The sequence below is a fragment of the Schistocerca americana genome, chromosome 3 (genome assembly GCF_021461395.2).
Source record: "Schistocerca americana isolate TAMUIC-IGC-003095 chromosome 3, iqSchAmer2.1, whole genome shotgun sequence".
NCBI classification, from domain to species: domain Eukaryota; kingdom Metazoa; phylum Arthropoda; class Insecta; order Orthoptera; family Acrididae; genus Schistocerca; species Schistocerca americana.
The window spans coordinates 945,599,261-945,671,349 of NC_060121.1; the positions used below are offsets into that span (position 1 = coordinate 945,599,261).

At 42.7% G+C, this 72,089-nt stretch overlaps 1 protein-coding gene across 1 annotated transcript; it reads left to right on the plus strand.

The window, feature by feature from the left end:
- Positions 1–6,834: 6,834 nt before the first annotated feature.
- LOC124607165 (collagen alpha-1(XXII) chain-like) lies at positions 6,835–37,718 on the plus strand. Its single transcript, XM_047139377.1, has 3 exons — positions 6,835–6,985; positions 32,418–32,605; positions 36,355–37,718. Exons 1-3 carry the CDS (start codon positions 6,865–6,867, stop codon positions 36,529–36,531), a joined length of 486 nt encoding a protein of 161 aa, XP_046995333.1. The 5' UTR covers positions 6,835–6,864; the 3' UTR covers positions 36,532–37,718.
- The last annotated feature ends 34,371 nt before the right edge of the window (positions 37,719–72,089 follow it).

Below are 72,089 nucleotides of genomic sequence, written 5' to 3' on the forward strand. Positions count from 1 at the left end.
AGAGTTTCCGTCCCATGTGTGGGCTGCACTTAAAACCTCACAAAAGCTGAGTCTGGAATGGAGACGAGACCGGAAAGCATTGATTGCTGATGAAAGGCGTCGCATTCTGTACAGCGATTAATCGCAGTTCTGGACTATTCTAGATGACTATCGTCGGTGAATATGGCGACGACCTGGGTAGAAATGCCATTCTTACAAAATTTTGGAGACGCGTAGCAGTGATAGTCCTGGCGTCATGGTGTGCGGAGCCATTGGGTACGACTCTGTGTCACGGCTAGTAGTGGTCGAGGGAATTCTGACAGCAAAACGTTAAGTTACGAGCATCCCGCGTTCTCATGTGCTACCTCTCTTACGACAGGATCCTGGTGCCATTTTTGAACAGCAAAATGCTCGTCCACACATAACGCGTGTGTGTATACGGTGAACTTGTCTACTCGATATTGAGGTACTCCCACGACCCCAGCATGTGTGAACGTGTGTGGGACCACCTTGACGTCAACTGCGTCCAGTATCAGTATCCCAGATATCAAACACCGTTTACCATAGTTGTGGACCAGCTTGCCGCAGCAGAGGTAACGACGGTTTCAGGACACCCTTCCCAACCGAATCGGTGTATACATTCAGGCCAGACGGGGAGGGACATCATAATGGTAAGTTAACTGCCAAGTTATTAGTAAATTTAGCTCGATTTTGTAAGCACTGAAATAATTTTACTACTCTCTCAATCCGCGAAGTTTCATTTTCTCCTCTCCTGCTGGGTGCTTCACTTTTTTTGTCAGGCAATGTGTATAGCCACCTCAGCTTGTACGTCTCTCTAAGCCGCACCAATTCTTGTTATCAGTTATTTTGTAAGTGGCATCAGATTTTAACAGTAGGCCATTTTATTATTGGCCAATTACTTGAGCGTTCATATTATAAAGCTTATTAACCTACAGAGGTACTACACTGAGATAACGAAAGTCATGGGATAGCGGTATGCACATATACAGATGGCGGTAGTATCGCGTACAGAAGATATAAAAGGTCAGTGCATTGGCGGATCTCTCATTTGTCGTCAGGTGTTTCATGCGAAAAGCTTTCAGACGTGATTATGGCCGCACCATAGGAATTAACATTCTCTGAACGCGGAATGTTAGTTGGAGCTAGACGCATGGGACTTTCCATTTCGGAAGTGTTTAGGTGATTCAGTATTCCGAGATCCACAGTGTCAAGAGAGAGCTGAGAGTACCAAGTTTCAGGCATTACCTCTCACCACGGACAACGCAGTGGCCGACGACCTTCACCTAACAACCTACAGCAGTGGCATTTGCGTAGAGTTGCCACTGCCAACAGACGAGCAACACTGCATGCAATAACTGCAGAAATCAGTGTGGAATGAACGACGAACGTATCCATTAGGACAGTGCGGCGCAATTTAGCGTTAATGGTCTACAGCGGCACACGAACGACGTGAGTGCCTTTGCTAGCAGCACGACATCGCCTGCGGTGCCTTTCCTGGGCTCGTGACCACATCGGTTGGACGCTAGTCGACTGAAGAACCTGGCCTGGTGAGATGAGTCCCGGTTTCAGTTGGTAAGAGCTGATGGTAGGGTTCGAGTTTAGTGCAGACCGCACAAAGCTAAGGTCCCAGGTTGTCAACAAGACACTGTGCAAACTGGTGTTAGCACCATTGTAGTGTAAGCTGTGCTTCCATGGAATGCACTGGGTCCTCTAGTCCAACTGGATTGAACATTGACTCGAAATGGTTATGTTGGTCTACTTGTAGACCATTTGCAACCATTCATGGACTTCTGTTCCCAAACAACGATGGAACTGTTTGCAGTTGATTTGAAGAACATTCTGGACAATTCGAGCAAATGATTTGGCCACCCATATCGACATGAATCCCGTCGAACATTTATGGGAGATAACATGAAGTCAGTTCGTGCACAAAACTCTGCACCGGCAACATTTTCGCATTTATGCTTCGCTATAGAGGCAGCATAGCTCAATATTGGTACAAGGGACTTGCAACGACTTGAGTCCATGCCACGTCGAACTCCTGTACTACCCCTGCCAAAAGGAGGTCCGACTCGGTATTAGAAGCTATCCCATGACTTCTGTCACCTCAGTGTGTATCGATATGTGAGGATGAAGATTAGGCATAGGTCATTACAACTTTGCTTCATAATACGTGTTAATCACTCTACAAGTGTTTTCTAGCTGTATCATTGATCCTGTGTTAATTGAAATGGGTTTCACGTCGAAAACAGACATGATACAAGGATGCGATTTTTTCCAGCCACTGCTGCAACTGTCTGCTACCAAACGCTGTTTAGGTCTTGTTCGTAGCTGTAGATATATGTGCACAGCAATGCTTCAGTTTTCGTTGCATAATTTCAAGAATCATAGTCTACGTTTCACAATATTGGTCGTGCTATCGAATTTGAAGCAATGAATTCATTTCGCAAGTATGAAGCGTTTGCACCCTGCACACAGTTGGTGGGAGGTCCCAGCGAGACAGTTGGCAGCTAATCCCAAGCCCATGGAACCAGCTCTACTTTTAGAGTACACCTGCAAAAAACTTGACACGTCTTTACAAGTTTCCACAGCCTTCGTCTCACTCCAGCTGGCTCCGTGGACAGCTTAACGGGCAACATGAAGGAGCGACTGACAACCGGCCAAATGGGCGTAACGTTACAGGAAGAGAACAGAAGCCTTTCAGGTGTGATTTCACAAAAAGATACTGAGCGTGGGTTAGTTTAAGTTATTTTAAGTAGTACGTATGCCTAGGGACCGATGACCTCAGCAGTTTGGTCCCATAGGTACTTACCACAAAAGGTCAACAGGGAGAGGATTGAGGACATGTGGTTACAGTCCAAAAATAGCTCCCATGCTACTGCAGGGAGTCGTAGAAAGCGAAAATTGCTCCTGTAGCGGAACACGGACACTGAAATATGAAGAACAAAACAGTGAAGGACGTGACTGTAAGTGCTACTCTGACATGAAGAGATTGGTATAGAAATCAAATCATGATGGGACGCATCAAACCAGTTGGAAGATTGACGTTAAGAAAAAGATAAGGCTTGGAAAGTCTTTGTCAGTAAGGATTTCCCATATCTTTTTTCTTGGAGCTCTAACGGTCTAGTTCTAGTTCTAGTTTGTAATCCCAGTCAACAATGTGTGTGTGTTTCAATTCGTATTCTCAATGCTTCTCGATTATCTGTTGCATGCTGAGTGCTGCACTGACACAGGAACGACATTTATGGAAACCATTTTGATATTCGTTCAAGACGACCTGGGAAAATTTTCAGTATTTTGTTGTAATTATTATGGCATAGTTCCTAAATCACTTATTGAAATGTGAATGCATTTGTTTATTCAAACTTGCATTTTTGGAGTGGTTTGGTAACTTTTTATATCGTTTTCTATCTCGTGCTAATCTTTTCATCTCTGTGGAAATTTTGCACACAAAACTGCCTACAGTTTATTTCGTATATTCTAATCTTCGTGTACCGTTTTATTTTCCCCCTCTACTGTTCCACTTAGCGCCAGCTTAAAAAAATGGCTCTGAGCACTATGGGACTTAACATCTGTGGTCATCAGTCCCCTAGAACTTAGAACTACTTAAACCTAACTAACCTAAGGACATCACACACATCCATGCCCGAGGCAGGATTCGAACCTGCGACCGTAGCGGTCACGCGGTTCCAGACTGAAGCGCCTAGAACCGCCCGGCCACAACGGCCGGCTAGCGCCAGCTTAGCTATTATGGATGCCGCAGCAGATGCCCCACTAACTACTCCTTCTTCCGTAAGCCCTGTCATCACCAATTTTTTTAGTAGTGCTTGATTCTGCATTTTATCTGCCTGCTTAATTTTTAACGTTCTTTGATAGCACCACATCTCATAAGCTTCAAGTTTCTTCTTCTCCATATTACCAATGGTCCACGTCCACTTCCATTCTATGCTGTGCTCAAGGCGAACACTTTTAGGTACTCCTCCCTCATTTCCATGCCCCTGAATCAATCCTCGTGTGATGTTTCTCTGGCTTCAGCCAGTTGTGTAACAGCATTCGCATATGCTAGGTGGGAGAATTCTCTCACTTCTCCCACAGCAGTGTAAATCAGTTGTCAGTACTAAAGTTATGCAAGCCGTTATTCTTCTTTCTGTCACTGATCACCGTCGTCTTCGCTTCGTTTATCCTAAAGTCATGTCGTATGCCAAGTATGGTGTTCATTCCTTTCCACAGATCTTCTACTTCTTCTTTACATTCGCTTAGAAAGATGCGTCACCTGCGATCACCAGCATTGGAATTATTGTTTCTCTTCTGAAATTTCCTTCCACTTCCTTGGTTCTTCAGCGTTAAAATTGTACAACAATGGTGACAAGTAGTGTACCTACCTTTATCATTAATCTCATTTTTTGCATTAATTTCTTGTCTCTCCCGCTTGGGTTTTGTAGGTGTTGAAGGCATGTTTATACATTGCTGATTGTAATGATGTTCGGAAGAGAAGAAAAATAAATCAAAGACTTTCTGTATGAAGTTCAGCATGGTTTAGCGAAGGGGAATCGTACAAGTGAAGAAGTTCCGACATCGCTCTTAGAAATGGAAGGGTGCTAAAGTAAAATAACGATATCTTGCTAGCATTTGTGGACCCAGATAAAGAATTACGGATCTTCATTTATAACTACACATACATACACACTCTGGAAACCACTGTCAAGTGCACGGAAGAAGTCACCTAACATCGTACCACATGTTAAGGTTTATTCCCGATCTAATCGAATATATACTGAGGTGACAGAAGTCAGGGGGTAGCGATATGCACATATACATAGCGATAATATCGCGTACACAAAGTACGAAAGGGCAGTGCGTTGGCGGGGCTATCATTTGTACTCAGGCTACGCGAATTAACGTGAATTAACAGACTTGGAGCTAGACACATGGGACGTTCCATTTTGGAAATCATTAGGGGATTTAATATTCCGAGATCCACAGTGTGAAGAGAGTGCTGAGAATACCAAATTTCAGGCATTACCTCTCACCAGCACAGATAACGCAGTGGCCGTCAGCCTTCACTTAACGACCGAGAGCAACGGCGTTTGCGTAGAGTTGACAGTGCTAATAGACAAGCAACACTGCGTGAAATAACCGCAGAAATCAATGTGGTACGTATGACAATCCGTTAGGGCAATACGGCGAAATTTGGCGTTAAAGAGCTATGGCAGCAGGCGACCGATGCTAGTGCCTTTGCTAACAGCACGACATCGCCAGCAGCGTTCCTCCTAGGCTCGTGATCATGTCGGTTGGACACTAGACGACTGGAAAACGTGGCCTGGTCAGATAAATCCCGGTTTAAGTTGGTAAGAGCTGCTGGTAGGGCTCGTAAGTGGCACAGACACAGCGAAACCATGGACCCAAGTTGTCAACAAGGCACTGTGCAAGCTGGTAGTGGCTTCATAACGCTGTGGGTTGTCTTTACATGGAATGGACTGGGTCCTCTGCAAGGCAGTGGTGGCCTCACAATGGTGTCGGCTGTGTTTACGTGGAATGGACTGAGTCGTCTGGTCCGACTGAACCGCTCATTGATTGGAAACTTATGTTGGTTATTTGGAGACCATTTGCAGCCATTCACGGACTTGATGTTCCCAAACAAGAGTGAAGTTTTTATAGATGATTATTCGGCTTGTCATCAGACCACAGTTGTTCGAAATTTGTTTGAAGAACGTTCTGGACAATTCGAGCGAATGATTTGCCCAATCACATAACCCGACGTGAATCCCGTCGAACATTTATGGCACATATTCGAGAGGTCAGTTCGTGCACAAAATCCTGCATCGGCAACACTTTCGCAATTGGCGGCTCAATATTCCTGCAAGGGGTATCTAACGACATGTTGAGTCTATGCCTTCGAGTTGCTGCGCTACGCCGGACAAAAGGAGTTCCCACACGATATTAAGATGTATGAAGATAGTATATATGAAGATAGTAACTGTTCTCGAAAGAACAGATGCCATTGATGACGGTGCAGCTTCTCTAGAATAAATAATAATTAATTGAAACCCTCAGCTGCCGACAGGTGTTGTTGATATACCTATATCCATTAGGAACATTACGTATGTAGATTGTGGACAGTTGGGAATGTGGGTCTCACGGGAAGCGTGCAAGGGATAAGTCCCTGTAGTCGCGCTATTCATCTGTGTCCTCGGTGGCTCAGTTGGATGCCGGCACGGTAGCTCAGCGTGTTCGGTCAGAGTGCTGCGTGCTCTCTGGAATAAAAAAAAACTGAGTCAAGGAATCAACGATCAATTTTAACGGATGTTATGTGACGTCCTCCCTGGCCAAACGAACTATATCGAAGATGGGTAGAGCGTCTGCCGTGTAAGCAGGAGATCACGGGTTCGAGTCCTGGTCAGTGCACACATGTTCAGCTGTCCCCATCGTGGTACACAACAACACATGTCGGCAGATGAGGGTTTCAATTAATTATCATTTATTGATATTAAGATGTATTCCATGAATTTTGTCACCTTAGTGTATATTGATGCAAATTTTTTAAAATCATATCCATGACCTTCTTCCGTGACAGTATCCTTTCAATTAAGGAAACTCTGACACCTGATATTTGCATTGCTATTTTACTTTCGACGATGCATGGAGAAATAAGATATTGGCAATCCTTAAAGGAGATACGAATAATGTGTACAACTGCAACGCCAAACTTTTAAGTAGAGACGAATAGATCAGACGGAGCAGTGTCTATCAGGGTGTTATCTGCGGCCAGCTGTGACGTCACGGATCGCGCTGTCTTCACTGGTGAGTCACCGGCAGAGCTCTGCGCTCTGCTGGCCAGGCACGAAGAGAGCCAGATGAGGCGCCATGCATTCGGCGACCAGACCGTTCCGCACCCTAGCGGTGCTGATGTTGATCTCGGTGTCTGTGCTGGAGGGTGCAACGCAACCAGGAACGACCACCGAGGGACTGGACATCTACAACGAAGGTATGATCTCATTGTTCCCACCACGAATCGCACGTAGTCACTAATAGTGAGACATAAGAACATCACAGAGGTAAGGAGCTGGAAGTGAAAGTCTTAAATAACATTGTTTGAATAGACTCTACATCTACACTGTACGTGGAAGAAAGCACTTTTGACGGTACCGTAGCAGGTGTGTGAAAACAGCAATGGGACTGACAACGTTGCGAGCGGTCTGGTGAAGCTGTGTTGTTCTACTCGTGTAGACTGGTGAGCTTATCCCTTCCAGATGTTCAGTCTGAGTTTCATCTCCGTACGGCCATCAAGTGATATTTGAGAGCGCCATCTGAAAAGTTGTGATTTTGTTGCGTGTTACGAAAATGAGATAGTGGAGTTTAGAGCAACGTTATTCCTTCAAGTTTTTTTGTTAAACTTGGAGAATCCGCGAGTGTGACCTCTCAGAAGTTGAAACAGGTCTATGGGGAACATTGCTTATCCAGAGCACGAGTTTTTTGCTGACACAAATCCTTTTGGGAGGCCAAAACATTGAAGATGAACCTCGCGCAGAGAGACATTCAACTTCAAAATCAGGTGAGACCAGACTGGCGTTTAACAACAAGGGTGATGGGTGACTTGTTAAACACTTTCACGGTACGTAAAATTATGACTGGAATTTTGCACATGCGGAAGGTTTATGCCTAAACGGTGCCGAAAAACGTTACCACACGGCCACTTTCATCACGGAATTTTTTACCTCAAAAGGCATATCTGTTTTTTTCCGCGGCCCCTCTATTCACCTGATCTGAGGCATTTCTTTTCCAGAAATTGAAAAGTGTCTTAAAAGGACCTCATTTTGGGACTCTGGAGAACGTGGAAAAGAATGTGACCGACATGTTAAAGGCCCTACCAGGTGAAGGCATTCTGCGCTGCTACCAACACTGGGGATAACGAGTCCACCAATGTATAGCTGCTGAAGGGAACTACTTTGAAGGGGACAATGTTGTAGTTTGGAAAGAAAATAAAAAGTTTGGTAATTAAAGAACCAGTCTCATTACTTTTCTCACACACCTCATATATTCAGGTTTCTCACTTGCTCGACTAATGAAGAAACAGAAATCGTACCCTTCTGTGGGACCTCTTACTTGGCTAATTTTATCTATGAGTTATATATGGGATAGGCAACAGTTAGCTGCAACTTTCAGCTACTTCTGTCCACAGTCGTCAGCCGCAAGAGGTATCCGCGAGGTCTATAGCGCCTTTCCACCGTTTCCGCGGCTCCCCCCGTCGGAGGTTCGAGTCCTCCCTCTGGCTTGGGTGTGCATGTTGCCCTTAGCGTAAGTTAGCTTAAGTTAGATTAAGTAGTGTGTAAGCCTAGGGTCAGATAACCTTAGCAGTTTTGTCCCATAGGTACCTACTACAATTTCCCATTTGTCGTAGCGTTGTTCCAACATACCAATATACTCGTCATAGAAGGCACCCGCCTCTGCTTTCCGCGATTTCTCTACGCTCGTCTACAGCTCGCTGTCTGTGCGAAAATGTGCTCTTCACAGCCAGCGGTTCATGTGAGCAGAATGGAGCTGACGGGGAACTAATGACGGGGACAGTTGTGGGTGATCAGGCACTTCCTATCGAAAACACCCCTGCAGATTGCGGTCGAGAATTGTTATGAAGAAGGAAACGCGTGACAGTTGTGTTACGTGGCCTGTGTGACAGCAGGCGAAATCTCTCACCAAGCCCTCACACCTGGTGGGAGACTATTTTCTAGGCGCCTTTAAGGGCATACTGTGCGCTCAGAACTGAAAAGAACGATGTGACGTGATCGAGGGGCTTACTAGAGACACTACCCAACACATCTGTGCAAAGCTTCATAGTATTTTCACTGTGGTTTCCACTTCGCACCTAATCGATCTTTACTTTCCGAACATTCCACGTTTTTACTACAGGTAATCATAGAGTTTCAATTATCACCTGAAAAACAATGCGAGGTTAATGTTTTGTTTACTTCTTTGCAGGTACATGTCACAATATCGTGGCACGCTGATGGAGGAGTTAAAACAAAATTCTGCAACCCACTGATAAAGTGGAGGAGATGGTCTGCGCCATTTTGCTTGACTCCTCTAAAGGCCTGCTGTGCTACTGGGTTGCTTGGGTTTCAGTGTTTACAAGGACTGCAGACATCTATCTGGCAACAACTGAAACAAAACATTAGTTACGTGCTACATTTTTCGATGTGATAATTTAAACTTAATGACTACCGTTTCGCACTCTCTTATACTTACCTGACATGGCTTGCCCCAATGGCGACCCATTAATCGTGCGATCAAAGGCTATGAGGCTCTCGCGTTTCGTGTGAAGCGTACTTTTCATTTCCCTGCATTAAGAGCAAGTTGCCAGTATTTGTGAAAGGTTGATATTTTGTCGATGTCTAACTGCATATTGCTGCTTTTTTACGGGATAAAATTTCCTCATAGACAATTGCGCCAACTGTAAAATGTCTGACATTTTAACTAATACTATCTGCTAAGTCATTAATGTAAAACATAAACAGCAATAGTTCTACTGCACTCCCGTGGTTCACATTAGATATTTCTTCAATGTGTGTGGATGACTCTCCATCCAGGACAGCATGCGGCGACCATCATAGAAGGAAAATTTTTGTCCGGTTGCAATGCCCACTTAAATATCCCGTAGGAACGTAGATCAGATGTAGATAATTCGAGTTGCTCATTGTCAAAACGGTTCAAATGGCTCTGAGCACTATGGGTCTTAACATCTGAGGTCATCAGTCCCCTAGAACTTAGAACTACTTAAACCGAACTAACCTAAGGACATCATACACATCTATGCCCGAGGCAGGATTCGAACCTGCGACCGTAGCGGTCGCGCGGTTCCAGACTGAAGCGCCTAGAACCTCTCGGCCCCAGCGGCCGGCTCTCATTGTCAATGTTTACGGTTCTTGTACTGATTTCAGTGGAGCAGGCTATTTTGGGCGTGGTATGTCATAATGTTTGAAGTGAGAACACAATGTTTTTGCTAGATACGAATGTTACTAAACACAGCAGTAGTTCTGTGGATAAATTCTTTCTCTCATCATTATTTCCGTTTTGCGTTGTTCCTTAGCTGCTTCATAATTCACTGAGGTATGCCCAGTCTTAGCGGTTAAATGAAAGACAGTTTGTTTTTGCCAGACGGGTTTCTTTTATTTATGAAGCATTTTCAGTGGCCTGTATTACATATTTGTTTTTATACTTATAATAAGTGCTTTATGTAGCAGTTACAAGTTCTTGCAGTAATTGATGGAACTAATTTAATGATAGCACTGTTTCATAGGTCTAATAAGAGATGACCGAGTGAAACTACGGGTAAAAAGTACTTGTAGATGCTACATAATGCGTTTATTATATATGTAGAAACAAACATGTAACACAGGCACTGAAAATGCTTCATAAATAAAAGAACAGAAATACATATGGCAAAAAACAAACTGCCTTTCATTTAGTTGCAAAGACAGAATGTACCTCCATGAGTTCATTTTATGTTTTTGTAGATGCCTGCGACCTGTATTCTTCTCCAATCAGTGGGACTATTTCTCCTGTCAAAATATCTATGGTACATCGTGGTGAGGAGTAGGGCTAACACACTTGAAAGCTTTGGCAGAGAGCATCTTACTGAGTTTTCAGCGATGTAAGCTGCACACTCATCTCAGTAACGATAGGGTTGTTGCGTAATTGTACCGACGGAAGATACAAACCAGTAAATTTATTTGCAAGTGAACTTTGATTTGTTTAGGCTCCACAGTGGCGGTTATTGATGCAATGAATTTAGTGATAACACTGTTTCATACGTCTAGTAAGAGATGACCGAACAAAAATGCCAGATAACGTTTGTTGGAAGGTATACATTTATAGTGCGTTTTTTGCAGATGATTTCCGCTATCGAATTAAATCACAAATCTTTTATAATTTACTAGTGTTTTTACAAATGAAGAACTGAGTAACAGGAAATAAATATGTAGACAAAATCAAGGAACTGCGCTAGGGGCGGCAGAATTGTTTCAAACGTTGCACCAAATTTAGTAGTTCTTGCTGTAAGAGTGGAAAGAGGTTTGTGTCAGTCAAACAAATGAATATTAACCTTTATTCTGTTAGTTATATTGCTTCTAGATACAATCATAGAACTGGTTTTTAACCATGACAAGTTTCGGCCGTAATTGACCGACTTCAGAAACGTAAGTCTTAGGCAACATATGGTAAATAAGTGTCAAGACATTGGTTGTGTGCTTTGTCTTGTTCAGTACTGAAAGCATGCTAGTCACTTTTGTGTCCTTTTATTGTATAAAGCGAGCGAGGTGGCACAATAGTTAGCACATTGGACTCAAATTCCGGCGGACACCGGTTCCAGTCAGCGTCCGACCCCATCCCGATTTACGTTTTCCGTCATACCGCTAAATCCCTCCAGCCAGTTGCTGAGACGAATCCTTTGCAAGGACACTGCCGATTTCATTTCCTAATCTTTCAATTCGAGCTTGTGCTCTGCCTCCAATGAATTCCATGTCTACGGGACGTTAAACATCAGTATTCCTTTCTTTTCCTATACCGCTTACCCCACAATATGCTACATCATGTCCCATTCGCATGTACAGTGATGAAAAAATACTGCATGTATATTTACTAATCTCTCTTCAATAAATGATATGTAACCTGCGCTTTCTCCCTTCTTCTTCTTCTTCTTCTTCTTCTTCTTATTTCGTTAGAGGCCAGGTAAGGACAAAAGTTTAGCTAGGTTTACGCTTTCGCCGATACACTGTCATCTGTTCACTTTTTTTCTCCTCTCTTCTGCTGTCCCGCTTCTTTCGCTCCCTTCTTCAACTATTTTGTCTTGGGAACCATATCACCTTTTAACTTTATTTCTGTGTTTTGTTCTGTCTTCAATTTCTTGATTGTTTATGCCGATTTCTCGTACTACGCTATTTTATCGAAAACTCACATTTTGAGAGCGTGGCTGTGCACAACATATAGGTTGATTCTGTCAAAGAAGGAAACAGCAACAGTCACTATTGCTAATGGTATTTATTTACGTAAATAGCATCACTTACGTTAATAGCGTTATTTACGTAAATAAAGTTCATTATAAACAGTAACTTCTTTGAAAGAATTAACGTTTTCTTATTGATATTCATGCACTTTCTCAAGACGACTGGACTCGCGCCCATATGTTTCCCACGTGGAGAGACACCATATGTGTTTATCAGTTTTATTTACGTATTTAATTTTTATTCCGTCGGATCTCTTCACACACCCAATCACTCACACACACACACACACACACACACACACACAAATGATGGAATTTCATTGTTTATGGTTCCTAGTACACCTGTTTATGACAATGACAGTTACGGGTCTTCCAAGTCATAAGAAAGCTGAAAACGCAATATGACAGACTACAAACAGATAATGTGTTACTAAAGAAACATATAAAGCAACTTAGTGTACGACACAAAAGAACAATATTGCAGTTAGTATCTTGACTTGCCAGTTTGAAAAAAGTCTATGTATTTCAGTTTCTTATACGTTAAATAATGATAACATAACGGACCTGTTGAAGGAGCTTTTGGAACTTCAAGCTAGTTATAATGTATCACAACATTCTCAGAAAATAAGGAAATAGACTCTGACCATACATTTTTATTCTGCTAAGTCATATAGTTTGTGAAGTTGTCTCACCCAAGAACACTTCGCTGCAACTGACGAGAAGGTACTTATTTATAAACTTTGACCATATTTTTACAACAATTTAATTTGGAAGGAAAGCGCATTATGTGTAAAAAAAACTTCCCCTCAAGCATTATTTTATCTTCAGAATAAATCACTGACATAAATATTGTGAGCTGACAGGTAAAGTTGCAGGACAACTGGATACTAAGCTTATTTTATTTAAAGCTCAATGACAACATTACAGAAACAGCATGTGAGTGAAGGCACTGCAACAATGAAATGCTAATGAAAACATTGTAGAAATGAAATGACGATAGAACACTATAAACATGTAGCGGCAGTAAATGATTTTATTATATTGTAAGTCATTATTATTGTTATTGAATACTTGTGTTAACTACAATTTTTTTTTAAATATTCTCGTCCATAGTATTCTGATTTTTGAGGCTTTGACTGTGCTGAAAATACAAAATTTCTGCGCCAGCTCACTACAATTCGTTTCGAAGCTTACTGCATAATATTCAGAGTACCTACTGAAATTACATTGAGTTATATTCAGTTTGCGAGCAACAAGAAGTTATCGTGGATAGACGAGTGTGTTTTGAGTCATGTTGCAGTCTTAGATGAATCGAAAAGTTTATCCATATGTCGATTATAACTTTACTTGATGCTGCCGTAATTTCAAGGGGGCTTAATAAAGCAGAAGACGCTCTTTAACACAGAAGAAATGGCGGACGGGTATTAAATTTGCTTCAAACATGGCGGCCGTACAGCCACCCTAAGAAATTTAAACTCATTAGAGTCATACGGCATGACGTCATGAGCACTTCTGCCTCGCTTTACCCACATTTCGATGCAGTGGAAAGAATAACATGTGTCTTTGAATGCTTGAACGTGTCCGACTCAGCTAGCATCGACTGGGGACGGTGGCATGGAACTGGAGCTTTGGTAATCCATTTCCAAGTTTAACTGCAATCAAATAAAGCAGTTAACGGTGTGTTAAACTTGAGTCACACTATACAAGCGATGTTACCGCAGTTAGCCGCGAGGGATTGGCCGAGCGGTCTAAGGCGCTGCAGTCATGGGCTGTGCGGCTGGTCCCGGCGGAGGTTCGAGTCCTCCCTCGGGCATGGGTGTGTGTGTGTTTGTCCTTAGGATAATTTAGGTTAAGTAGTGTGTAAGCTTAGGGACTGATGACCTTAGCAGTTAAGTCCCATAAGATTTCGCACACAGTTGAACAGTTACCGCAGTTAAATCTGTTGCCATGTATTATGATCGATATGAATGACGATTAAGTGCAACATCATTGCATGGTGTAGCTGGGAATATTTTATATTTCAAACCCAGACGAGAGATATGCTTAAACTTAACTCTAGCGTTCATCAGTTCATGTGTGGCATGCCACTGCAATATCAGTTGTGATTCGTTTTGGCCCTATCTGCAGCGTCAACGCTGTTCCGAATATCAATGCAGTGTGCTGCCTCGCCGTGTTCTCTCGCTTGTTTCGTTTCTTGTCATTACACAGGTTTTTTGAGTGATGGAATGATCCTGAAATGGATGTCGTGGGCAGTGTATAATGAACCTTTGTCCACTCATAGAGTATAATTGTGTATGGAGTGAGATTCAGATGCGCAGAACGGGAATTCTGTCCGCAACATCGCCTGCAGCTTAAGTCACGTGATATTGGGACGGTGCATTTTAGCCCGTGTAGCCCTCAGAACATTTTGAGCGTTATTGCTTCACTGCTACAAATAGGTCACCTTTAGATGTACCGTGAAACTATGTATAATCGTTTTACAGACATCTTAACAGTTTGAGACGAGGAACTTAAGTAGGCCTTAAGATGTGAAGAGCAATGATATTGTACTTCTTTGCCACAGAATCATAGTTTAGATTCCACTTTACTTACGTTTATTTCGTAACGGGATAAGAAGTGACAGCCAAAATATTTTACGTTTTGTACTGCTCTTATTCGTATTGTCGGATCTCTGTTCTAATTATTTACGTTATAGCGACACTGTAGACGGTACCAAAGTGTCACGAGAAGCAACACATTTGACACTATGAAACTGTTGCAGTTGAATATGGTAAGCGATATGCACCACCTTCTTATCCATTATTATTTTCAATTTTTCTGTATTTGCCCTTCTGCTTTTGAGAGACAAGCAAAATATCTATAACATTGTTTTGCCATTTCATCAGAAAAGTAAAACCGTACACTGGCACACATCGATGCTCGAATTTTGGAGTAATAAAGTAAATGACAGCCAACAATATTTTATTAGGTTTCCTATGGCGCTGATTCATATTGTCGAATCTATTCTAATTAATTAAGCTCTAAAGACATTATAGGAAACTGCCTCATTTGGAAACAGTAAGATACACACAACTGTTTGATAACCTCCATAAATTGAAGGAAATTAATATGATTGTCAAGTATAAATTTAATCTGCATAGAACACAGTACCAGTGTGCATACATTGACTAAGAGTTTACTTAAATGAATTTGCGAATTTATCTAGTACTTGTCTCGTAAACAAATGGCCATAAAATCTCAGAAATTCTACTTTATAATAACGTGTCTCGATATTTTTTAACATATAAAGTGCCTCATATCAATGTGACATTTACAATTATCCATTTGTTGTACGTACCTATGAAACATAACTGGTCCTCCTTTCACACACTGATCTTTACGTCCATAGCAAGAGTACCGCACAATAGCTGTCAGTAAAACTCACAGAAACCTATACAAAACAAGGTGAATGCATATAATATTCAAGTTTCGCTATTACAAAAAAATGTAGAAAGCAGCATCGTCCCGAAATTACGCGAGTAGCCCAATTTGATGTTGAAGTCCATGCAATGTTTTTAGTATGTTCCCTAGTATTGGTTATGGAGCACCCTTTGTATATAATGTTTCCTGTTTTTTTTTTTAACTTGCGTATTAAATATGTGTGAGCATTTAGCTTCCTCTGTTATCCTTATGACAGTTGAAGTGTCCCGGCTTGGGGAACTTTTACAGTAAGTCATTGCTTACACTTACAAATTAATTTATTGACACAATCAGTCTATGTTCACAAACCTAAATTCTGTGCTCTGTTAGCAGTTCAAAACAAATAAGAAAAATCCTTCTTGGAAAAATAAAGAAATGACTTCTTTGACAACTAAAAGATCTTAGAAAGTAAATAATTCTTTGTGTGAGACTATTCTGTGAAAAGTTCTCTTGCAAACGAAAATGACTATCTTCTCAGACAAGCACAATAGGTAGAAAGTTAAAGTCTCATCTCAGGAGCAATACAAGGAGTTCCAGTCTCAGAGTCCACAGCCGAAACAATAGGTTGCCATGTGCGGCGATCCCAGGTGGCAAGGGCGACATCGAGTCTGGGTGTCGGTGTAGTGCTGGCGAACTTCTGCTTCTGCTGGTGGAGATGGAACTGCCTGCAGCTCGCTGGGTGAGGGGTGTCAGATGACTACTGGACAGTTATTGGTCTAGTGATGTGGCCTCGGATTGGCTGCATAAAAAGAATTCAACCAGTGCGCCTGCGGATCTGGAATGATAACCCGCATAGCGGTGCAATGTTGCTGGTTGGTGGCGTTGCTGGAGAACATGGAAACACGCCATATCTTACCTCGCTTCCCCGAGAAAGACCGAGGAGAGGTGGAGGCAGGAGTAGGAGTCAAGGGCGGCGTCGCTGCCGGAAGCATCGCCTCAGGGCCAGGCAGGGGATGCTGGTGGGTCGATGTCCATTGAATTGGTGGGTGGAGGGGTCGACAAGCAGAAGCAACGCATCGGTTGGGCATGCAGCGAGACATTTGCAGTCCTGTGTGTCTGGAGCTGAGTTGCGGAGTCCACCTCAGATGGGGAACCACGATGGGGCTGGAGATGGTAGTTATGCTTGCAGGATTTGGAGCCAATGAGGAGTGTGATGAGAAGCACAGCTCGGCCCAGGAGATGGGCCACTGACAAAATTCATAGCCCAGAAAGGGTCTCCAGGATAAAAACGATGCTGGAGGGAAGAAGGGGGGAGAAGTGGAACAGTTTGGTGGATGGAGAATGGACAGAGAGGGAAGGAGAGGCCAACCATGGAGCTGTTCTGCTAGAGAGAAGCCCTCCATTGGAGTGGCTCTGTATGACGTAAGAAAAAAGGTGAAGAGCCTCATCAAGGGAGGGCCTAGTGCTGGAGGTGGCAGGCTGTGTAGGTGGGGACAGATGCGAAAGCCCAGAGCAGGGGCAGCAGGAGCTTGCGGTATGTATAGAGGGCAAATGGATGCCCATAGAGATATTCATGGAACTTTTTGAGCCCAAAAATAATGCCAAATGCTTCTTTCCGACTTGGCTGTATTTATGCTGAGCGGAATTAAGAGCTTTAGAGACAAATGCAATTGGCTGCTCCACTGCATGTGGGAGAGAACAGCTTTCAAGAACAGCTCTCATACCATAATCGGAGGCGTCTGCGACGAGTGTGAGCGGCTGGGAGGGATCATAGGTCATCAAGTAGGTAGGCTTGAGGAGCGCCTGTTTTAATAGGTGGAACACCCTTCACTTCGGGGAGACGAAATATGGAGGGGCAACGCAACGGCAGGTCCACGGGGAGTGAAATGGTGATAGCAGTTCAACTGATCTAAGACTGATTTAAGTTTAGCCTTATTGCAAGGCACAAGGAGCTTTTGGATGGCCTCAACGAACTATGGGACTGGGCGGATGTTAGAAGCACTAAGGTCGTGGCCAAAATATTCCACTTGTTTCACAAACAAGTCACACTTGTCCATGTTACAACAGAGACCCACACGATCAAACACTGCAAACCAAACGTCCAGATTGTGGGCGAGGTCACTGGGGACCGAGATATCGTCCAAGTAGCTGGCAGCGTGGGGAACACCCCGCAAAAATTGTTCAACATAACGCTGGAAAATCGCTGGTGCACTGGCGATACCTGAAAGGGAGCAAATTGAATTGAAAACGGCCAAATGGGGTACTGATAACCAAAATGTCCCTGGATACTGCGTCCAAAGGAAGTTGGAGCTAGATGTCACGAAGATCAATTTTTGCAAAAATCTTGCTGGCACCCATTTAGAGGAAATCTCTTCAACTTTGGGAATAAGGTAAGAGTTCACCACTGACTGGGAGTTGACTGTAACACTGAAATCGCTGCAGATGCATAAGGCATCATTAGCCTTGTTGACAAGAACTGGGATATCCGAGCTACTGTTGGAGAAGGGAGTGAGGATACTAGCGTCCTGTAAACGACAGAGTTCCTGTCAGGGTCAGTCTTAGAGTGCAAAGGGAATGGTCTGGGCTTTGTAAAACTTAGGAACCATTGATGGAAGAAGTGTGACATGGGCCTCAAAGTCCTTGAGGCCAGAAGAAGGTGCTTAGGAGGCGTAGGAACCGGCCTCCACCCAACTGACATGAGGACTGGCATCAAGAATCTGCAGCCCCAGAGTGGTGAAAAGTTCCAAGCCGAGAAGGTTAGAGGCGAGAGGAACTTCAACCACCAGAATGCGTCCCATGAGAGGTGTGTTCTCGTATTGTATGCAGACTGAGAGGGCACACTTGACAGAAATGAGGTTGTCGCTAAAATTGTGTAGCTGGGTGTGGATGGGCTGCAGGATGGGGGATCCCAGGGCCTTATAAGTTGGCTGGTCGATGACAGCGGTAGAGGACCCGGTATCAATTTCGAGAGAAACTGGGACAATCTTATGCAGGACAGGGAGAGACATTGATTCGTGGGAGGAAGGGAGCACCTTGTGGATCAAAAGAACGTACGGCAGAGCATCGCTGTCCCTGGAGTCGTCAGTGTCGGGAGGGGAAGGAGACAGTCAATCGACAGACATCACCAAGGAATACCAAACTTCGGAATGGTAGCTGGGCGTTCCACATGCTGAACGTTTGGCATGGCAAAAATGACATTGCTGCCCATGATGGCTAATAAAATATTGACTGCACTGGGGAAGAGGATGCAGCCAATGTTCACCCTGCTGGCCTGTGTCTTGGGGAGGTTTGGAAGAGGCAGAAGGCTTCCGAGGCGGCTTAGAGGCAAAGACCAACGTCAGATTCTGCAGGGACACCGAAGAGCGCTGAGATTGATCGTACACCCAAATAATGGGAAGGCAAGACTCAAGGGAGGGATCCTTAAGCATGAGCAAATCGTGATGGAGGGCCTCATCTGGGGATGCACTTGAACCATGTCACCCACACCAGGAAGGAGGCATATGGGCGTTTGCACTGGTCCTTAGCATACTGGAAACAACCGTCCTGAGAGAGTCATGAGATTTATGAGAAAGTTTGTGCCAAATTAAGAAACAGATGCGGCCTATGGCCACATGAACGCTGGAATCAAAGTAGTCAGAGAGGCCAGGCTTCAGAAGTTCACAGGAAACAGTCTTGATCAGCCTCAGGATGCAGGTGTTGGATGAGATGCTACACAATGGGGCCGGCATTGGCCAAAAGATAAGTGCGCCACTGGGTGTCACCTGTCACCTTGTGCACCAGGAAATGTTCATCTGCGCTATGTAGCACGACCACGGCTCAGCTTTGTGGTCGAACGCACGGGAGGGAGACGGTGGCTGCTGGAAGCCCCAGCTGGGGGTGGGGATTGTGTCCCTGTGCTCCGAAACCTCAGGGGTCTGGTGCGCTGGATCCGCGAGTTTCGCCAGAAGAGCCTCGTTGCCCACTGTGTCTGTTGTAGAAGAAGGAGGATTAGATGAGTAAGGTCCATAAGCACGTCTGCCGAAGCCATGGTGACTCAAACACAGGCGCCCTATCTGGAACAGTCACATGAAATTCTTGAAACATCTCTTCGCGAACTGAAGCGTTCCAGCATGGGGCTCTTTTACAGTAAGTCTGTGACTACACTTGCAAATCAGTTTACTGACACAATCAGTTTATGTTCACAATCTGTGCTCTGTTGGCAGTTAAAAACAAAAAAAAAAACAAAAAAAAATAAAATCCTAAAGAAATTCTTTACCTAGGTTTCGACAAATATAAATTTGTCTTCTTCAGAAGGTAACCTAAGGGCAATGAACATCATAGCTTACATTAGAAAAGTATGAAACTTGTAAGCCGAAAATAGATTTAAAAAAAATTAGAGAACTCTTGCATTACAGAAGTATGATAGCGACGACTGGTACCTACAATTTTACATTAGTAAGGACTAATGTACCATTGCTGTTTTTACAATTGTCGGCATAGATCCATGTGTCAAAACTAAAATATAGCCCTAGAATTAGGGTTTGTCACGTTAATATAAAATAGCTCATGGATCTTGCAGATTTCCTCTGCCTTGTGATGACTGTCTGTTGTGTGATGTCCTTAGGTTAGTTAGGTTTAAGTAGTTCTAAGTTCTAGGGGACTGATGATCATAGATGTTAAGTCTCATAGTGCTCAGAGCCATTTGAACCATTTTTTTTGATCTTGCAGAGCTCACAACCGACTGAGTGTAATCGGCGAGCGTAGTTACTCTGAAAACAGGGTAGGTGGCGCTCCTGCCGAGAAATATGTGCCAGTTGGCGTACAAAGGCAACGTGTAAATTATCAGTATTAATAACGTCCTTGGGTAGAGTAACAATAAAAAAGGAAGGAAATTAACACTCCCGTTACAACAGTATGGGAACATTGGTACAAATAATGTAGTTATACATCAAAAAAGGCAGGTGGCGCTTACGCGAGAAACTTTCGCCCAGTGGCATATACAGCTAAAATATAAAAAATTACATTACTATATTAGTGAAGCCCACAAACGGTATACATGTCAGAACTTTAAAATTGACAATAATGGCTCTTGTCAAGAAAGAATTACGAACACTGGTACACGATCCTGTTAAAATACATTCACAGGAAAAACAAAATTTTAGAACCAGGCAAAATCTCATAAGGGCCGATGTAGTAGCAAACATACATCGTGACAAAACCACCATTACATAAGGGGTAGTGAGCTTAAAGCACTGAAGGTGCATCATAGCTTCCTGAGGAAATAAACCACTAAGGTTACCAGCATTAATGTTATACCATGAACAGTACAGGTTTAAAGCCTTCGAAAAATTGTCTACAAGCTAGGTTCAACTGGTCGTTCAGTATATTACCGTACTTGAGCTCAAGATGTTTGAAAATTTGTAACTGTTCTCAGAGATCTAATCTACGCCCTTTGTCTTCTCTGTGTAGGACAACAGTGTCTTCTAAATGTTTTGGCGTATGACTGGCTATCAGGAGATGTTCAGCAAAAGTAGAATTGTGTATATTCGCTCCTTTTTTACCTAATAGGTGTTCTTTATATCTTGTTTTCACAGCTCTGCCTGTTTCACCAATATAATATCAAGGACAGTTGTTACAGGTTAGTTTGTAAATCCCTGAATTGGAAAACCAATCGCCAGCGATCTGTACTGAATGCACAAGATTTCTCCTTAAACTGTTATCTGTAGAGAAGGAGATGTTACAGTTATATTTTTCATTAGAAGACGTTTTATCCTATATATTGCCTAAGAAAGGAATAGAAATAAATTTTTTAGGTTCTTTGATATCAGTGGGAGGGCGGGGGGGGGGGGGGGGCGGGGGGGGGGGGAGAGGGGGTGTTGCTCAAAGTCGAACAGTTTTTTTGGGAAGTTTTCTTACTGAACATGTAATCGATCATATTCTGATTGTACCCATTATTAACCGCAATCGCTTTGATGACATTCAATTATTTTTGTTGATCGGCAGGTGATAAAGGAGTAGTTACTATACTGTGAATGGCAGAATGAAAAAACGCCAGTTCATGAGCTTTTGGATGAGTTGAGTCAGCAGGGATGACATTGTCTGAATACGTTTCCTTACGGAAAATGTTGAAATTGAAAGAACTATTCTGTATAGAAATTGTTAAATCAAGAACGTTAAGTTCACCTTTTTGGTTCTGAAGTTCTTTTGTGAAGGAAATTTTTTCATGTAAACCATTGAAAGTATTGAAGAGAAGCTCTAACTCATGATCAGTACCGTCAAAAGCAATGATAATGTCGTCAACATAACGTGCATAATAACGGATTTTGTGGCGTAATTCTGAACTTGAATTGAAGAACTTTATTTCCAAAGCGTTGATGAAAACATCTGCCAAAATACCAGCGAGGGGACTACCCATTGCTAAACCATCTGGTTGTATATACATTTTCCCATTGAACGTGAAGTAATTGTATTTCAAAACGACTGTAAGCGAACTAATCAGTTCTGCAATCTGAATTTCATTTAGTTTTTTATGTTTTAGTAAATTCTTTTTTACAAGGGCTATGGTTACATCGTTAGGGACATTTGTATAAAGACTGACGATGTCAAAGGAAACCAGTCTAGTGTCAGGTGTACATCTTACAGTTTGAATATTGTTGATCAATTCCTTGCTGTTTTTCACCGACAAATTATTTTCAAATATGAAAGCATCTTTAATTTTGAAATGGAGGCGCCTAGCGAGTGTGTGATGTGGGCTACCTATTCCATTCACTAAAGGGCGAATCGGGTGATTTTGTTTGTGCAGTTTAAACTGACTTCTGGTTTCGGGTTCATATTTATAAGCCATTTCTTTTGGAAGTTATTGAACAAGCTGACAGAACTAGCTAAAGTACGCCGGATTTCTTTTTGCAATTACGCGGTTGGATCTACGGTAACCTAGCGATGTCATTGTCCTCAAAAAACTTTACCGTCTTTTCAATATATTCATTTTTATAAGCCACGACAGCAGTGTTCCCTTTGTCACTCTTAGTGACTAAGGCGTCTTGTTCTCTCAGTTTACGATAAATGTTTTTTACTATTCTATATTCACCCGACTGAACATTAGAATATAGTTTAATTTCTTTGTCTATTACGTTATTACATGCGTAGACACATTTGACTTGCTTGGTTTCCTCTAATTTAAGGGATTCCAAACCGATTTTAAGATCTACAATAAGATTACAGATAATTGGATCTTTATCGAGTTGAGTAGGCAAATTATATTTAAGGCCTTTACATAACAAGTCATTTTCAATCTGCGTAAAAGTAATGTTAGTTTTATTCAATATTCTTTCGTAAAACTGATGTTTGACACTATTGTCTGCTATATTAACATTTTTGCTTGTGGCCCTATTACGGAACTTCAACAACTTTCTTTCATGTCTGGCCCTAAATTTCTTCTTTGCGATTATAAAGCCATTCATTAATACTATTCCACAGGCGGTCAATTTGGAAATTAAAAAGATCTTTAAAGGCTTTTGTTAAAAATAGGTGTATATAGTAAGCTTCACTGTTAAGATCATCTTTTTTCTTGTACAAATTTACTGTGCTGTCAGAAATGACTAAATGTACCAATTTCTTTTTAACAGAAGGCACTTTATTACACTGTTTCAAATTTAAGTACGCCTTCACATAATCAGGGGTGATGTCTGTATCTAGGCACTGTTGATTAAAATCAATAGCCGTACCTGCTTTCACAATTTTTAATTTGATGTCCATGTACCTGGATGCAGCTTTTGATACCTCGGCAGGCAGGAACTTCAATATTTTAAACATAGCTGCACAACAGCAACGGTTTCACGTAATAAAATTATAAACAGCCGTCCAGTTGCAATGGATAAAGAAATTCTTTACCTAGGTTTCGACAATATAAGTTTCATACTTTTCTAATGTAAGCTATGATGTTCATTGCCCTTAGGTTACCTTCTGAAGAAGACAAATTTATATTTGTCGAAACTTAGGTAAATAATTTCTTTATCCATTGCAACTGGTCGGCTGTTTATAATTTTATTACGTGAAACCGTTGCTGTTGTGCAGCTATGTTTAAAATATTGAATAAAAACTCCTTTTTGAAAATAAATTAATAACTTCTTTGGCAACTAAAAGTTCTTAGAAAACAAGACAAACAAATCTTTGTGTGAGACTATCCTCTGAAAAGTTCTATTGCAAACGAGAACGACTATCTTCTTAGATATGCGCGCGAGGCAGAAAATTAAAGTCCCATCTCACGAGCAATACAAGGAGTTCCACCCTCAGAGCCCATAGTCGGAGTAGCGGGTCGCCGGTGGTGTGGATGGCAGGGGCGAGGCGACATCGAGTGTGGGCGGCGGCGTGGTGCTGGCGAACTTCTGCTTCTGCTGACTGAGATGGAAGTGCCTGCTGCTTGCCGGGCGAGAGCAGTTGTACCAACAGGGCGGATGACTGCTAGACAACTATTGGTCTAGCGATGTGGGCTCGGATTGGCTGAGGAAAAATGACGTAGCGGATGCACCAAAAGTTCCATATATGTGGCGGCATCTATTGCTCCCGTGTGCGCCCTCGGAACTAGCCTGCTTTCTTCCTGCCAGCTGACTTCGCCCGGTGCTCCTGCGGAACTGAAACGGTGCGACGTTGCAGGTGGGTGGCGATATACGAGTAGGAGATCCCGAAAACAAGCAAACAAACTGTTCATTCGATTGACATCAGCCTTAAACTGTCGGCTGCTGGTACCAGACGCCTTGTAAATCAAGTTTATATGCGAAGCGGGTTGAAAAGATGTTAGTTAAATTTAAAATATGTAAACAAATGAGGGTCAGGGCCCAAGACTTTCATTTTGACAATCCTCGGGCTTTCCCGATGCCCAACCACTCAGATTTCCTTTGTGGTCAAGCACGCTATAGCATGGTGAATCTGTAGGAAGTGAGGAGAAAAACAATCAGGCTTCTACTGTATCAGTTACGCATATGATTGCCATTATTACGTATGAATACAAATTTTAATAAGGAAAATAGGTGCACAGTTACTTTTGAGTTGGATCTAGGAACTTTTTGCTTTGGTTGTTGGAGACACTTTTTTTATGGGCACAGACCCTGTAGGTAATTAAATTCATTTGTCACAAACACTTATTTATTTAACATATACACATGTGTAACTGTCAATCTCACAGTCAGCCTAGTAACAGTCTGACTTACGCAACTGACTGTACTGCGATATATCTATAGGGTGAAGAAAATAGCCGGCCGCTGTGCCCGAGCGGTTTTAGGCGCTTCGGTCAGGAACCGCGCTGTTGCTACTGTCACAGGTGCGAGTCCTGCCTCGGGCATGGATGTGTGTGACGACCTTAGGTTAGTTAGGTTTAGATAGTTCTAAGTTCTAGGTGACCGATGACCTCAGATGTTAAGTCCCATACTGCTCAGAGCCATTTGAACCATTTGAAGAAAATACGCCGGACTTGATCTACATCTTCATCATACTGCGCAAGCCACGTAATGGTGTGTGGCGGAGGCTTAATTTTGTACCAGTGACTGTGCCCTCCAACCCTGTTTCACTCGCGAATAGTGCGTGGGAGGAATTACTGTCGGCAAGCCTATTTATTGGCTCTAATTACTCCAGTGTCCTCTTCTCGGTCATTACGCGAGACCTGTGTGTGGGGAAGGGGAGTAATACACTCCTGGAAATTGAAATAAGAACACCGTGAATTCATTGTCCCAGGAAGGGGAAACTTTATTGACACATTCCTGGGGTCAGATACATCACATGATCACACTGACAGAACCACAGGCACATAGACACAGGCAACAGAGCATGCACAATGTCGGCACTAGTACAGTGTATATCCATCTTTCGCAGCAATGCAGGCTGCTATTCTCCCATGGAGACGATCGTAGAGATGCTGGATGTAGTCCTGTGGAACGGCTTGCCATGCCATTTCCACCTGGCGCCTCAGTTGGACCAGCGTTCGTGCTGGACGTGCAGACCGCGTGAGACGACGCTTCATCCAGTCCCAAACATGCTCAATGGGGGACAGATCCGGAGATCTTGCTGGCCAGGGTAGTTGACTTACACCTTCTAGAGCACGTTGGGTGGCACGGGATACATGCGGACGTGCATTGTCCTGTTGGAACAGCAAGTTCCCTTGCCGGTCTAGGAATGGTAGAACGATGGGTTCGATGACGGTTTGGATGTACCGTGCACTATTCAGTGTCCCCTCGACGATCACCAGTGGTGCACGGCCAGTGTACGAGATCGCTCCCCACACCATGATGCCGGGTGTTGGCCCTGTGTGCCTCGGTCGTATGCAGTCCTGATTGTGGCGCTCACCTGCACGGCGCCAAACACGCATACGACCATCATTGGCACCAAGGCAGAAGCGACTCTCATCGCTGAAGACGACACGTCTCCATTCGTCCCTCCATTCACGCCTGTCGCGACACCACTGGAGGCGGGCTGCACGATGTTGGGGCGTGAGCGGAAGACGGCCTAACGATGTGCGGGACCGTAGCCCAGCTTCATGGAGACGGTTGCGAATGGTCCTCGCCGATACCCCAGGAGCAACAGTGTCCCTAATTTGCTGGGAAGTGGCGGTGCGGTCCCCTACGGCACTGCGTAGGATCCTACGGTCTTGGCGTGCATCCGTGCGTCGCTGCGGTCCGGTCCCAGGTCGACGGGCACGTGCACCTTCCGCCGACCACTGGCGACAACATCGATGTACTGTGGAGACCTCACGCCCCACGTGTTGAGCAATTCGGCGGTACGTCCACCCGGCCTCCCGCATGCCCACTATACGCCCTCGCTCAAAGTCCGTCAACTGCACATACGGTTCACGTCCACGCTGTCGCGGCATGCTACCAGTGTTAAAGACTGCGATGGAGCTCCGTATGCCACGGCAAACTGGCTGACACTGACGGCGGCGGTGCACAAATGCTGCGCAGCTAGCGCCATTCGACGGCCAACACCGCGGTTCCTGGTGTGTCCGCTGTGCCGTGCGTGTGATCATTGCTTGTACAGCCCTCTCGCAGTGTCCGGAGCAAGTATGGTGGGTCTGACACACCGGTGTCAATGTGTTCTTTTTTCCATTTCCAGGAGTGTATGTTGTCCCACTCTTCCCGGAAAGTGCTCTCTCGAAATTTCAAAGTAAATCTCTCCGTATTGCACAACGCCTCTCTTGTAACGCCTGCCATTTCCGTAACGCTCTAGCGCCGGCTAAACGATCCAGTGCCGAAACGTGCCAGGCTTTGTTGGATCTTCTCTATCTCTTCTATCAGTCCTACCTGGTAGAGATCTAAGAGTTATGAACACTTGGCGGTCGGCATCCCGATCCAAGACAAAAGTGTGTTTAGCAAAACATAGTCCCGCCAATAGGATTGACAGAAATGCCATTTAAAAAATGAGGCTTTGGCAACGCTATAAATGCGAGTAGTGTGACCGAGATCTCTGCGTTGTGCCGGAGCTGTCCAATTAGCCCAGTGAGAGGAGGCCATGCCGTGAGAAACACATAGGAAGACTCGCCTATGTTCGAACGGCGTTCGCGCCAAAACTATTTTTCAGTGAGTGAATCAAATTGTATCCAGTTTACACCTCGCAATGCGGTATTTTGTGTATTTATTTCTATTTCTGCTACTTTATTGAAACGTCAAGATTTAACATGAGTTTTTTGCAGGTGTAAGTGGCCGCCTTGTTTCGTCCGTAACACAAATAAAGGCAGTATAAAATAATAGAGAGTACAGTAACATCGTCTGCATCCAGTAAAGTACAAAACACACAATAGGTAGGCTAAACTAGGTTGCTCATTACGCTACGCACAATAATTCCGTTCTGTACGTTTGACGTCCAGGCTTAACACGACAGTGCCAGTACGTACACGTACGAGTAACGTTCACTGTAGAAAAGATGCTCAAAGCGATCACCCTGCATTCACAAACACTTCGTCACGCGCTGGATCAAACTTTGCTGAAGTCTGCGCAAGACAGCTGCATCCAGCCGCGGTTGATTAGCCGAACGGTCTGAGGCGCTGCAGTCATGGACTGTGCGGCTGGTCCTGGCGGTGGTTCGAGTCCTCCCTCGGGCATGGGTTATGTGTTTGTTCTTAGGATAATTTAGGTTAAGTAGTGTGTAAGCTTAGGGACTGATGACCTTAGCAGTTAAGTCCCATAAGATTTCACACACATTTGAACATTTTTGAGCTGCATCCAACATTGGCGAAGCGGCATGTACGCGAGCTATTAGGTCGTATACATCTATGGGTGGGGCCCTATGAACTTATTCCTTTACGTGTCCCCACAAATAAAATTCTAATGGATTAATGTCCGCGAAATGTGGAGGTCAGCACATTGGACCTCCGTGACCAATCTATTTCCCTGGAAACGCCTCATTCAAATAGTTATGTACATTTATTCCGAAGTGTGGCGGTGCACAACAATACTGAAGCCATAGCTGCTGCCAAACAACAAGCAGATCGTTTCCTATAGGGTCAAACAAAGTATTACAAAGAAACGCACGGTATATTGGCGCATTCAACTTGTCCGGCTATAAGCAAGGCCCCAAACCACTCCTCTCACGATTCCAGCTCACAGGTTTATGCCAAATCATGCCGAAAGCTCCGTTCACGGATGACACGTGTGTTGTATTTCGACCAATAATAGCTGTCGTGGAGGTTGAAAATACCTTCACGAGTGAACCTAGATTCGTCAATCCAAATCATGTTATTTATAAAATGTTCTTTATCTTCCACTTAGTGTAAAAGCCATCCATAAAAGTGTATACGTCGAAAGGCTACTAGTGTTGAGTTAACGTGTAATGATATGGATGTAGTTCTTCATCGTGCAACACTTCAACGACCAGTCATTGTGATATCTGGAACTGTCTTAGAATATCACTGGTACCTGGCCGAGGTGACTGGTGAAGTGTTTCAAGAATCACGTGCTCACTTTGTGGAGTACGTCTAGTTCTTGGACGGCCTCTGTACATTACTTGCAGACGAAGATTATCGGTCTCCCGAGGGCGTTGCACCAAGCGACGAGAAACATTCCTATCGGGATGGCGCCTTTGAGGGTGCCGAGCAGCATACGCCGAGCAGCAGGAGCAACAGCTTGGTTATCGGATGCACCCAGCACCGAAACCACGTATTCATAGTTTGTGTACTCCACCCTACATGAATATGATCAGTTATAGTTGTGTACTGCGCGGTTAGTAGACAGATGCATGCAGTTTAATGGATCCCACAGTTACGTGATAGGCTCCTGTCATGTGACAAAATGATGTCCTGCTTACAAACGACGACAAGTAGCGAATGGACGTCAAAAAAATAAGAAAAGGGAACTTTCACGCTCCAATATTTTTTCTGTACACTGTTTTACTTTGGTTACTTGTATGTTGTGAACAAGTGAGATTAATTATTATTATACTGGAACTGGCTTCTTATTAAATGAACAGTTTTGTTACTGAAACTCAATAGAATGCACAACATATCTGTTGTGTACATAGTTCCGCGTAGTCAGCGCGTACACAACTTTCCCACTAGAGCGCGCCCCCGCTAAGCACAACAGCGCAGGCACAGCGCTCGTCCGTCTCTGCACTACGAGATGGCGCTGCCTTAGAGATGGACCAAATTCTGCTTCCGCCGATCCGCGTATTAATATGTAAGGCAGCCAATGAGATTGCTGCTAACGTAGAACCTTTTCTCCTCGCAGATCACACTCGCGCAGTGATACCTGAACGCTCGAGGTATTGTAACGAGTGTACAGACCTCCGATTAGTCAGTCTGCATTAGTCTGCATCAACCTGCATTAGTCTGCATCAGTCTGCATTAGTCTGCATTAGTCTGCATTTGTCTGCAGTCAAGTTTCAGTCTGCGCCTAATAAGATTATCATATTCCTGTACATAGCCATGAAGAGCAATGTATAGACACTTTGTCAAGTATCAGAGATATGTGAGAATAAGATTAACGTACCAAGACCAAAGGAACTTCAGATTGTCAATTGTAAACAGCATCCAGAATCAAGTTAAGTAATTTCTATGCTTTTTATTATTTTAATAAATGTGTGTGAAAATTAATCAAGTTCTGTTTAAAGTTGGTCACCGTCAATCTGCTACTCTAAGCGTGCAAGTGGCATTTCTATTGTCTGACCTAGCGGCAGAAGATAAATACGCCACGATAAGACCATGAGACATATTGCTGACACTCGCCTACTTCGTTAGAGCGACAAGTCAAATAATCTGACGGTTTGTGTACCGAAGGTCTTACAGTACGCACACTACAATATCCATCTCTGCTACAACTATCATAAAAACTTTCTGAAATTATTTCTGTTACAAAAAATAATGAAGTTACCATACGCAATGCTTAAAGAACCTCAAACCTTGCAGTGGATTTTTCGTCAACATTAATTATTAATCAGTGCCACGGCTACCACTAGAGCATGAGACTATCATTATTAACCAGAAAATGATTTTTCTATAACTTTTACGAGTCCATAATTTTTGCTTAGCAAGGTTTCCTTTTGAAACATGAAAGTATTTTAACTTTGGCACTGTTAAAGTTTACAATATTAGCAGCCCACGTCCGCCTGTGAAACGCAACGTCAAATCTGCTGCTTTGTACTTCGATCTCGAACTGCTGTAAGAAATAATTTTAAATGCACTTTTTGCCTGACTGCTTATTGCCGTATGATTGCCCTTATTATCAGAGTTGAATCTGCCGCGGCGGCGGCTCGTTCCGCCATGTCGCAGCTTTTCACCACGAACACTACTTAAAAAGCTGAAAATGTCTTAAATAAATGGCTAAAATACCAGGCAAGCTTTCTAATAATACCATACGAGTTCTCATTAAATAATTATATTTTAAACTAGAATAATAACAAGTTCACACACCTCTCTTTATAATCAGCGACTAATGGCGTCTTGCTTACAATCTTGACAAAAGAAAGCTACCTATGTGTTAAACATAGCGTCACAGGTTCCTCCTCTCTACGTGACTCCAAGAAGACGACCACGACATTATTATTCTTACACTACTTATATACAATGGCTGATTGTCATGAAATCTCTTGAGTTTTTCTTCACTAATTCTTTTCTGTGGCGGTTTCAGAACTCGCCGACACAGATATTATTTCACAAATCGAGTACTTAATCCTTTAAAATACAAAATATAACCTAATTGTCTATATTCTATTATTATTCAGAGTCCACAGACGTAATCAGTGCCTACGTATATATAAATAAAATTGTAATTGCATAGCTATAAAGCTTGTTTTATAAGGAAACGTTATAGAACCTGACGAGGATTCGAATTATAGCTCCATGGTGGATGACAAACTGCCTACTGGCTTCTGTCTCGGGTTCTTCGGGCGCTGTTCGCTCTTTGATCCTGAGCATAAACGACATTGCAGGTTGGGGCAGGTGGAGAAATCGGCGGTGGCAGAGCACGCACTGAATGAGACCGACCACGTAATAAAATTCGCCGACACGGAAGTTCTGGCTGTAGAGAAGCAGTATCACGCGCTTGTTCCGAGAAGCTGTGGAAATACAAAAACACGCGAATAGTTTGAACAAGAAAGCCTTAAGGTAAACGGATCCTGGCTTCCCGTACTGCAGCGAACGACCGTCGCAGGTAGCAAGAGGAGAACCGCACCGGAAATGACCGCGGAGAAGCCCTCGGACGTTGGCGCGCCAGGTACATATAGTCTGCGGCCGCGAACTCGGCTCCAGTTCACCACCGGCAATGGAGGCTGAAGCTTTGACAATGCCAGCCACTCGTGCTGGCGAAACGTCAGAAAAATCATTAGATGAACGTCGGCCGAAGAACCCGAGACAGAAGCCAGTAGGAAGTTTGTCAACAAGTGGCCACGAAAGCCTCAACAATTTTCCATGCTGGATGTTGGTCTGATGTCCCAGTAGTATACTTCACTAGCTGCAACTGCTGGTATGGTAGTATGGGGAGATCTCATGGTTCTCTGAACATTACGATGCGCTGCACGATGTGACAGTGTTGCCAGCTCCTCGTTTTCACAAAGCACCTGAACTGATTTTACTAGAGAAGCTTTTGACTTGAATCTGGATGTGGAATCGCATGCCGACCTCCAATTGCTGCCTTTTTTTAGCTCTGTATGCGCTATAGGCTATTAAAACCGCAATAGCATGAAGGTGACATACAGCCAAAGTCAAACTGGCGAGATATGTACTACCTGCTTGGCTAGACAAACTATTAGCTTTTCAGTGAGACCCCCACAAAATAGGTAGGAGTATATTCTGTATGTAACGAAAAATTATACAGCTAGTTCTCATTCAGAGATCGCATTGGATGTTGTTTGTTTGTGAGAAGTTGGTGTTGTACCCCTTGTAAGAAGGGAAATGTCTACCAGCATCTGACTCAATCATTCCATGATACTGCTGCTCACAGGGTCGAGATACCCCGACTCGCAAGCATATATGGGAGTATGGGTTCAGGAGGGGTATATTCAACGTCATGCACTGACTCAACAACCCCACGAGACTAGCGCCTGAGAGGAGAGACAGTGTTCTCTTAGTCGTGAAGGATCGTATTGTCATGTAACATACCTTTAGTCAAGAAATAGGCTAGTTTACTGCAAGAATAATATCTACACGCACCGTTTGACGACGCCTACAGCACCACTGTCAGCAGAGCTATCAGTATAACGGCTTTCCTTGAAGCGGTAGCAGGGAGAATCACGCCCAAAAGTGATGCGCTCAGTGAAAGCACCAAACACAGGAGTGGTACCATGTCGTCTTCACAGGCGAGTCCTGACGTATCCATGTGCTGTTGAACATGCATTGTCTGCATGAGGAAGTGATGTTTCATCCAAAAGTTTTACCTAAGTCGCAAAATATTCCCAATGATAATAATCACTAATTTATTCCTTCCAGCATATCACTTGTCAAGGTAAATATATAAGTTACAGATAACGTGTTTTAATACTTAGGCATTCATATTTTCCAACTTCTGTGCTGTACCTGAAGGTTGTTTCTTCTCTATGACAGTTTCACTTGTTTCTATTGTTATTACTAAAATAGACTGCGCTCCCGGCCCGCCCGGTAAACCTGGTCCACCTGGAGGTCCTGGGTATTTCGGGCTGCCGGGGAGGAAGGGGGATCCTGGGCTGCCTGGCCGACCTGGAATTCCTGGCCAAATTGGACCTCCCGGACCACGCGGCAGTCCTGGACCGGCACTGGATGCTGCTTCAGCGGTGAAATCTGCGGCGGTTGGTTTTCTTATTGTCTATACTTGTCCCAGCTAGTTGGTCATCGAAAGAGTCTTAGACAATTCACAGAACAGTTACAAAATATTTCAAAATTAAAAACCTCTACAAAGAATTAGAGAAACAAGAAGTTAAAGGTTGGCACAGTATGTAAATATGAGTAATAAAGTAGAGTGGAAGGATCTAAAATTCTGTGAGAACTCCAGTACAGAATAACATTTGCTTGCCACGGGAAAGCCTTTTAATATCGACTTGAAAATCAAGGTCTATAGGCCAAATTTTTCATTTATAAACTTACAGAAAATTTAAACTGAAGAACAGAGCATACGTTCTTTCCGGTCTTTCAAGGAATTTTTTGGCGAATGTTTTGCTGGGTGAATAATGAACTAGTGATGAATGTTCTGGCAAACTGCTGCGAGGCAACTGCATCCTCTTAGATTTTCAGAACTGAACAGCAACATCAGTTGCTTCATAAATTAGCAAGTGCACTACATTAGTAAGAAGATGTAACGAAATTAATCATGAGTTAGTTGTTCTCCTCGGTCCTTGTCATTTGTCATCATCATTTGTATATAAATCCTTATTATATCTTGCGGATTTCATGGTTAAGCATTGGGTCGTACCTGTGGTACGTCCTCAGATGTAGGCATGCCTCAGAGCCATCCATCCTACCTTCTGGAATAAATGGTTTGCCCAGATGACGGAGCTTGCTGGTATAACGGTGCCTTATCGGCTGCGCTAATGTGACTGTGCTTACTAACTCTCACACAGTTTAACTTATTCCTCAAGCATATAAAACATTTTGCGCACCAACCCCGATGTGTTTCATTCAGTTCTACATGTGTGTGTGTGTGTGGTTTAGTAAATTAGTTGTACGTTCCACAGATAATTTACACGATTTGCATCGGCTTGGTGTTGAAGGAGTCCATACATATATTTTTTTTTGTGAATATGGCTATATTCTATCCATTAACAAGTTACTAAATAGTACACTAGCTTCAGTTTAATGAAAATGTACGTTTTAATCTTTGATACTATTTGTTTTGGTACTGATACATTTAAAGGTAGTTACTTTTCCTTTCCTATGCTAGATATTCCATCAGGTTTTAATTACGTATTCGTCTACGAAATAGAAGAAATTGTGCAGAAGTAATGACTTTAGAATAAAATCAAAATTTCTTTGCCATTGAACAGACATTTTATGCTGCTAGGCATATGAGCGAAAATTTTTGAGGCTGAATGTAGTACTCCTTTCTGAGCTACTGACAACTTTTGGGATGAGTAATAAAGCAATTTTTTTCATCTAGTGTTCTAACCCTGAACATTACTATTTTTCTAAAATTGCAAGGGACTATTTACGACGAATTTACTTAGCGCACATACATCTTGTGAAGGAGCACTTAAAATGAATAACTCTTGGGAAGACGTGTCTACAAGCTGTTTTTTGTTGAACTCTACATTTAATACTCATCGTCTGCTTATGTGGAATCAATAGTTATTTCTAAGTGATGTGTCATCCAATAACTAAGCTAAGAGACATCAATGAGAAGAAATGTGTAAATATTTTAAGACGTTGATTTGCTTGTTTCCAAAACAAGTTGTTATAGGATGCGCAAATTTTGCTGAATTTCGTCGTTTGAGCAAATGAGTAACATGTTTTTTTTCACCAAGATTTACACTAAACGAACTGTAACATTTTCCCATTGTTACAACTCCTGCTTATATGCTACAATAATTGTTGTTGATTGTGTTCTATTTGCTGGACTGCTGCGTACTTTCTTTTCAAAACTAAGATTGTGTCAATTTTCAGAGAGACACTTAATGATTATTTCAAAAATATTATGAGAAACGTCCCCCCCTTTAATTTCCCCAAAACATGTTTAATTCTAATGCTATTGTTGCCTGCAAAAGTACAACTCTGCATTCACAAAATTGCTCAAAAAAGGGTTTGCACCATCCTCATGCATTGCATAGTTTATGATTTTTGATAGCAAGCCTCTATCTAGACGTTCTTTTGATCACGGGAAATAGCTATATACAGATTCTTGTGTAAAGACGGTAAAATTTAACCTGCATTTTCAGTGCAGATGACTGTAGCCCTACGTGTTTCCAGTTATGAGCGGGACAACGTGGCTTGTGTGTACTGTTGAGTCTACGAAGATGCCTCGAAGGATCATTTCAACCTTAGACTTTGAGCACAAGCTTAGTCTTCAGCACTGGAAGTCGCTTGGAAACACTCAGCCTCTCTCGTGAGACACAAAACACCAAAGATCTGCCTCGTAGTGATCGTCTGCGGCCAAAATCGCTGCTCGTGACTGGTGCCTACAAACTATGGCTCTTAGCTACTCGGAACAGAATGCCATAGGCTGTGTGCTACCTTTTTCGGAGGCAACTTGAAAGATTGCGCCGATCCATACAACCTATGATCATTTCGACAAGATCAAGGTACTCTCTAGGCAGCCAGTGCGAGCAACAATAAAAAATTCTCAGCATCATGGTACGTGAAGAAGACTAGCAAGTGAACGTCTGGAAACGAACCAAGATTCCATTCTCCAATGAGTGAAGGAAGTAACTGACGCCTAACGAGCGTCATAAAAGGGCTTTTAGCTGACGAGCTAACAATAAGCATCTAAGGCAAGCAGTCCATCATGTATGGATGTGAGACGTGCTTTCTGCTATAAAGACTGATTTGAGGCTAGTGCAGCACCGGAACAGAACCCTCCACAACTACAGACAAATGTTCTGTTATGGGTTTGTCTTTCAGACAATAATGTACGAGCCCACTTCGCCAATCTCGTGAACGCCTTTCTTCAGGAGGCATTAATCAACCGAACGAAATGACGTGCTGTATCTGTCTGAGACCAGCTGAAACCTTCCTCTGACAGCAGATAACTTCAGGATTCCCGCCATCGATGAGATGGACAGGTTTAAGCAGTAACATCTCTATCACATAATCATCGAAACAGAAGAAATGAATTAAAATTTGTGCTGCGGCCAGGACTCGAACCCGGGTCTTCTATTACACCACCACTGCACGATGGTCAACATTGCTACACGAACTACCCAAGCTGAATGCCCTTCCCAACACAAACTTCAATTCATTTCTTCAGCTTATTTTCCCTTACATTAACACTGCTGCCCTGGTAGGGCTGCAGCACAAATTTTAATTCATATCTTCTACTTCGATCACTATCGTAGATAAAGAAGAGACTTAAATGTCCCAGGGAAACATTTAATTACATCTCTGTCACATGGTGAACGACCCATCAAGGTGGGTCCTAGCATATGACAATTCTTGGAGTGGAGCTACGCGATATCAAACGCCACCCATCAACAGATTTTGAGTGCACAGGTGTGCTGAGCTGTTCACTTTTGAATACACTGCCTTTATTTGAGCTATTAGTTTGTTTTGATGTACCAATAAAGTTACATTTTTCCTGTTATATAAGGTCTATTGTTTGTTCCACCGCACTCTTTGAATCCTAGCACATATGCATTCGCAGATATGCAGAAGGTGGTGCAAAACTTTTGTTGGGCAGTTTATATAAGACCCTGTAGAATTCCCTTGCTGATATCTTCCCAATCACCAAGTTTTTCTCTCCTACACCCATTATCCCTTGTGTGCGTGTGGGGGGGGGGGGGGGGGAGGGGGGGATGGAGGAGCGTTGTTTGTACCTGAAGTTGTCTTAACCATTAACCAATCTTGACTGTGGTGTTTCGTCATTGTAAAGCCTGTTTATGTTTGTTGGCAGTGCAACCAGAGTGAAGACTTGCAGAATCTGGAACAGATTCTTTACGAGCTGCGAGTGCAACAAGAGAAGTCACTCCACCAGCTTCGTCTAACATATGAGAAGGTACTGCACCAGGTGAGGGCCGCCTTCATAGGCTGCAAGTGCAGTTCCCAACGGCATGTGCTCCCACCACAGTGAACTTGGTAGTTTGGATTGCTGCCTGCACATCCTGGATGCAGCAACTCGATGTGCACTGTCCTGTAGCCTTTCTTTGTATGTCCATTATGTATATAGGGTATTTGACTATTATAGGTACAATAGAAAGGGACGAGTAGACAACAATGAAACAAGGAAATAATCATAATAAATAAAGATCGAGATACCAATGGGTTTCTCAGTACGATGTATGTACAGGCTGTCATGCTAATGTTACAGCACTGTTAACATTCAAGGCTACGTTTATTACGAAACACCGCAAATGCGGCGTAAATTACAAAGTTATTATCTGCCCTCGTTTGATTTTATCATCAGTCCAGATACCGAAGAACTGGTAAATAGCGTTTCAACGACAAATGTATTGGTAGTGGTTTGGCAACATATTTGACCTTCATGGTCACCTGACTTGAATCGGTTGAATATTTTTCTGGGGGAATATTTATAAGCTTCGGTTTTTTGCAGCCCTGTAGACGGTGGTGATGTATTGCCAGAGCGTCTTGTGGTTGGTTGTCAGTGCACTCGGAAAACGACTGGGATCTTTGGATGCGTACAGGCTGTGATGGGGAGACTTGTTGAGGCCTGCCTTCAAAAGGACGGTGGCCACGAGGAGAATTTGTTGTAAAGTGGAGGTTATTATTTGCAAATTTGTAGTTTTGCTCTGGTTCAAGTACTCAGTTGTAATACATCTTATAGGGAACTGGTTGATTTCCAGACCTATGCTTACTTTGACTATTTGCATATTTTACTACCCTTTACTTGCGCCTTTCGTTTGTATCTATAACACTAGCTAAATACCCAATTTTTTTCGCTTACTTATTGACCCCAGTCTTGTATTAAATAAGAAGAGGAGTAAAATCAGTTCATAATGTAAAGTCACATTTGTTATATAAATAAAACTCCTTTTCTTGCGGTAGAATTGGTGTTTAATTTCCCAGATGTGTTCCGACTTTTAAACTGAAGATTTCAATGGATGCTCTGTAATAATGTAATTATTGATTTAATAAAATTTCACATCCTATTTGTCGTAAAACTAAATCATACTTAAGTTAATTTTTGCCTGTTCTGACAATAACTTTGCTTCCTGTGGGTTTTATTTGTAATTTGATATTTAATAGTGGTATAAATCATTTTGTCACAAGCTAATAAACAATTTTATTTCTGTTTGATAACACCCATGTTGTTATTATTAAATGAAGAGTTTTGTACAGTATCGACTAGCATGGAATGCCGCGTCAAACCGGTCTTCATGCAGAAGATCAAAACCAACAGCAAACAGTTTGTCTTGTTATGTGGCTTACCAACCATTTGTAACGGATTCTGACGGATTTCAATCAACTGCCCCCCCCCTCCTCCCCCACCTCTCTTCCCCTTGCTCTAAAATTGTTTGGGTTTCGTTTTTTACTGCCGCTTACTGTTACATAGGCATTGAATTTGATGTCACATTCAAAGGTTCATAGTCTGTTACTTCATAATTTTTTACTGTATTAGGTTTCTCTGAAAATATCTTTTACTTCGTGCTAACATTCTAAAGACATCTATTTTCTTTTGCTCTGTTACTCCTTGTATCTAATCAATCCCATTGTATGAAAATCGGATATTAGACAGTTTCTCCTCTGATTGTACTATTTCGTCTAACAAATCAGACTTTGATTCATTCCTTTGGTCTTATTCATCATCTCTACTACTTACTGAATTTCTGCCTTCTCAGTGCTGTGCTTTCAACTGCCCTATCTCTTTGCTGTTTTGAAACTTAATAACAAACTCCCTAGCCCGTAAATTGACCAATTTCGCTCCCTCCTCCTTACACTTGGATATGATGCCGTAAGACATTACCGAAAGGAAGCAGGAAAACGAAGTATACTCCTCCTTAGCCGAGTGACCAGCTCATCTAACTACCATACAGAGGTCCCAGGTTCGATTCCTGGCCGGGCCGAAGATTTTCTCCGTTCACCATCCTGTCATCATCCTTGACGCGCAACTCTCCCAACGTGGCGTCAACTAAAAATAAAAAGACTTACAACACGATGGCTGAACTTCCCCAGGTGGGGACTGCCGGCTCTCAATGCCATACGATCATTTCATTTAAAAGGAAGTCAACTTTTTGACGTTCTCATTCCCAGAATCTGATATTTTGCGTAATGCAATAGTTCTAGATCTTAGACATTTATGAAGATTTTCAACATGTGACTTCGAGATTAGTTCTTGCCAATATAAAACATAATAATTTAATATATTCCATTTAATTTATTGATTTACCATCCAGCATTATTGATAATGCCGTGGTCAGGCCTTGTGTAATATTAAACTGCATGTATAGTGTTTTCTCTAAATTCGGTGACACTCGGTTTGCAGAGAACCAATAACTTATTTTCAAGAAAATATTTACTTTTTCAAGTGTTAACGTTACCCCATTAGATTTGATTATAATACTTGCATCATCAGCAAAGAGATTTATTTCGGTTTTTAGCACGTATGATGGAAGGCCATTTATAGATAACAATACCAAGAGCAGATCAAATATCGATCTCTGTGGTACACCTAATAATTATTCCCCTTTCTGAAGATCCTGATCCATTTAACACATTCCATGGCTTTCTTTAGGAAACACTCGCAATTTAGTTAGATATGACCAAAACCAAATGCTAATGAAATTCTGATATCATTATATGTGAGCTTCTGTAGAAGAACACTACGAAATGAACTATGAAATACTTTTGCTAAGTCACACAAAATACTGGTTGGCAATTTTTTTTCATTTAAATATCGTAGAATCTTGTTTGTGAATTGAAGAATAACTTTTCTGTGGAGATAATGTTCTTGAAATCTAACATTCTTGTAGGCGATTTCCAACTGTGTAACGTATTTTTTTGTATTATATGACAGAGAGCTGTATTAATAATTTTATTAGAACCAATTTTGGTCAAGTACAACCATCTCCGTTCCTCTAACAACCAAAACTAAGCCCAAAAAACTATATAAAAGGCGAAAATCTTTTGCATACAGGCTCTACATGAAATAACAAGTACCAAAAGATTAATATTCTTAAGATGTCATATCAAATACTGACATGAAAAATCATCTTCAATTACTTACATACAGAAAGGCAATAATAACTTTAACACAGAACAGAGCATGACCCATGAGAACAGCAGATAACTGGTCATCATGTAGTATACAAATTATAAAGGAAGTACCAAAGATGGGTGATACAAGAAATTAATAAAACAGAGATACTAAGTCAGGCTATAACTGTGTACGAGTTCATTGTATGTACAAGCACTGCTTATCTCAATATCGTATTATAAATATTGATATCAAATTAATTGCCATTACAAAAATTGTCATCATAGAACAAGAAATGTGTACGTAACACAGAAGAAGCACAATATGACACCATAAAACCAATAACACAATGCTCAAATATAGAAGTTACTTCTAAAAAATAAACTTTATCTTATGGAAGGTTAGATATATTATGTAACTACAAAATGTGGCTACAACAGGTAGTTCTAGGTCAAATAGATAGACCTTTACTGCAACTATATAGTACAAGAATAAGTAATCATGTAGCATCATATATTATGATCTTAGCCATACAAAGTTATATGAAACTAAGGAAACAAAACTCTAAAATAACGTAATGGGTTATTTAAAAGCCATGAAAACCATGCATACATAGACAAAACTTTTAAAATTTTCTTACAAATCTATTGATGGGATAAAAACTATGTAAGATCAATGAAAAAGATAATAAACAAAGAAATAATTCTGGAAAAAAGAAATAATTGCAAAGGACCATATCAAAAATTTCTTAAAGATGAGTAAGTAAAAATAAAGAGCTAAATTTTGTGACCTACTGATACAGAAAATACCATTCATCTGTCAAAATCCTTCACAGAGACTGGAGGTTTTAACAAAGGCAATCACATGACAAAAAAAGTATATTATGGCACATTCAAGTTCTTCATTAGACCTGAGGCCGTAGTATGCTCCACCAGCAATAATCACTATACAATATACATAGTATATGACAATTAATATCTCAAGTATAAGCACAATCTCACAGCATTTTACACAAAAAGTAGGTGATATAATTTTCACAATTATCCCTAAGTCAGATATCAAGTACAATATATAACGAACAATAACAAGAAAAAGTAGGCATAACACATCTCTTGTTATAGCTATAAATATACGAAGTTACAATAATTAAGGAAACAGTACAACAAATAATAGCAAGGTGTTTTTCAATCCCCTGAAGGCGATATATGCCTCTGCGTGGGCAAAGCATATGACATATCAAAAGGTAGTGTAAGTGACGAGTTGGATTCCATGTGTGTGAGAAGCTAAAGGCAACCTACTCCCATACAATATAAACTTAACCCCAGACAGGGCACCTTGGGTAAAGGCTGGAGGCATTCACCATTTGCGACCGTATAACACATTTAAAGTTTAGCATAACACAATTTTTGCATAAAATACAAGAAACAATGCTAAGACTATCACCAACATCATCGGTAACAATCACTATACCAAGGCCATTACTACTACCATCACAAATTTAAGTAACAAGTCCTACTTGTTAACCCTCTGCCAAATAGTAAAGAGAGTATTTACAGTTAGTGACAATAATATGTAAGCATTTCACATCATTTGTTACGATCATAAGCGTATAAAGTTACAAGCTTTAATGAAAAAGAAATAGTAAAATAACATCGTTTTTTTTTTTTTTTTTTTTTTGAAAACAGTGGATACAACAACTTGAGGGTGAAACCTACGAAATTCTTAAATCAAATTCGTGAGAAAGATGAGAAATGTACAAAATCAACGAATCAATATAAGAATGTCAGTGTGAAAGTACCCATCACTTATTTCTGTGAGTGAAGGGTTGCCATTAATAAGTATAAGTTAACGCTGTGAACTAGGATTAGCAACTTACTCAAATGTGCCTTTGGAGTAATTTTCGGTAGCATACCAGAATAAAATCTTTTCAGTTTACAACCTGCCTCACTTTGAATAAAACATCGAGCTTACAATGACTTTCTCCTATAATCATCATGAGTAAAAACCATTGATGCCGGGAAAGGGCACAGTTCCACTTACACAGGCGTACAGTCTTGATAGCAGTATCTGGAACCTTCCAGAGACACTTCTGCAAGGTAGCTCATAGCAAGGACACACTTGTACTGTCGTTCGCTAGTAAAGAAGTTCAGGTGTTTGGCTAAACGGTGCGACTTGTGTCCTTTGCTAGTGTGCCACTTAGAGCCTGTGCCAGTCACTTTCTGAACCGTCAGAGGTACTGCTTCTAGCATCACGCACACAAAAATTGATGCTTGGGTGTACTTTTTTTTTTTTTTAGTCGGATGTCTTAACATTCGACATATTCCGTCACACATAGTCGTGGGACAGAGTCAGATTGGTTTGGCAGACCAGCAAACGGGTTCACCTGCACACTGGAATCCACCGGTGTTTCAGAGGCTCATAGGGAAGTGCCTGTGTTCCAAATTAGCCGAACGCGAGACCGCGTACTTGCATTTTTTGGGCGTGCGCCATTAATAACAGGTTGCTGCCATCCATGACTTCAGTCGCCGAACGCATCATGGTGTGCCGCCCAGACTAGCAGGAGGGTAAAGTATTTGCTGCTACGGGGTAGGCCTTCAATATATGCTTCCCTGCACCCTGTTCTTTGAAACCATATTTTCCTTTATGGAATAGTGGAGTATGGATGCTTGATTGTGGCGTAGTTTTAGTGCCATGCCCCAGATTCACGTGTATGAAGTCAGGTAAAGCGATTAGTGTTCTGGTTAGTGTCGTGTGTCGATCCCCAACTGATCACTTTGTCCACCATAGACCCCATATTAGTGAAAGCGTTTGTCAAATAAAAATGTTTGTGTAACGTTTCTTTAGCCATTTTTTGTCTTGTGATGTTAGGAATGAATAAATCTATTGTTATTTAGATCAAAACTCCTCCTTGTTTTTTGATTAAAATTACCTTGCCATTTTTATTAAAGTCCAGATTACATAAGGTGGTGGAAGTTTGCAAGTGCTCTCCAAACAGTATTGAGTGGAATGCCAGTGTGACGTACCGCTTCACGAGCGCTGACTTCACCATGCGGAGATGAAACCGCTAAAGTCTCCATTACTTCATGAACTGTCCACTTGTTTCTGGTCGCCCACCACTGGGCCGATCGTCTAAACAACCCATAGCTTTGAACTTCGTGCTTATTTTCCTCACAGCGACCCTTGTCACAGACCTTTCCCCATTCGAATATCTTTCTTATGGCGATAGGATAAAGTGCAACAGGGTATCCTCCATTGTGATAGTAAAGCTTCACTGACAGTGCCTTTTTAGGTAAAGTCGACATGCTACGGTTGCTTACTCCACCTGTCACTGCAGCTCATTTTATAAAGATTCTCATGAGGCGTTACTGACATGTTGCTGTATAGCACAACCTTTTGGCCAATTTTTGCATTCATTTTAAGTTTCAGTGAAACCCCCACGTCATTTTAGGCATGTGTATCCATTTTTGCTTCTCTACCTACATTATTCCATAAATTAGTGCATTTTCAAATGTTGACTGAATTTTGGTTCACCCTGTATTTGTTACCATTGGATACAGCTCAAGCAGACTCTTCTATTGAGCTGTCCATCTTTATTGTTGCCTGTTAGTTATGACGTTTTCCTTGTTGTTAATTTATGCATGTGTGTGCAAAATTTGTGTTTAAATTATTTATGACTAAAGTGTTAGACCTAGAACATTGTGGTCTGAGGACGTCCGAGAGATAGAGGAGCTCTTTTCAGCATGTATATAGCAGATGCAAATTGCTTATATTTTCAATGATGGTCCATTTTGTTTACTTCAGCTGCTTCGAGATTTGCTGCAGATCAGCGGGATAGACAATATGAAAGCTTGCAGTGTGAGGTTATGGCTGAGGACTGAGCAATTGACATACCACCATGTATGTCAGAACGATCTGTATCTGGGTATAACTATTCGAAATGATCTCAAATGGAATGATCAGATTGCACAAGTAACGGGTAAAGCGAACTCTAGATTGCGGTTTATTGGTAGAACCCTGAAGCGATGCAGTCCTTCAACAAAGGAAATAGCTTACAATACGTTAGTTCGTCCAGTCTTGGAGTATTGTTCGTCTGTATGGGACCCTTACCAGATCGGTCTGATTCAAGAGACTGAGAAGGCCCAAAGAAGGGTAACAAGATTCGAGACGGGTACATTTAGCCATCGTGAGAGCGTTACAAATCTCATAGAAAGTTTCAAGTGGGACACACTTGCAGATAGACGGCGCGCTAAACAGAAGGGGCTGCTCACTAAATTCCGAAATCCGACCTTCACCGAGGATGTAGGGGGGGGGGGGGGGAAGGGAATATGACTTTGGCGCGAATTGTGCCCTCCGCCACACACCGCTTGGTGGCTAGCGGAGTATATATGTAGATGTAGGTGATCCTCTCCGTAGGATCGTATGAATGTAATTGCAGGTACCACTTAACGGATAACTTAGTGTACTGAAATAATTAAACAGGGATGGTCCTGAGACATATGAAGCATAGGTGCAGCCACTTACAAAGATGATAAAGGTAGGGAATTCATCTAACTGCTGAATGAAACTGTGGTCCCTATAAAACCCTATTTGTTAGAAGTCGCTATAGACTTCAAGTTAACAAAAAACCACACAGATAACAGAGGACAGTTACGTTCATGAGGTATCAACACAGATTACAACTGAATTAACATCAACACCTTGGCAATAGTAGAATGATGGATGTGGAGTGAACACTTTAGAATCAGCAAGCACTTTGGGTAGCAACCAAGTGTCCAGAAGCTGCATTGCGATTGCCCATTGTTAATCAAGAAATAAGAAAAGATCAACAGAAAGATTTACGCATGTATATACTGCCTTGATTGACCTCATGTTGAGCCTGCGATTGCTAATCGGTATGCTTGAAATAGAAGTGTGAAAATTCTAACGTTAGTTTAAAGTCTTCGTTTGCCTCCTACAACTTGGTTTGCGAACAAAGATATTGCTCACCATACTTAGTAACCTGTGTCCGTGACTGACTGCTGTGGTAAGTCATCTGTCCTGCGTCGAAAACTGCTCTCCCTCAGACCCTGCAGTCCATGTCCCTCTCTCGGTTGAAGTTTCCCCCGTGCTCCAAGCAAGAAGTGAAGTTTTACATTTTGAGTGTGAATTGTGCATGATTCTGATCCCCAATGTCAGGGATTTTTCCAAGCAGAAAGGTTCAAGAGTGGGTTTAAAATTCAAGGTGAAAGGATATCAGTGACAAGATACGCTGATGACATTGCTACCCTCATTAAGTGTAGAAGATTTACAAGATCTGTTGAATGGAATGAACAGTCTAATGAGTATAGAATATGGATTGAGAGTAAATCTAAGAAAGACAAAAGCAATGAGAAGCAGCAGAAATGAGAACAGCGAGAAACTTAAGATCCGATTTGGTTATCACGACGTAGACGAAGTTAAGGAATTCTGCTACCCAGGCAGCAAAATAACCCGTGACGGACCGAGAAAGGAGGACATTAAAAGCAGACTACTACTGGCTAAAAGGGCATTCCTGGCCAAGAGAAGACTACTAGTATCAAACACAGCCCTTACTTTTCGATAGAAATTTCTGAGAATATGCGTTTCGAGCAGAGCACTGTATGAGACATGGACAGTGGGAAATCAGAGCAAAGGAGAATAGAAGCATTTTAGATATGGTGCTACAGAATAATATTGAAAATTAGGTGGGCTGATACGGTAAGGAATGAGGAGGTTCTCTGTAGAATCGGCGAGAGAAGGAATATATGGAAAACACTGACAAGAAGAAGGAATTGGATGATAGGACATCTGTTAAGGCATCGTGGAATAACTTCCCTGGTACTCAGGAGGAGCTGTACAGAGTAAAATGAGCAGAGACAGACAGAAACTGGAATACATCCAGCAAATAATTGACGACGTAGGTTGCAAATGTTACTCTGAGATGGAAAGATATGCACAGGAGAGGAATTCGTGGTAAGCCACATCAAACCAGTCAGAGGACTGATGAAAAAAAAAGAAAAATATAGCAGTCTACTGTCCATAGTTTTAATATGATTAACCAATAGTGAGGAGCTATAGCTTTGGCGCTCAGAACCATACAGTATCTGACTCCCACTATCTGTCCTGTTTCGTGTTCCAAACAACACATCCTTCACCACGTATACAGAGGTGAGCTCCTTTCTCCCATTCCAGAATTCGTATAAGTTAACCAATGGTAGCTGATCTTACAGTTTCTTAGCAAAAATCAACATCCCCAGTTAGCTAGGCGCCAGCCTGATGAGTGCCGGGGCCACGCTCCCAAACACAAAGGTGCTCGATGGCCTCTTCTCATTCCTCCTCTTAGATTTTATTGCAAGCTTCCCCGGTATATGGGATTCCTGCAGGGCTCAGTTCTTTGGAGTTCTGCATACCCAGTCGCTGTCTGCCTGTGAGAAAACTGGCGCCGGCAGGCACGTCACGTTAGACACAATATTTTATTGTGATGAACGAGAAATACCGGCTCCAGGCGCATCAGGGTACTACACTACTGGCCATTAAAATTGCAACACCAAGACGAAATGCAGATGATAAACCGGTATTGATTGGACAAATATATTATACTAGAACTGACATGTAATTACATTTTCACGCAATTTGGGTGCATAGATCCTGAAAAATCAGTACCCAGAACAACTACCTCTGGCCGTAATAACGACCTTGATACGCCTGGGCATTGAGTCAAACAGAGCTCGGATAGCGTGTACAGGAACAGCTGCGCATGCAGCTTCAACACGATACCTCAGTTCATCAAAAGTAGTGACTGGCGTATTGTGACGAGCCAGTTGCTCTGCCACCATTGACCAGACTTTTCAATTGGTGAGAGATCTGGAGAATGTACTGGCCAGGGCAGCAGTCGAACATTTTCTGTATCCAGAAAGGCCCATACAGGACCTGCGACATGCGCTCGTACATTATTCTGCTGAGATGTAGGGTTTCGGAAGGATCGAATGAAGAGTAGAGCCACGGGTCGTAACACTTCTGAAATGTAACGTCCACTGTTCAAAGTGCCGTCAATGCGAACACGAGGTGACCGAGACGTGTAACCAATGGCACCCCATACCATCACGCCGGGTGATACGCCAGTATGGCGATGACGAATACACGCTTCCAATGCGCGTTCACCGCGATGTCGCCAAACACGGATGCGACCATCATGATGCTGTAAACAGAACCTGGATTCATCCGCCGGCCAGCGTGGCCGAGCGGTTAAAGGCGCTACAGTCTGGAACCGCACGACCGCTACGGTCGCAGGTTCGAATCCTGCCTCGGGCATGGATGTGTGTGATGTCCTTAGGTTAGTTAGGTTTAAGTAGTTCTAAGTTCTAGGGGACTTATGACCACGGCAGTTGAGTCCCATAGTGCTCAGAGCCATTTGGACCATTTTTTTTTGGATTCATCCGAAAAAATGACGTTTTGCCATTCGTGCACCCAGGATCGTCGTTGAGTACACCATCGCAGGCGCTCCTGACTGTGATGCAGCCTCAAGGGTAACCGCAGCCTAGGTCTCCGAGCTAATAGTCCGTGCTGCTGCAAACGTCGTCGAACTGTTCGTTCAGATGGTTGTTGTCATGCAAACGTTTCCATCTGTTGACTCAGGGATCGAGACGTGGCTGCACGATCCGTTACAGCCATGCGGATAAGATGCCTGTAATCTCGCCTGCTAGTGATACGAGGCCGTTGGGATCCAGCACGGCGTTCCGTATTACCATCCTGAACCCATCGATTTCATATTCTGATAACAGTCATTGGATCTCGACCAACGCTTGCATCAATGTCGCGATACGATAAACAGCAATCGCGATAGGCTACAATCCGACCTTTGTCATAGTCGGAAACGTCATGGTACGCATTTCTCCTCCTTACACGAGGCATCACATCAACGTTTCACCAGGCAACGCCGGTCAACTGCTGTTTGTGTATGAGAAACCGGTTGGAAACTTTCCTCATGTCAGCACGTTGTAGGTGTCGCCACCGGCGCCAACCTTGTGTGAACGCTCTGAAAAGCTAATCATTTGCATATGACAGCATCTTCGTCCTGTCGGTTAAATTTCGCGTCTGTAGCACGTCATATTCGTGGTGTAGCAATTTTAATGACCAGTAGTGTATTACAGTGTTTAACATTCCAAGAACACAGGTTAATGTAAGTGAGAGATAAGCTATCGCAAAAGTTAAATTCTGGTACATTAGTAACCGGAGCAACTGCCAGGATGTCGATTGCGAGCATGCAGACTTCCATCTATTGTGTTGTACAGGGGCCAGATGTCAGTTTGTGGGATGGAGTTCCAGGCCTGTTGCACTTGGTCAATCAACAGAGGGATGGTTAATGCTGTTTGTGGATGACGCTGGAGTTGTCGTCCCGTGATGTCCCGTAAGAGCTCGATTGTAGACAGATCTGGTGATCGAGCAAGCCAAGACAATATGTCTACACTCTGTAGAGCATGCTGGGTTACAACAGCATCATGCGGGTGACGTTGTCCTGTTGGAAAACACCCATTGGAAAGTTGTTGATGAATGGCGGCACAACAGGTCGGATCACTAGAATGAGTACAATTTTGCAGTCAGAGTGCACGGGATAACTTCCTGCTGTCACACGAAATTGCAGCCCAGACCAGAATTCCAGGTGTAGGTCCACTGTGTCTAGCACACAGACGGATTGGTTGCAGGCATTCAACTGGCCTCTTTCTGACCAACATATGACCATCACTGGCAGAACCAGCTTTCATCGGAAAACCTAACAGATCTCCACCCTGCCCTCCAATGATCTGTCACTTGACACCATTGAAGTCGCAAACAGCGGTGGCCGGTTGTCGATGGAATGCATATAGGGCGTGTGGCTTGGAGCTGTCCTTAAAGTAATCGTTTTGTAACAGTTCGTTGCGTCGCTGTGGTGCCGACTGCTGCTCAGATTACTTCTGCAGATGCAGTACGGTGTGCCAGAGACATTGGCCAAACGCTATGTTCTTCCCTCTCTGGAGCCTGGTCTTCTTGCGAACGTACATTCCCGTGACCACGGCTGCTAGCAGTCATGTACGCTGGCTACATTCCTGCCGAATCTTTCTGCAGTATCCCACAAGTAACATTCTGCTTGTCGTAACCCTGTTACACGATCTCATTAAAACTTAATGAGGTGTTGATAATGGAGTGCCAGCGGGTGTGGCCGAGCGGTTCTAGGCACTTCAGTCTGGAACCGCGCGACCGCTACGGTCGCAGGTTCGAATCCTGCCTCGGGCATGGATGTGTGTGATGTCCTTAGGTTAGTTAGGTTTAAGTAGTTCCAAGTTCTAGGGGACTGATGTCCTCAGATGTTAAGTCCCATAGTGCTCAGAGCCATTTGAACCATTTTTTGATAACAGAGTTTTTGTCGCCTTAAAAACATTCTTGGCTAACATCAACTCACCACGTCCAATCTCAAAGGTAACTAATGGTCACGACCGTCACAGCGTGTATTTAAAGCAAACATGATTTGTATCCTTGTAGTGGCGCTCCTAGCGCAGCTGTTACTCGACTGGCACTAAATTTGAAAAGATGTCGTGTTTTAGATGTAGAAATACGCCTGCCAACTATCGCTTATGTCGATTTTTTTGCGTCAGAGTAGTTCAGAGGCGACAAATGAAAATTTGTGCTGGATCGGGACTGGAATCCGGCTGTCTGAACACGCTTCATGTCCAACAAAAAATCTCAGTTCGTACACTACTCCCAAAGCGCCCTTCTGTCTACCATCTCGTAGCATTTAGTATGATTCCCGCAACATGGCGGACCTAGGTTGCATCCACAACCGAAGATATATCATGAAATGCCAACAAAGCTTATAGATATTACTGTAACATGTGTTCTGTCTGTTCTTTCAGACATGTCCGAAACAACAGATATCACAGATATAATAGTAATATCGATATGTCTTGACAGAATTTCGTGATATACCTACAGTAAATATATCGTGCATTCACAAACTTTCACGACTGGTCTCCGAATCGCTTTCCTTTCAGGTCTCTCTTGATTCGGGGAGATTTATTTTTTTATTTATTTCATTGACAGAATAGAGTAACCCACCACGTCGAAATGTAAGTTGGGTCGGATGCTTCTAAATCTAACTGCAAAGACTTATTATTATTATTATCTTATTGGTATACAGTTGTTAATGCTTTTTTAAATAATATAAAGAACATAATATATAAAAATTTCTCAAGTGTACTGAGAAGTAAATGCCTAACAATTGTTAAAGTGGTTCTATGCAATTTTTTCTGCCTAGTTGATGATAATATAATCTATGTAATGCAAATGTTAAACAAAAATAAAAGAAATGTAATAGAATATGTGTGGTGAAAATAAGTTGCAGTATGCAGAAGGAAGTGGTATACTGTATTTGGATTTGTGATATAGTCTAAGTATGGTTGATTATAGCCTATTTCTACTTGTTTCAGGTGAGAAAGTTACTCTTATACGAAATGATTTGTGTTTATGAATGTTTATTGTATTTGTGTGTATTGATATAGTACTTGGAATGTTGCATGTCAGGACACTACATGATATTCAGTAGTTGTCAGTTTGTCTTGTCGTTACTAGTTGCGGTATATTCCGTGTAATACCTTAGATACATACACCTGGTATTATGTAGATTAAATACTAACTGAGAATTTGATACGTGGAATACATGAATTTTAACTTCACATGAAGAACACATTTACTCGTAAATTTGTCAGCAGAAATAGAATGGAGTTCGTTGCTACCTGAGTTATTCCTTGAATAACTTAATGCATTACACTTTTAGTTTTATACACACTTTATACAAAATATCATTTGATATACAGGGTGTTACAAAAAGGTACGGCCAAACTTTCAGGAAACATTCCTCACACACAAATAAAGAAAAGATGTTATGTGGACATGTGTCCGGAATCGCTTAATTTTCATGTTAGAGCTCATTTTAGTTTCGTCAGTATGTACTGTACGTCTTCGATTCACCGCCAGTTGGCCCAATTGAAGGAAGGTAATGTTGACTCCGGTACTTGTGTTGACATGCGACTCATTGTTCTACAGCACTAGCGTCAAGCACGTCAGTACGTAGCATCAACAGGTTAGTGTTCATCACGAACGAGGTTTTGCAGTCAGTGCAATGTTTACAAATGCGGAGTTGGCAGATGCCCATTTGATGTATGGATTAGCACGGGGCAATGGCCGTGGCGCGGTACGTTTGTATCGAGACAGATTTCCAGAACGAAGGTGTCCCGACCGGAAGAAGCAATTGATCGGCGTCTTAGGGAGCACGGAACATTCCAGCCTATGACTCGCGACTGGGGAAGACCTAGAAAGACGAGGACACCTGCAATGGACGAGGCAATTCTTCGTGCAGTTGACGATAACCCTAATGTCAGCGTCAGAGAAGTTGCTGCTGTACAAGGTAATGTTGACCACGTCACTGTATGGAGAGTGCTACGGGAGAACCAGTTGTTTCCGTACTATGTATAGCATGTGCAGGCGCTATCAGCAGCTGATTGGCCTCCACGGGTACACTTCTGCGAATGGTTCATCCAACAATGTATCAATCCTCATTTCAGTGCAAATGTTCTTTTTACGGATGAGGCTTCATGCCAACGTGATCAAATTGCAAATTTTCACAATCAGCATGTGTGGGCTGACGAGAATCCGCACGCAATTGTGCAATCACGTCATCAACACAGATTTTCTGTGAGCGTTTGGGCAGAAATTGTTGGTGATGCCTTGATTGGGCCCCATGTTCTTCCACCTACGCTCAATGGAGCACGTTATCATGATTTCATACCGGATACTCTACCTGTGCTGTTAGAACATGTGCCTTTACAAGTACGACACAACATGTGGTTCATGCACGATGGAGCTCCTGCACATTTCAGTTGAAGTGTTCGTGCGCTTCTCAACAAGAGATTCGGTGACCGATGGATTGGTAGAGGCGGACCAATTCCATGGCCTCCTCGCTCTCCTGACCTCAACCCTGTTGACTTTCATTTATGGGAGCATTTGAAAGCTCTTGTCTACGCAACCCCGGTACCAAATGTAGAGACTCTTCGTGCTCGTATTGTGGACGGCTGTGATACAATACGCCATTCTCCAGGGCTGCATCAGCGAATCAGGGATTCCATGCGACGGAGGGTGGATGCATTTATCCCCGCTAACGGAGGACATTTTGAACTTTCCCTGTAACAAAGTGTTTGAAGTCACGCTAGTACGTTCTGTTGCTGTGTGTTTCCATTCCATGATTAATGTGATTTGAAGAGAAGTAATAAAATGAGCTCCAACATGGAAAGTAAGCGTTTCCGGACACATGTCCAAATAACATATTTTCTTTCTTTGTGTGTGAGGAATGTTTCCTGAAAGTTTGGCCGTACCTTTTTGTAACACCCTGTATAAAATTCATTGATTGTTGCTTTACATGAAAAAGAGAATACACTTCTGTCTACACATAATAAGACGAATAATACATTACTGGTTGTGTGCAGAGTACCTTAAACACTATGCAATGTGTCATTGGGGAGGAGCAGCCTAGGGTAAAAGTTCTTCACGCTTTCTCCTCTCAAGAGATGTTACCTTATTACTAGAGTGTTAGTACATGGTACCGGTTGTTTGTTTTATGATTGTTACTGCTTGTTGTGCAGTGTTATGGCATGCAGTGTCATGTGTTATTGGTTTGGGTCCCTTATGTGCTGATCCCTTCTGAGTCATATTCACTTAGTGTGCTGGTTCCGTTCCGGAATCTGTGGTCGTGCTTGTATCCTCCCATGTGGTTTGTTGTATTGTTTGTGTTTGTTTACGCCTCTTTCCATACGGGTTTTGAAGCTTGTGCTCTTGATACAGTGTGTTCGCTACAATATCGGTTACTCTATTTACTGTATGCCAGTCATCGTCATTCCGTATTATTCTGGCGATGTCAATGTCGTTATGTATAGGTCTCACTTGTGCTAGCGTTTTGCTTAGCAGTCTGACATGTTCTAGTGTCCCAGTTTCTCAGCAAATGCATATTTCATCGTTAGTCCCTTGCGGCTTATATGCACCGTGTACAGCCCATGGCCTACCAGGAAATGGACCATTCCCCGACTTGGGTCGAAATGTTTCAGTCGTAATCTTTCGCCTAGGAAGAAAGGGTGTACTCGGCGACCCTTGTCGGATGCGTCCACTCTCTGCCATGTTTGAATCCGCCGTTGTTGCGTGTGTCTTTAGTTTACAATGTTGGTTCCTGTATTTCTGTGAGTTTATCGAGCCTGTCATTCTTGAGCCAGTAAAGTGCAGCACTATAACGTATTGTTATGCCTATAGGAGAGATCCCCAACACAGCGAATAGTGCCTCCAGTGATATGGTGTTGAAGGCTCCGTTCATTCTCAGGAATATATTACATTGACCTCGTCTTGCAATTGTCTTTGTATCTTCAGTCTGTGAACCGCAGAACTTGTGGCGAAGCATGCGATGGAATCAAATATCGCAATATGCGAGGCCCTTATCGTCTTAATAGGTAATTTGTACTGAATTGTATTGAGTCTTGCTAGTTTGTGCACGATTTTTGCGGCTTTGTTAATTGTCAGTTTGAGACAATCGTTGAAAGTCTGTTTTTCGTCAAGATACAGTCCTAGATAACGTGCGACTTGCTTCCTCTGTTTACTAGGATTGTCTAATTTTAGAACTGGGTTTCTCTGTAGTGTCCCTCTGAGCAGTAAACATACAGGTTTGTTGGGCGCTATTTTTAGTTTATTTTCTTTGCACCAATTTTAATTTTCTCAAGCAGATGCGAGCCTTTTGTCTCTAGTGCTGCTCCCAGTTGGCTGGCACCACTATAAGCAGGTCATCTATGTACGCCACCACACCTATTACGCTGCCGTTACGGTCCAGGGTGTTTAGCAAGGGCTCCATTGCGCTACCCCAAAATATTGTTCTGCAGATATTGCCCTGTGGACATCCTTTTGTTCTCCTCTTCACAACCTTGCATGTGCCAGCCCTCCACTCCGCCACTCTACCTCTCCAATACTCGATGAGGCTATTGTAGAGGGAAGCTGATAGCCTCATCCCCTTATGCTTGCGAAGAGGGAAAGTACACAAGTACACTGCTGGCGATTAAAATTGCTACACAAAGAAGAAATGCAGATTGTAAACGGGTATTCATTGGACAAATATATTATACTAGAACTGACATGTGATTACATTTCCACGAAATTTGGGTGCATAGATCCTGAGAAATCAGTACCCAGAACAACCACCTCTGGCCGTAATAATGGCCTTGATACGCCTGGGAATTGAGTCAAACAAAGCTTGGATGGCGTGTACAGGTACAGCTGCCCATGCAGCTTCAACACGATACCACAGTTCATCAAGAGTAGTGACTGGCGTATTGTGACGAGCCAGTTGCTCGGCCACCATTGACCAGACGTTTTCAATTGCTGAGAGATCTAGAGAATGTAATGGCCAGGGCAGCAGTCGAACATTTGCTGTATCCAGAATGGCCCATACAGGACCTGCAACATGCGGTCGTGCATTATCCTGCTGAAATGTAGCGTTTCGCAGGTATCGAATGAAGGGTAGAGCCACGGGTCTTAACACATCTGAAATGTAACGTCCACTGTTCAAAGTGTCGTCAATGCGAACAAGATGTGACCGAGACGTGTAACCAATGGCACCCCATACCATCACGCCGGGTGATACGCCAGTATGGCGACGACGAATACACGCTTTTAATGTGCGTTCACCGTGATGTCGCCAAACACGGATGCGACCATCACGATGCTGTAAACAGAACGTGGATTTATCCGAAGAAATGACGTTTTGCCATTCGTGCACCCAGGTTTGTCGTTGAGTACACCATCGCAAGCGCTCCTGTCTGTGATGCAGCGTCAAGGGTAACCGTAGCCATGGTCTCCGAGCTGATAGTCCATGCTGCTGCAAACGTCGTCGAACTGTTCGTGCAGATGGTTGTTGTCTTGCAAACGTCGCCATCTGTTGACTCAGGGATCGAGACATGGTTGCACGATCCGTTACAGCCATGCGGATAAGATGCCTGTAATCTCGACTGCTAGTGATACGAGGCCGTTGAGATCCAGCACGGCGTTCCGTATTACCCTCCTGAACCCACCGATTCCATATTCTGTTAACAGTCACTGGATCTCGACCAACGCGATCAGCAATGTCGTGATACGATAAACCGCAATCGCGATAGGCCACAATACGACCTTTATCAAAGTCGGAAACGTGATTTCTCCTCCTTACATGAGGCATCACAACAACGTTTCATCAGACAACGCCGGTCAACTGCTGTTTGTGTATGAGAAAACGGTTGGAAACTTTCCTCATGTCGGCACGTTTTAGGTGTCGCCACCGGAGCCAACCTTGTGCGAATGCTCTGAAAAGCTAATCATTTGCATGTCACAGCATCTTCTTCCTGTCGGTTAAATTTAGCGTCTGTAGCACGTCATCTTCGTGGTGTGGCAATTTTAGTGGCCAGTAGTGTATTTTGTCTGGGCCAGGTGCTTTTCGGTTTTAAGTCTGCTGATTGCCGTCGCGACTTCTTCTTGTGAGAATGCTACTGTTACACTGTCACTTATGTATGGTCGCCTCATCCTCTCTCTTAGATCAGTGTGGTGTCGCTCGGCCTGTGTGGGTCGTCCTCTTGGAGGAGGCTGTTCAGGAGGTATTCTGCTGTGCTTCTCCATCCTCTAGTTATTTTGTTTTAGTGCTGACAAAAATTTTGGTGTCTTAACTTTTTCTGTTTCTGTCTTGAATGGTTGTCCCCAGACGTCGTTCTGTAGTTGGATTTTGACGAAATTGGTCCAGTATTCTTGCCTTGTTGTCTTTAGCCGTCTTTGGTATTTCTGTTTGGCGTCACGGTACAGGTCGAGTCTTATCTGTCTTTCAGGAGCTGTCTTTGCTTGTTGGTAATACTTTCTTTTGTCCTGTGAACCCTTCCTTAATCTTACCAGTTTTGGCGACCACGGTTGTTCCTATCCCCACCCAGTTGTTGACCGCGGTATAGCTGCTTCCTGTGCTATTTGCAGGACCTCTGTCAGTACTTGCGTTTTGTAATCTATACTGTCTTGTAGTGACGACGCCTCAGGGGAACAAAAAGAAGTCGCTGGGAGCTAGGTCGGGCCGTAGGGTGGCTTGGCCAGAACTTTGTTGGCGGCGAGCGACGTGTAAGAGGGCAGATTGTCGCGGTGAAGAACCCAATCGTCTTTGATCTCCAGGCGGACGCAGCGGTCTCGATTCTTCATACACCGGAGCACTCCAGCGCAGAACTGACCAATGACAGTCTGTCCAGCAAGTACAAGCACACTTTCACCAAATTATCATCAGTTCGGCTTGTTGAGGGTTTCTCAGTCTTCAGCCTCCTCGCGACCATCTTTGAACCTCTTATGCCGCATGAAAACCATTGCACGTGAGATGGCTTCTTCTTTGTAGGCCTCTTGAGTGATATCAAAAATCTCTGTAACCGTTTTGTCTGTTTCGCTCAGAACTTTATCGAATAACGATGCTCCAAATGACGCCTCTCTGATTGGGATCACTGACACGTACTTTCACCATTAGCGATCTGCTTACTCTAGCGTCTCGGAAGCAAATGGTGCTGGTGCAATTGGTTAGCTGTCACTCCCCAATACTTCACCTTGTTTATGGAACCGGTTAGCGTGCCCTCCCCTGTTCAGGAAAAAATCAGTCTTGGAACTTTGTGAACGCACCCTGCACGCACACCAGGCCCCATGTCTTGCGGGCATCGTGCCAAGTGCTGCGAGGAATGAGGATAGAGGACAGGGCGGCGCTACGCAAGTAGTGTGCGAAAAGTTGAGAATTTGGGCTTTGTAGACGAAGCCGTTAAGATGACAGCTGGTGTGAAGTGGGGAATCCGGTTTCGAGTCCCGGTCTGGCTCATATTTTCAGTTGTTGCCACTGAATTATTTCAACGCCGTCATACATCTGGTACCTGCATTTCTTTTTCATAATGTGGATGTGCGGCTGCAGAATCATGAGTATGTGGAGTGTGTTCTTTTGGATATATCCGAAAGAACAGACACCTGGTATATAATAATAATTTTATTACCAGGTAGTCTCCTGTCGCTTAGCATACGAGCATTACTGCCATGCGGGAAACTGAAGACAGCGCCTGTCCGGCGGTCCTCTGCTTACACACGATGCACCGGGGCTAGCAACTTCGTGCCTGGCATCCCAGCCCCCTTCATGGTGACGGCACTTGCACTTTGTAAAGGACCCGAGGCCCCTTGGGACTAATGGCTTGATATTGCCCTTTTCGCCACTGATCTGCAAGGCTTCGCTCAACACGCATTCAGCAGGACTCTCAACTACTCATTCAAGCAATCCTCCAGAAGAAGAAATTAGCATGGAATGTTTGATGGTTCGTTATGACAGTCACTGACGTTAACTTGATTAATATTCGTACTTTCATTTCTCGACAGACGTTAATTTAGATTAGCTAGGTTTATCAACTTAATGGACTTTGATTATGATGAACGGCAAGTTTGATAAAAACAGTTGTAGATCAGCAGAAATTTATATGTGTTAATTGCGCTACCGCACTCTGAATAACAGTGAGTTAGCAATTGATTTATGAACAGTTAAGCGGCATGAGACTTTCTGCTATGTGCTTCCGTGATGATTAGTTGCATTGTGGGAATTTGCTGGCACTTTCTTTCGAACTTAAACATTCTTATCCGCATTCGTTCTATTGTTGTTAATTATTTTATGCTTTATTTGCCTACTTCTGTAGGGCCACCATTTCAGTTTATCGTGTAACTGATTAAATGAATAAATCACCCTTTCATTGTAGCCTACTATTGTTTATCCAACGGAATACAATCATTTATCATATTTTTTTGCTTATTAATTTCGAAATTTTATTTCGATTTCACTCGCAAAACGTCATTCTGACTAGAGAATCACTTACGAAATCATTATTTTGGAGTGAATTTAGCTGCTGGGCCTAAAGTAGACAGCGTATGACACAATCCTATAACATTAGCAACAAACTCTTTAAAATTGGATTGTACGTTTGCCTGACGGTGCGACGCAATTGGTTTTCTCTTCTGGGATAGACGACTGTGCTTAAAAACATCCCGTTGCAATGGGGGTTCTACGGAATTGAATTCACAAGTTAGCTAATTCACCCTGAAACTCACAAATAGCATTGCTAGTATCTCATAACGTGAAACAGATCCTGCAACTAATTAGGCAGTTTTCCGTTGGGGCTCCTGAGCTAAAGATTTTGCAGCAGCTGCCTGTGAACAAGTGCGGTAGCGAAAGTTAGCTGTGGGTACGTCAGATGGAACTCATAGTCTAATTTACAGAACGGGAAGAGGATAGCGGCAGAAAATAGCATGGTAGTTAGGTGACATTATTACATTAGATCGGAATGCGCTGGTATTGCATGCTATTTCTAATTTAGCAGCTAATATGCAGAGTGTAAGATCTGCACTTAATTCAAATACTGAAAGGACAAAATCTGAGGTTAATAAAAATAATGAAAGCAAAAATCTAACACTGGGAAAATTAAATCTGATACTTAGGTAATGTTAGAGAAAGAACTGAAAAGTTTAAAATCACAAATGGGAATACTTTTGGTAGTTACTGGCCATCTTAGTAAAAGAGTCAGTCTGGTAGATAAGTAACTTGGGGATAAAATCGATGTGGTACAAAACAATTTAAGTAACAGCACGGATGTGAGCAAACTACACATGAAGAGAAAATGAACGAGGTAATCAGCAGGTTGCCGGGAAAATTGTAGAACGCCAGGATGAAATTGTAAATAGCAGGAAGTGTTTAGAAGTGGGAAGCAATGGCAAACCAAAAAGTATGAACAACAAATTAATGATGAGAGTTACAAGGTGAATTCTGTAGCAGCAGATCAGGTCACTACTGTAGTAGGTATACGAGGTGCGACAATAAAGTAGTGAGACTGATGTGAAAAAAAATGTTGCTTACTGTTTTAGTCAAGTTTAGTGTTGTCTCCTTCAAAGTAGGATTGCACACACTTTTTCCAGCGCTTCTGCCATTGATGGTAACATTTCTGGAACTCATCTTCTGTAATATCCTCCAAGACCATCGTCACAGCATTTTGGACATCTTGTGTTGTTTGAAAATGGTGTCCCTGGACCGCCGTTTTGACTCTTGGAAATAGAAAAAAGTCGCACGGAGCGATATCTGGTGAATAAGGTGGCTGTGGTGGTGCTGAAATTTGTTTTGAGGTTAAAAATTGCTGTACTGACAGAGCAGTATGGGATGGCGCATTATCGTGATGCAGAATCCAATTATCAGTAATGTTGGCACGGACACGAGAACTCTTTTACGAAGTCTTTCTAAAATTTCTTTGTAGTAATATTGGTTAACTGTTTGTCCAGGAGGCACCCACTCTTTATGAACAATTCCCTTGGAATCAAAGAAGCACACAAGCATGCATTTCACTGTTGACTTTGACATGCGAGCTTTTTTGGTCTGGGTGATCCCTTTGAGCACCATTGCGAACATTGGCGTTTTGTCTCTGGAAAAAACCAACTTTCATCACCAGTGGTAACACGGCTCAACAATTCTGGATTGATTTCCGTTTGCTCTAACAGATCGGCTGCCACATTTTTCCGTGTTTCTCGCCGTTGTGGTGTGAGGTTTTTGGGGACCATTGTTGCACAAATCTTTCTCATACCAAGATGTTCAGTACTTATTAGATGAACCGTTTCTCAATTGATGTTCAGTTCGTCTGCAATCATTTTCACAGATAATCTTCGATCAGATCGTACGAGTTCACGCACTCTGGCCAAGGTGACATCCGTCCGTGAGGTTGATGGTCGTCCACTGCGGTCTTCATCTTCAACATTCGTTCTGCCTTCACTAAACATTTTATGCCAACGAAAAACTTTAGCTCTTGACATAACCTCCTCTCCAAAAGCCTTCTGAAGCTTGCTATAAGTTGTCATCGCGTTTCCACCCAATTTAACGCAAAAAGAAATGGCATACCGTTGTGCAATATTACGCGGTTCCATTTCCGTGACGAGAGACACAAACATGTGTTAACTTATTACAGCACAACTCACGACTGAGCGGTTGCATTGATGTGCTGCTTGGATTAGAAGCAGATTACAGACCAAGGTCAAAGATATTGTGCCTACGCAAGCCTGCAGGGTTGCCACATCTTGCAAAGAAAATCAGTCTCATTACTTTATTGTCACATCTTGTACTTTGGTTCGGGGTCTTCAAATGTAAAATGTTTCACGAATCACAGGAAGTACTACCAAGTTAATTTTCTCGTTGCTTGTAGATATGGATTTGTGCCAGTAATGTCATACCACAAATTAAGTTCACACTGGAGCATTTGGTAGGAGATGCACAATACCATGCACATCTTCTTCTTCTTAAGTTGCCAATCCTAAGATTGATTTGCAGCAGCTCTCCATTCAGTGCGATTGTCGGCCAGCCTCTTCAATTCCGTGAAACTTCCGCATCCTAGGTCCTGCATTATCTGGCTTATGTACTTTCTTCTAGGTCTGCCTCTTGCCCTTTTGCCCTCCACAAGGCCTTCCGTTATAGTGTGGAGAAGACTTTCATGTCTCAGAATGTGTCCCATCCATATATCTCTCCTCTTCTTGACCGTCTTCCAAAGAACTGGAACTTCCTCTGCTCTCTGCAGGACTTCTTCATTTGTCATCCTGGCCGTCCATGGAATTTTTAACATCCTTCGCAGACACCACATTTCGAATCCTTCAATCCTTCTTCTTTCGTCCTCTCCAAGTGTCCAGGTTTCGCTGCCGTAGAGAAGCACACTCCCAACAAAGGTCTTTATTAACCGCTTCCTTAACGACAGACATCATATTTGATGTGAGGAGTCCTTTCCTTTTATAGAATGCAATCTTTGCCTGATTTACTCTACTTATTACATCTTTCCTACTACGACCATCTGATGTTATTCTGCTTCCCAAGTAGACAAAGTCTTGTATTTCTTTCAGCTTCTCTCCATTCAGCCTTATATTCGTAATTGCTTGATTATTTTGTTTGCTTGCAACTAAGATTTTTGTTTTTGACTTATTAATTTTCATGTTGTACCGTGTAGCAAGAGTGTTTTCCATTTCCTCCAACACTACTTGTAATTCTTCCTCATTTTCCGCTAGGACAGCAATGTCATCCGCAAAACGCAGCATATCAACTATTTTTCCCTGGATCCTGATTCCATTAGCTTGTCCTAACTTTTCTCTGACCTCGTCCATTGCTTTCTGTATGTACATATTAAAGAGGACAGGGGAGAGTGCACATCCCTGTCTCACACCTTGTTTAATTTTTGCTTGTTGTTGATGTTCCCCACATCTCAGTATTGCCACCTCTTCTTTGTATATGTTCCATATCGTTCTCCTGTCCTTGTAGTTAGCTCCAGTTTCCCTCAATATCTGGAATAGTTTTTTCCATTCAACCTTATCAAAGGCTTTTTCGAGGTCAATAAATGCTATGTAGGTGTCCTTTCCCTTTTCCATTCTTTTTTCTATTATGAGCCTTAGGGCCATAATGGCTTCTCGCGTACCTCTCCCTCTTCTAAAGCCAAACTGGTCTTCTGTGAGCATGCATTCCACGTTCCCTTCAATTCTTCTGAGGAGGATGGTCGTCAAAATTTTTGATGCATGTGATGTTAGGCTGAGGGTTCTGTATTGTGCACACGATTTTGCTGGCATTTTCTTTGGTAATGGAACAATAACACACTTTTTGAAGTCCTCAGGCAGCTCTCCAGTATCATATATTTGGCAGATTAATTTATACAATTAATCTTTTATTTCTGTTCCAGCTGCTTTGATGATTTCTGCAGGCAATGAGTCAATTCCTGGTGCTTTTCCGTGCTTAAGTGCCTGTAGTGCCTGATCAAATTCAGACCTTAGTATGCTGTCTCCTAGTTCATCTTTATCTACTTCATCCTCACTTTCAATCATGTCATCTTGTACGTTGCCTCCATATAATTTCTCTAGGTATTCCTTCCACGTAAGTGCTATATCTTCATGATTATACACCATCTTATTATCCTCTCTTATTAGGGCATTACATCTAATCCTTTGTCCTCCTGAGAAGAAGCGTTTCACTGTTTTGTATGCTAATTCAAGGTTCCCTTTCTTCAGAAGGTCTTCAACTTCTTTGCATCTGTCTTCAAGGAATCTTTCTTTTACTTGCTTCAACTTCCTGTTGATTTTGTTCCTAAGCACTCGGTATGCCGTTTTCCCTTCTTCCGTTTCATTATTTTTGAGCTTCCTTCTTTCCTCAAACATAAGTATTATTTCATCAGTTATCCACTCCTTCCTCTTTTCAGGTTTTTGCACATCTAATCATCAATTAATTCCAGAATGAGAATTCTGGAAACATCCCCCAGGCTGTGGCTAAGCCATGTCTCCGCAATATCCTTTCTTTCAGGAGTGCTAGTTCTGCAAGGTTCGCAGGAGAGCTTCTGTAAAGTTTGGAAGGTAGGAGACGAGGTACTGGCAGAAGTAAAGCTGTGAGTACCGGACGTGAGTCGTGCTTCGGTAGCTCAGATGGTAGAGCACTTGCCCGCGAAAGGCAAAGGTCCCGAGTTCGAGTCTCGGTCGGGCACACAGTTTTAATCTGCCAGGAAGTTTCATATCAGCGCACACTCCGCTGCAGAGTGAAAATCTCATTCTGGAAACATCCCCCAGGCTGTGGCTAAGCCATGTCTCCGCAATATCCTTTCTTTCAGGAGTGCTAGTTCTGCAAGGTTCGCAGGAGAGCTTCTGTAAAGTTTGGAAGGTAGGAGACGAGGTACTGGCAGAAGTAAAGCTGTGAGTACCGGACGTGAGTCGTGCTTCGGTAGCTCAGTTGGTAGAGCACTTGCCCGCGAAAGGCAAAGGTCCCGAGTTCGAGTCTCGGTCGGGCACACAGTTTTAATCTGCCAGGAAGTTTCATATCAGCGCACACTCCGCTGCAGAGTGAAAATCTCATTCTGGAAACATCCCCCAGGCTGTGGCTAAGCCATGTCTCCGCAATATCCTTTCTTTCAGGAGTGCTAGTTCTGCAAGGTTCGCAGGAGAGCTTCTGTAAAGTTTGGAAGGTAGGAGACGAGGTACTGGCAGAAGTAAAGCTGTGAGTACCGGACGTGAGTCGTGCTTCAGTAGCTCAGTTGGTAGAGCACTTGCCCGCGAAAGGCAAAGGTCCCGAGTTCGAGTCTCGGTTGGGCACACAGTTTTAATCTGCCATGAAGTTTCATCAATTAATTGGTTATCCTAGTTATGAGAAATTTGAGCGATATTTTATGAACAAATTTCGGGAGGGGATGAAGTAAACATGGCTTCAAGGTGAATTTTTAAACAGAACAAGTTACAGGAAAAGCAGTTTATGAATAAGGGAATTTTGTGTGTGAAAACTGGGAAAATTGATGCATATAAAGAAGCTGTTTGGTGTGTTGATGTAATTACAATGCTCAAAAGAAGATTGCCAAATAATTTACAGTGTGATGTTGAGCATAGTCCAAAAAACTCATCGAACTGATCTTTAGAACTTATTAAGAAACTAGAGTAGGTGCTAAGAAACAAAACATCATATTTTTATGATAAGCACAGAAATTGAAACTAGAATATGCGTCAAAATCGTAACCAGAATAATAATGATTTACAGTGAAATCATAAAAATAATAATTTTCAACAGGGTAATAGCAATGACAGTTTTCAACATAGCAGTTACAATCGAGATGGAAGATCTGAGGGACCTACGATGTATGGTCCACAGAATCATAATAATTATCCGGAAAATTTAGATGTGCCCCTTTTCAGCTACGAATATGGGGTAATAAAACGACGACAAAAATGATACATTGTGTGGGTGATATAATTGTGTACGATCATGCAGGAGAAACTGCACAGATATTTGAAAAGGATGTGATGATGAATTCTGGGGAGCAAGGAAATGACACAGTAGGAGAGAGAATGGGCTGACCATCGAAATTCTTATTTAGGTGATAAACCTATGGGGATGGAAATTTTATTCGGTTAATGATTGGAAAGGGTAGTGTGGATGTAATTCGGGTGAAAAATTTCATATCAGAAAGAAAGACAGAATTGGTTCCAAACTAGGTGGCGACAGAGTGTATGAGGAATTCCAGTGGGTTGTTGATCCATAGCTTCTCTTACTTGGTCATTGAACTCAAGGGAAATGTAACCACTGGCTGACGCAAGAAGCCTTAGAGAGACGGAGTACCCAGTAGCCAGCTGAGCGTAATTTCCCAAGTAGCTTCAAGCAAAATCTGCTGCCGCATCTGGAGTCGCTTCCAGGATGGGGAACCAGTTACCACACATCCAGCTTCAACGACCGCTGTCGAGGCTGTACCATCACTGACTGTAACTTAGGAAGTCGGGGTGAGGGGTGCACTCAGCATGGAAGGACAAGGCCCCTACTATGTCACTCCTCAACACAACAACTAGCAAATCAATTATTAACAATTTATTCAAAACAAGCTTTTATAAACAAATCAGAGGCAATCAACACAAGGCACTTCTTAAGACAATATCAGAATGTATAATTAAAACAGCTTACTGGAGATTTCAATAGTTAATAAATAACTTACAATCTGAAGGTGATTTTAAAAGGTGTCACATATAATGTTCTCCTCTTTTAAAGGCAATAATCAATAATATGAAAGTGATTTACAAGGCACACCAGTTCGTTACGAACCCAAATAACACAAGGAGCACAACAAGTTAATTAATGCAATTGATTCCCAAGCAATTAAAAACTCCTTTTCTTACATATATAAAAAATAGGTTCAATAACTACCAAACGGGCAGTGACGCCAGGCTGCCCTGAGAAAAAGGTGACTTGACTTAAAATGCTGGAAGCAGCAGACCAGCCGTCCAAAACAACACCTAAACCCCGGGGCCCAACTGGGAGTCACTTCCCATTAGACGGCACGTCACAGCTTCTGTGCACCGAAGCAGAACGTGGCGCCGCTCCCATACACCCCAACTTGCAGAAAACTGGAACAGAGACAGACCGCAGAAAACATGGCAAACAACAAGCAAACAACAATTAATATAAGTTAGAACCAATAAATAATAATATAATTTAAAGAAATCGATAAGTGCTTTCAATAAAACGCCTTTAATTTTGCAGCAATATCAATGCTGTAAAACATTTAAACTAAGACTTGTACACAAATGCAATTTTATAGAATAGTATCAGACTATAAGGCCGACAATGTGTACAAAGATGAAATGGAAATAATTTCAAGATAATGTTGCGTAATTCAAATGCACATCACCACCACAAACTAGGTTTTGTGCACTTTAATTTCCTTGCATAGGTCTGCAGTGTAACCGCCAATTGTGTAAGCTTGGTATGCAGAAAATTACATACAACTCGACTATGACCTAATATCTTCTATACCTTACAGTTACTACATCTTTTGGGGACGCTGATTTTCTTAAAGGAAGTAGTGACTGCTGGTCTCCATGCGATCACACCTCTTGCCGGCTGCTCTTACTTCAACAACACATACATTAGGGCAACCAATCAACCAACAAGTGACAGTCGCTACAACGCAGATGGTTCCACAAAACGATGGCGCCAAAACGACTTACACCTGCGATGGAGAGCGTTATTCGAGATGGTCTCGAGGAAATGGTCTGTCCGAGAAAACAGGCGCCAAAGCAATGCGACGAGCAGCGCCCACAGTTGACATCAGGCAGGTGCACCACAAACTCGCGACCGTCCTGGAAGGTAGACCGGCCGCGCCGCTGCTGGCCGAGCCCGCGTGTTTTGCTCCTTCGTCCCCTCAATCACGTCCTAGCGCCCCCCAGTCCGACGACCAACTCCCCGACCGCAAATACCCGCCGCCAGATCACAACAGGGGCAAAGATCGTAGTACAGCTGGGTAATCTATAGTCGTGCCAAAGAGCTAGTGTGCCAGAAAAGGCGCACCACGGCTCACTGACAACACAGAAGTATGCAAGTAGATTGTAGTAACGACGACAAGACGGATTAGCACATATCCGTGCCCAATTCTGTGTCAGTTCCTTGGTCAACATGACGAGGTGTGATTGTTAATCAGAACAGCGATTTGCCTTTTCAGCTATGCAGTGTGTGTCACCAGCTGCAGCCAGCCGCGAGTGGTACTCCTCGCTAGTCGCTGATCTGAAATGTGTGATGTAGCTGCTGTTAGTAGGCGGCAGCGTTTCTAGCTACAGAACTACTGGCTGCGTCCAGGAATGATGCCGTCAGGAGACGAACAGGTGTATCCCAGCGTGGGGGAGGGGGAGACAGGGAGGATGGTGGCAGCCGTTGGCCGATTTCCGAGAACTTCAGGGTGTCAGCCTGGACTGAGTCTAGGTCTGAATAGCTGACGAGCTCGCCTGTCCTCTACGTGCACAGTCTTCCACTGCAGGTTTTCCTCTGCACCCCTTAAGTTCAAGTTTAAAAGTTTCGGGAATTATTCAATAATCAGGAGACTATAAAACGGCCGTCCGTGGTCTATCGGTAGTCCTTTTGATTTATAATTAAAACGTCCTCGATACCGGGTTCGAAACTTGCCACCGCTTACATTTTGATTAATAATCAGCAGTGCCGGCCGAAGACTTCCGATATAAGAAGTCACCCTCATTCTGCCAACGGCCTTATCAAAGAGAGCGGAGGTGCGGACAGAGATTCAGGGCACTCTCTTACCCTTGTGGTGGGAGACGGCCCCTAAAGGCGGAAGAATTGTGCAATGTGTAAGACAGTTAAGTTTCTAGATTTTGCTGACCTTTGGTTTCCGGACGTGACTTTGGTTTTTTCGGATTTTCCTAGGTCACTTTCATCTTTTTGACACGGAACCTTTGGTTCCACAACAACACTGGAAGAAGGATGACCTTTGATGGTTAAGTGATTTTATTTAGACGTAATGTCCTCGTCTTCCTTTTAATTTATTTTAATTCATTTCAAAAATTTTAGCCACATAGTTCATTAGCTGAAATTTCGGAGTTGCGGATCCACCCCTATTGTCATATAACACAATATTTTCACTATTACGATTTACTCAAGACAATGGACTTGTGACAGTACGTAACAATTACTGCTAGCGTAGTTGCTCTTCCAGATCATCACATCTCCCAGGGGGTTCCCCTAACTCCTCTCCCTAGAGGATAGATTGGCAATATCACATGACTTCACCACTCTCATTCCTCCCCCTACCTCGTCTCTCCTCCACCATTCCACCCCCCTCACCCACTCCCCTCCATTCCCTCATTTGAAACTGGTCGGAAAAAGACATAGTCTGTGGTGAGCTGCTACAGAGGGAGGGCATAAAGCACTGCTTTTATTTATTCATATGTGGATTGTCCTAGAGCTGCCTACCCTTCCACACTTGTGAATTGCTGGGAAAACCTCTGCGTTGAGCTTCTGGCGAGAAAGGTACTGTGTTTGTGCGTTCAATGCATACAATTGATGAGGTGTAGGGCGTTGAGCAGAGAGGAGTTTAATAACCATATTATCTGTAAACTTACAGTCGAGGACTGCATCCCATAGTGTCCTTCTTGATGGTTGAAAGATAAGATAATGGAGGAGCAAAAAAAGAATACTTGTCGTCAAATAATGATGATGGGATGAAACTGCATTTTACAACTATACAGCCGGTTGCTGGGTTGAACTGTCCACTTCCTCCTATGAGATCGCTAGTCAGCCTGCCTCTTCAACCACACAAGAGGCGATTGCCACCAGTCCAGCAGGTAAGTAATATTATTCCCATGTGCAACATTTTTGCGGTGGGCTGCACTCTGATAACAGGTATATGCTGAACTAGTAATGGTTCTCATTGCAGCCAAACAGATAGGTCTGCAGCGAGCTGTCCTCTTCAGCAGCGCAAGACCGACTGGCCTAGTTGACAACTCCATCACCAGAGGATGCTCAAAAGTGTCAGGTCATGGGCGAAAAATTGGGAGGAACACCTGAAGACCGGCGGGGGCTAATAGGAATGCAGGAATACTACATCTGATCGTCACGTCAGGAGATATAAGGCAGATGCAGTCACAGTTGTGGTACGTCAGTGGAAGAACCATGATGCGTCAACAGCAATCGATATCCTCATCCATCACTGCTGTGCTGTTTGTGTTGTTATGGTCTTCAGTCCTGAGACTGGTTTGATGCACCTCTCCATGCTACTCTATCCTGTGCAAGCTTCTTCATCTCCCTGTACCTACTGCAGCCTACATCCTTCTGAATCTGCTTAGTATATTCACCTCTTAGTCTCCCTCTACGATTTTTACCCTCCACGCTGCCCTCCAATGCTAAATTACAAATCCCTCGATGCCTTAGAAGATGTCCTACCAACCCTTTCCTTCTTCTAGTCAAGTTGTGCCACAAGCTCCTCTTCTCCCCAATTCTATTCAATACCTCCTCATTAGTTATGTGATCTACCCACCTAATCTTCAGCATTCTTCTGTAGCACCACATTTCGAAAGCTTCTATTCTCTTCTTGTCTGAACTATTTATCGTCCATGTTTCACTTCCATTCATGGCTACACCCCATACAAATACTTTCAGAAACGACTTCCTGACACTTAAATCAATATTCGATTTTCTAACAAATTTCTCTTCTTTAGAAACGCTTTCCTTCCCATTGCCAGTCTAAATTTTATATCCTCTCTACTTCGACATCATCAGTTATTTTGCTGCCCAAATAGCAAAACTCCTTTACTACTTTAAGTGTCTCATTTCCTAATCTAATTCCCTCGGCATCACCCGACTTAATTCGACTACATTCCATTATCCTCGTTTTGCTTTTGTTGATGTTCATCTTATATCATCCTTTCAAGACTCTCTCCATTCCGTTCAACTGCTCTTCCAAGTCCTTTGCTGTCTCTGACAGAATTACAATGTCATCGGCGAACCTCAAAGTTTTAAAGTTTTTACTTCTTCTCCATGGATTTTAATACCTACTCCGAATTTTTCTTTTGTTTCCTTTACTGCTTGCTCAATACACAGATTGAATAACATCGGCGACAGGCTACAACCCTGTCTCACTCCCTTCCCAACCGCTGCTTCCCTTTCATGCCCCATGACGCTTATAACTGCCATCTGGTTTCTGTACAAATTGTAAATAGCCTTTTGCTCCCTGTATTTTACCCCTGCCACCTTTAGAATTTGAAAGAGAGTGTTCCAGTTAATATTGTCAAAAGCTTTCTCTAAGTCTACAAATGCTGGAAACGTAGGTTTGCCTTTCCGTAATCTATTTTCTAACATAAGTCACGTGTTCCAACATTTCTACGGAATCCAAACTGATCTTCCCCGAGGTCGGCTTCTACCAGTTTTTCCATTCATCTGTAAAGAACTGACGTTAGTATTTTGCAGCTGTGACTTATTATACTGATAGTTCGGTAATTTTCACATCTGTCAACACCTGCTTTCTTTGGGATTGGAATTATTATATTCTTCTTGAAGTCTGAAGGTATTTTGCTTGTCTCATACATCTTGCTCACCAAATGGCAGAGTTTTGTCACGACTGGCTCTCCCAAGGCCGTCAGTAGTTCCAATGGAATGTTGTCTACTCCCGGGGCCTTGTTATGACTTGGATCTTTCCGTGCTCTGTCAAACTCTTCACGCAGTATCGTATCTCCCGTTTCATCTTCATCAGCATCCTCTTCCATTTCCATAATATTGTCCTCAAGTACATCGCCCTTTGTAAAACGTCGTGGTCTCCTGACCTTCATTGCTTACATATTCCGCCCTCACAATCATATTCCGCATATCAAGACGCTTCATTCGAACCCAAACTCGGTAAGATAAGGTCAATGTTATATGAATTCATGCAAACGATATGCAAATAACAAGTAATTGCACCGTGGGTGAAATACTCGAGGCTGGCGTACACACATACATTCTGGACACGACGGTCACGGTAGCTTTTAGTTTGGGAGACGCAAACTGCACAACGGGACGGTGGTCCCTTCAGAGGATGAGTCAACCTCGACCGCCCGTGGAGCAGACAGTGTTTGCCTGAGTGAAAGGAACAACGGCCCCGTGTTCGGCTTAAAAGCAAATTCCGCTACATTGTGTGGGAGCGCCCAGCCTACGCATTCTTTACAACATAGCACGCAGTTTCAGAGATTTTCACAGGGAGGCAGCAAACGCCACACACCGATGCTACAAATTTCCGGATTGGTCGCCTTAAACGAAACGTCATTTGAAAAGCTTCGAACAGAGTTGATACAAACTATCGAAGAAAAGATTGAGACCGATTACACCTGTAGCGAAACAACTGACACGTCAAGCGTTAATGCAGTACACGATCACGCGCCATCCAAGAAAGTTCAAGTATAACCAAGGCTAGACGTAACACTCGTGCAGAAATCGAAACAGAAAACCCCGATTAAAGTAATACATGACATGCCACAGGACCAGGCACAGTATCTAGAAACACGGAACACATACATTCAGCTGATACCAATCGAAAGACAGGCAACTGAACCAGTAAATCCAATGACACAACATAATAGTAGTACAGGTACTATAGCGCGAACTACGAAAGTAGAAACACATGAACAACACTTTTGTTCACTAATGATACGATATGACGCGTATATGAGTCAGGAAATTGAGAATAGGCAGACAGGCAGTAAATTACCAGAGAATAAACACGACGACACAAGCAGTGGCAGATTATTTGAGTCCATGAATCAGCCACAAACCGTATTTATAGGTAGATATGATACAGACCATTTCATTACAGTTAGAAAATTTCAACATTTCGAGGAAGAAGGCGGTAGCTTGCATGCACGCACATTCATCGATCAGTTTCAAGTAGGCTTACCAAACCACTGGAGCGTAGCTCACAAACTTGATTTCCTTTGTGCACACATGTCAGGGAAAGTAACAGGGGTGATGCGAAAGATCGCGGCTACCTGTACATCTTACCTACAGTTCAGAACAGCATTTCTCAAAAGATATTGGTCTAAGGAGGCGCAAAACAAAATTAAATACGAGTTACTTTAGATGACACCACATGAAAACTCAGGAGAGAAAAGCGTGGTAAAATTCTTTGATACAACGGACAAAAAGAATCAATGCCTAGACAAACCATACAGTAACGGAGAGCTGATACGTCTATGTAGAATGAAATTACCGGTAAAGTATCAACAGGCGACAGTAGGAAAAAATGAAAATACCGAAGAATTCAAAGGGGTTTTAAGGGAACTTGAATTTATATTTAAAGCAGACGAGGTGAAAGAAAGAAGAAAGGAAAGGGAACAGCAAAAGGAGAGGACTAGGAACGAATATTCCAATAATAATAATCGTAATCTCAACACCAATAATTTCAGGCAATTTAACAGACAAGGACAGTGGCACAATGGAGATAATTGGCATAGAAACGATAACCAGAATAATTGGTACCGAAATAGGAACGGTAATGGACACTCATACAGTGGCGGATATGGGTTTAGGAATCAAAATGCCAACGGTCAAGGGTACTTTGAAAGAGGTCACGATGTTAGAAACAGCAACTGGCGAGACCAAGGCGCGAATAATTACAGAGAAAATTATGGTCCACAGAGACAAGAACAACGCAGCAAAGAGAAACCAGATGTAGAAGTTAGGCCACCGAATACTGCAAAACGTAAAGATTGAATTGAAAAATGCGAAAGAGGTTAGACAAACTAACGTCCACCCTATCTTATACTAACCATTAAATAAAACTTAAATTAATAGATCAACAAAATAACACATTAATTAAAAGAAAAAGAGACACAATACACACTAACAATCTCTTGTGGTATCAAGTACACTACAACATGCACACAAACAATAAATGGTACACAACAACAATTAAAAGAATGAAGTAGTGGTAGGACATAATTAGAATAAAGAAAAGAAATCATATATATACAATAATTTTTGCTACTATCAGAAAATTTTTACATTATATAAAATCAGAGTTTTTTTGTGAATAACAAATATATGTAAAACAAAAATTGTAAATACTTCTGCATGTCAGAGGGACATTGCCACTAACACCAATCACCAGCTCCCTTAACACCAGATGCTTCAAGACAGCGATGGAGAGGGTACTGACATGTTGAGAAAGCACTTAGGGCAATAAAAACAACATGAAAACCAACGCCACACTGAAAATGCAGCACGGACATTTCATATGTCACGACAGTGCTACACAACAGAAGAGCGTGGGGAGAATCTTAATACGACGAGACGACAATGAAGGTACAAAAAATTACTAAGATCTACAAACAAAGTAACAGTTGGAAAGGCAGTCAGATCCTACAAATCCTATATCACTCCCACACTAAAATTCACGAATTCCTAGCCCAAGAAGAACAGAAGAATGCAAGAAAGAAGAGAAGAACAGAAGATGCAAGATGAAGAAGGGCAGGAGACAGCAAGATACCTTTCTCTCCTATCCTACAAAGCAAATTGCTACAAACGTCTTTCCATGAACTTTGAGGCATGGCAACTATTACAACCACCTCTCCAA

Bases quoted from the DNA above. Each gene is read 5' to 3' on its own strand.
- LOC124607165 (XM_047139377.1), top strand. From the start codon at position 6,865: ATGCATTCGGCGACCAGACCGTTCCGCACCCTAGCGGTGCTGATGTTG. The intron at 6,986-32,417 runs GTATGATCTCAT...TTACTAAAATAG, and splicing joins ACTGGACATCTACAACGAAG to ACTGCGCTCCCGGCCCGCCC. The intron at 32,606-36,354 runs GTTGGTTTTCTT...GTTTGTTGGCAG, and splicing joins CAGCGGTGAAATCTGCGGCG to TGCAACCAGAGTGAAGACTT.